Genomic DNA, 72089 nt, shown 5'->3' with positions numbered 1-72089 from the left:
TTTTAAACTATACTTCCTTAGATTTCATTTCAAAGACATAAAGTAATACCAACTGAGGTTTTGGCTTATTTTATAAGAAATTATGTAACAAACAACCTTGAAGATGGCAAGAAAAAAATTTTAATTAGCAATATTTGATATGAGAGAGCAAAGCCTGATTATAGTGAGAGAACACGGTCCCATTGTTTGACACTCTTGATGCTACAGTTTATGTATAAAGTGAGTCAGAACCAATAACAAAACTACTAATCCCATGGAGTGTTTTCAGAGTGTACATTTTCTGATTAATTAAGGACCTTTTTAGATGATACGGAAGATCCCTAGAAAGACAATGAAAAAGAAAAACTTTAAATCAGGGTTTCCTTGGTTTTATTCTTTGTACCAGTTTTGATACTAAATCATGCTCATTTTGTCCCCAAAGATATTTAGTTTTTCATCCTTTTGTGAAATACCCACATACATTTTCCCACAGTGTTCCGGGCATACTCTATGTCTTAGTTCAGACTGGGTGGCTTAAACAACAAACATCTATTTCTCATAGTTCTGGAGTCTAGGAAGTCCAAGACCAAGGTGCCAGCAGGTCTGGTGAGAGTCCTATTTCTGGCTTGTAGACAGCTGTCTTCTCATACATATCCTCATATGGTAGAGAGTAGAGAGAGGAAGCAAGCTCTCTTCTTATAAGGGCACTAATGCCATTCATAAGGGCTCCACGCTCATGACCTAATTACCTCCCAAAGGCCCCACCTCCTAATACCATCACATTGGGTTAGGATTTCAATATATTAACTTGGGATGCATATAATCATTCAGTCCATAACACCCTACATTATTTTTATTTTATTTTAGGCTGCCTTAAAAAGAGGCCTAAAGCCCCTAAGGGGCTAGCACTATGGAGATTTGCCAGATCTGCTTAGTGAATCTCATCCACCCCTGTCACCTCAGAAAGCTTGCCAGGAAAGCTGGAATGTTCGCATCCTTCATCTTGCCACCTTTATGTCTTCTTGTGCCTGTTTGTTCCTCCAAAGAGAGATCTTCCCTAGACCTCTGCAGAGGCTGCCAACATTCTTCTCCAGGAGGTCAGCTTGTACTGTGAGGGGTCACTAACTCTTCTGTTCCCTGAGTCAACCTGGGTGATAGCCCCTCCAGACCCTGTGATGTCACCCCTTTAATTCCTCACAAGCTTGGGAGCCTCAGGAGAGACTGAGATTCAGGAGCACTTACAGAGCCAAATAACATGCTGCAAAGCTTTGCCTTGGCATCCTAGCCGCAGTGTCTGAACAGCTCTTTTATATTTGCGCTCTCCAGGCCTTGGAGATCTGATGGAGATCCACACTCCATACCATGCTCCCAGGGGGTAGCTGCAGCAGTAGCCCTGAGGCAGTAACCAGAAAGTGGCTTCCCAGAAGCCACTGTCCCCATGGGCAATCTCCATGAGGAGGGCTTTCTTTTTTTCATAAACATTAGTTTTTAAAATTTCTTAACTGCAGTTTTTCCAAATTTTTCAAAATTTTCTATTCCTTTTTCTCATTTTGTTTTTTGAAAGAGAATGAAGAAGGCAACTTTCGATATTTGTAAATATTGATTCCCCAGATACCTAATGGAGATTTTGAGGATAGTTGTTCAGTTGATTTGATAAAGCCCATGAGGAAGTGACCAGAAGTGACCTGACACTAGAGAAGAAGTATCTCCAAACTTCTGACTTGTCACTTTCCAAGCTCCTAGGAGACATACCGATCGTAGCCATAACAATATAGAGACAGGAAAGAAGTTCTTTTGGGTCACAGACTAGTCAGAGCAGTTTCCAAGCAGGGCACTGTATTACCACCACATTTTTAAAACATTCATTGACTTTCTGTACTCAAGGAATAGTTTTTCTTTTCCGGTTTCCAACAAGCCCCAAATGAGCAGCCATGGGCTTTCTATTTTCTCATTTAGCCTATTTTGCATGCCTCTTAAAGTACAAGTCTTCTCTGGGGCTTGAGAGTTTACCAGCAGCTTCTCTTTGGCGCCAAGAGCCACATTGCAAGAGGTTTGGGTTCCCTTACACTTTCAGTAAATTTATGTCCAGCTTTCCTTTGGCCTGATCCTTTTCTCGACCTCTGGCTATCCATACTATTTGACCACACCCTAACTGAGATGTTATCTGCAGGACATACTGCATTCGTAGGTTCATAATCTATTATAATTTCAGTGGTTTGCATATCATGATAAGTCAAACTCAAGTAAGAAGTTTCTGGAACACCTTACAAAACAGCAAGTGACAAGATCCCTACCCTGAGGCACTTACAATCAAGGTATCTAGGTCAGTCAAAAATTAGAGTGGCTAACAAGTAAAGCAGAGTTGCGGAAAATTGTTCAGGAAATGAACATTAGAAAGATGTAAAAAAAAGAGATGACTGGATATGTAAATGACAGCTACATTTTCTGTGAGCAATATAAAAACAAAGCATGAAAATAAATATATGTATATAAAAAAAACAATAGTCCCAGAAGCTGACACAAGGGTAAAAGCTATGAAATGAAGTAGAAGATCAAGCTGGATTCCAGACTGTGCAGAGCCCCAGTGAGAGCAAAATCACTTAATTCAATTTAGAAAAAGAACTAAGTTAAAGAAGCACGTCACGGAGCAGAGTGACATCTTACTTGTAGAAGGAAAAAATAGCACGCCTGACACAGAGATTTAGATAAAATTTTAATGTAAAAACTTAGAAGTTGAAAATTCACAGTTCCAAATAGATTTAAAATTGCTTTTACCTCACTGTAATAAAATTTTAGATAACTGTTCATTGTTCACATTTCATAGGTGGTGGTATTTATCTAAGGTAACAAGGAAACATTAATGGAATCAGAATCACCATAAGATTTTATATATTTTTCTCTCAATTGTTCAAAATCCCTTGGTAATTAGAAGACATACTCTCCTTTGGATTTTGTTTTTAAAATTATTTTAAAATAATTGTTCTACATCAGATTGTACATGTTTTAGCTTGGAAAGTCAGCTGCCTTTTTATTCTTTTTGTTTTACAGATGACAATTTCAGACTTTGGCACTAGGTGTCTTTCTTTCTTTCTTTCTTTTTTTTTTTTTTTTTTGAATTTCAATTATCCCACACTGAAGTTGGCAGGACAACCAAGTAGATAGTTTATAAACACAGATAAAGTGCCACAGAGTAAATAACACACTATGAGAACACCCAGCAATTTACTGTTGAAATCCAGAGTAAGCGTGTGAAAGCTGTTTGGCTCCATGATGGCTCTCCTCTTCTGAACTGAAGATTTGCTTGGCTCTGTGTATCTAAGGCGGTGCTGCAAGGGCGTGGGTCAGGTGGGACTTTGACCCTCCCCTGGGCTGGGAAAATTACTCATTAGTAATTACCCTGTGCCTCTCCCCCGGCACAGAGAACCTGAGCCAAGCTGGAACTGGCTTTGTTGGGGCGGGGAGGGGGAGGGGGGAGTGGATTTTTCTCAGTTTGCCTCTGGCAATGATGGCGCTACCCCTCCTGGTTCCCTTGTCTGATTTCCCAAAGGAGAGTCACAGTTTTCTAGCCTTTTCTCTGTGGGGTGAGCAATGAGTTCCCCACAAGTCTCCTCTGGCCACTGCAGAGACCTGCCAAAAACGGGTCATCTCCCCTCAGTGTGTCAGGAACCAGTACTTTGGCTCTTGTAGGAAAGTCTCAGAATCACTTGTTATACCTAGGAGAGCTGAACATTTAGCCAATACCTAAGATCATCTAACACGACGAAGACCCAAAAGATCACAGTTATGCGCTGAATTGTGTCCCCTCCAAATTCACAGATTGAAGTCCTAACCCCCAGTACCTTAGCATGGGACATTATAAAAACAGAGGGTTTTTACAGAGGTAATCAAGATAAAGTGAGGTCACTAGCGTGAGCCCTAACCCAACAGGACTGGTATCTTCATAAAAAGGGGAAATTCGAACACAGAGACACACACAGAGGGAAGATGACATGAAGAGACAGGGAGAAGATGGCCATCCACAAGCCACAGGTGGAGGCCTGGAAGAAATCCTTTCCCTCGCAGCCCTTAGAGAGAACCAACCCTGCCAACACCTTGATTCAGACATACAGCCTCCAGAACTGTGAGACAATATATTGATATTTCCATTGGTTAAGCTGCCCAGTCTGTGGTTCATTGTTACAGCAGCCCTAGAAAACCAATACAATCACTAAATACAAAGGTCACCTAATACAACTCTCTTGACTCTAGCTGAGGAACCCTTGGCAGAGAGATAGAAAAGGAGCTGCTCTTGTCACACAGTCTGTCAGTATCACTTCCAGGACTGGAACCCTGTTTCCTGACACTGAATTCAGTGTGCCTCACCGCCCCAGGTGAGTGATCGCACCATCAGGAGGTCATTGAAGGGTCACTTTAATCAGTAGAGGTCACACTGAAGGACCTACACTCACTCAGCAACTCCGCACCATGATGGGAGCCGAGTGTGGACAGACCCAAGTGTCCACCAAGAAGATGGATCCTCTGAGCTCTCAGCACTTCATTCGCCTTTGTGAGGTGAAGCACCCACAGCAACGGCCCTTTGGGGTAAATCGTGAAACGATGGAGCTGTGGGGGAAGGTTTTAAAATAAATGTACCCATGGTTTATTTTCACACTCCTACTTCAGACCCACAACTCCAGGGCCCAGGACTAATCTACCACCAGCATAATGTAAACAGTCTTTTTTCACCCTCTCCAACTCAGTGTGGGAAGCCATGGAGGAAGCTTGTTCCAGGGATCTGGAGAATGAACGGTCCAAGAGGAAAAGCTGCTCTGAGGGGTGACCAAATCTCACATCCAACATCTGTCTGCAACTTCACACAATCAGTCTGTAAGGTGGGCAAGTAAGAGGTCAGGCACCCAACACTGCTCTAGGGCAAACAAGAGGGCTTCCCTGGTGGCGCAGTGGTTGAGAATCTGCCTGCCAATGCAGGGGACACGGGTTCGAGCCCTGGTCTGGGAGGATCCCACATGCCGCGGAGCAACTGGGCCCGTGAGCCACAGCTACTGAGCCTGCACGTCTGGAGCCTGTGCTCCACAACAGGAGAGGCCGCAATAGTGAGAGGCCCGCGCACCGCGATGAAGAGTGGCCCCCGCTTGCCACAACTGGAGAAAGCCCTCGCACAGAAACGAAGACCCAACACAGCCATAAATTAATTAATTAATTAATTTTAAAAAAAAAACAAGAGTAGCATCTTTGTGTGTCTGCTGCCCTGCCATGTGCTATATTTAATATAGTTTTTTTTCTCTAATTTATTAGGAAGAAATTTCTTAGTAGTGACATATTTGAACTGGGAAGCAACAGAAGTTTTTACATGACTACCATCTACCTCTTTTGACAAGGGGAATCTTAATCTTAAGTTCATGAACTCCCTGATGAGGAAAAAAAAATCACATCTTTATTTTTGCTAACCTCTAACTAATCTTTAGCATTTCCTTCTATTTTCAATGTAGGCAATAAAGCAGTGGTATTAGCAATACCAAAAATAGAAATAGAAATCATTAATACAATCACAGATACATCAATTGTTAAGGCTATCAAAGTTTCATTTATGCTCATCACAGCTTTGAAATGTTGGTAGTTATTACATCTACCATTCAGTATTATCATTTTATATATTCATTAAAAAAGGCAGATATTACATTTTTCCTTTGATAACTGCATTTCAGTATAATTGATTTTTGGTAATCCTATGTGTTTTATTTATGCATGTATAAACACTATCCTAAGAAAGGAGTCATAGACTTATCAGACTCCCAGTGGGGTCCATGACAAAAAGTTAGGAACCCTCACTGTAGCAGCAAGCACAGTCACTGGGAAAAACGTGACTGGCCAGAACTGTGAATGTTCCAGCATGTCATTTATAATCAGAAAAGAATAGAAAAATCCACAGTACACTACTGAATCATGGGAATCTGATTAAAAATGCAGATAATTATCCCAGAGAGTTGAGTTCAGGTAGTCCTGGGTGGTTTGTTTGTTTGTTTGTTTGTTTTTTAAAAGAGATTTTAAAGCAGATGGTGTGAGGCCCACACTTTGAAAAACACAGATGTTGATGTTCTGCTAACCTAACCATTTTATGTTAACACATAATACCTATCCTGGATTATTTCTTTTTCATCCCTGGCTTCTAAACACACACAAGCAAAAATTTCTCTTACTTTTTCACTTTACTTTTGGCTGCAAAAATAATTTTAAAAGTATTTTCACAAGTAACAGTTTAGAATAGCATTTACGCTTCAGCACTTTTTAAAGATAGAGGCAAACAACGTCAAAAAGAGAAAAGTTAGAGAGGCATACACAGGTCAGGGACCTAAAAAGGATTAATATCTTTTTTGAGCATAATGTATTTTGCTGATGTGAAAGATGAAGGAACCAAAGGCTGTAATGCTTGCAGGCTTGTCTAGCTCTTTGAAAGTTTGCTTTTGCAAATTCCTCTACCTTTCTTGAGTTACATGATTCATCCTGTGTTCACATTGACAGCTGACTGCCATTTTGCCAAGAAGTTGATAGAATTTGCAAAGCAGTAATTGACATCTCTCCTGGAGAGGTACACAGCCCTTAAGTGATGGAGGCTTTAGTTAGTGGCCCTGTAAACTTGGCTCAAGTGTTCCGAGTAAACAGACTAATTACAATAGCACTGGAAGGACCAGCATGTTTGCTCTGGGTGTGAAGCAAAGCATCGTTTTCTCAAAGCTACTGCAGGACCTTGGAGGCCTCTTAGCTCAGCAGCTACTTTAGTACGAAGTATCAGAAAATACAAAATAAGCTTTAAAAAATGATTTGCATAGTGTGTATCTTTTCACCCTGGTCCGTTTCAATTGCATATCATTGTATCTAGGACAAAAATGCATCCAGCTATTAAGAAATTTAAATTGTAAACGTTTTCCCAACTTACTTTATTGGTAGCTTTATCATAGACCTTATTAGAGCCTACCTTGTACTCTCTCCCCCTGGACTGAAAGCCCCTGGAGGGTAGGAATATCATTTCAGGGCTGGCCTGGCTCAGAGCTTTCCTGATGCAGCTCTTGATGTTGGAGACCTTTCCACAGCAGGGGCTTATGTGGAACAACTCAAGGACCTTACTGTGATCTGTCCTCCTGGCCCAGCGTCTCTACTCACCAGCGCTGGGGCCTGGGTTGGAGTCCTGGCTCTGCCACTTACCAGCTATGTGACCTGACTTTAGGCCAGTAAGTTACTAGATATTTCCAAACCTCAATTTCCTTGTCTGTGTAAAGGAGATAATAAGGGCCTCTTCCTCTCAGATTTGTCATGGGAATCACAAGAGATGATGTATGTGAAGCACTTAAGACAGCACCTGGGAAGTGCTCAGGAATTGTTAGCTACTATTATTTTCAACCAAAAACATGGACAAAACATGAAAATGACGCTACTGTGAAATCTTGAACCAAGGAAGCCTCAGATAATGGCAGTCAACAATCTGAGTAATAGTACCACATGACAGAGCAGCTCTTAGCCAGGTCCACTCATCAGAATCACCTGGAGAGCTTTCTCAACATTCTAATAAGCCAGAGTTGCTGGGAAGCTGTGAGAAACCCTCGCCTTTTGAACACTTACCTTTTTGTGATAATGACCCTGGAGCAGTATTTCTGGGCAGATGATGCTGGAGGAGTCTGGGATCTAGAAGGCCTCTGGGAGCCACAGATGGGGTCTCCTAAGAACAGTTAATAACTTGCTGCTCGTTTACAGAAGAGTCCATGTTAGCAGGTCTTTTGAACTGGTCTTTTATATTTCAATTTTTTTTCTTTTCAGGTTCATATTTACAAGCAAGAGATAAGTCACAGAATTCCCCTGTAAAAGATGATTTAAAAACTCTGCATTCCATATTCACTTAAGAATGGTTAAAATGGCAATTTTTATGTCATATATGTATATATCTTGCTACAATTAAAAAAAAATAATGTAATATGCCAAAATCCAATATACTTTAAATGGGTGCATTGTATGATATGTGAATTATATCTCAATAAAGCTGTTTTTTTTCATCTCTATTCAAAATAGGGGGGAAAAATTTCAATCATTTTTGCATGAAAGAGGCCCCAACAAATGTCTTTGTCCTCAGTAGCTAGAACTCATAACTAACTTCCTCTATGCGTGTTTTCAGCCAAAGCAAAGCTTTTGGTCACTTGGGACTCAGGGATTTTCCTTAGAAAATGGTAACTTAGGTCTCCTAAGAAGAAGAAAGAGGAGGAAGAGAAGAAGGAGGAGAAAAAACTAAAAATAAATATGTAGTTATAAGGTGTTTCTTCCTATCTAACTCAGTAATCCTATTTTTTTTTTTTTTTTTTTGCTGTACGCGGGCCTCTCACTGTTGTGGCCTCTCCCGCTGTGGAGCACAGGCTCCGGATGTGCAGGCTCAGCGGCCATGGCTCACGGGCCCAGCTGCTCTGCGGCATGTGGGATCTTCCCAGACCGGGGCCCGAACCCGTGTCCCCTGCATCGGCAGGCGGACTCTCAACCACTGCGCCACCAGGGAAGCCCCAGTAATTCTATTTTTATAATTAGGAAATAGCAAAATAGCTCTTTGGCCATTATTCTTCTCCAATCTCCTTTTTTCCCTTAATCTTGCTTTCTCTTCCCTGAAATAATAAGGTTATTCCTTGGGATGCCCTTGGGGAGGACAGAGCTTTGCATCAACTCCCCATCAGCTTGCCCTTTCCTCAGTCACACGTAAGATTGTTCTTCTTATCTGCATCCAACAAAGTCACACGAAGGTGTGAGGGGTTATCAAAAAGAAGCATCTCTGGGAAAGTTAACTACAGTGAGTTAACTTTCCCAGAGATGCTTCTCTTTGAAAAGTTTAGCTCGTTACCTAAAATGGATGACTGTCTGGAGGCTGTATATATCCAAGGTAAATTTGATCAGATGGGCTTTTCCATCCATCTAAGATATAACCCCAGTACACTGTGTGTGTGTGCCAGAGGCTGTCACCATCTATCTTTCCCTTGGAGTTAAAATCCTCCATTCCAGGTGGATACCACTGAGGTGAATGATATAGTTGGCCTTGCCTTCAAACTCAGTCTGCTCGACCTGAAGATGGTATTTTGGAAAATTTGACTCACTGGAGAAACAGCAAAGCCACTTGTAGAGCATGTGTCCATGTCCTTCACTGTTTACAAAGCAGGGATGGAAGGTTAAAAGATTTTTAAATGCATTGCACTCAGAAAGTACCGCTTTAGTGTTTTAAAGGTTAAGAGATTCATCTATGGTCAGCTGGTCAACTAATGGCCAACAGAGCTGGAAATGGAAACATCCAGTTACTCAAGTCCTCAAATCACTGCCTGGGCTTTAATCTCCTTATCTGTCTGTTATGGTTGAGAAGCCAAGAAAGAGATTATATGACTTTCAAGGTCCTTCCTAGGTCTATGACTACAGTTTTACATCAGGGAAAGTCTCATCAGCATAGTGACAAATTAGCCAACATTGCCCCACCTAAGGGTGACTCAGGATCATTCTGCTTTTTTTATCTAGGGTAGTGGGTAGAAGATTCATCCCTCTTCTGAATACAATATTAGCTATACAAATGCACAGATCAGAATCTGTGATCATGATAGAAAAACATACAAGGAGTGACTCAAATGTGTGTAGTCTTATATAACGATGTCATTGTACCAATGGCAGATTGAGAATGTCTAGGCAGTAGGGGTGACAATCTGGTTGTTAGCTGAGAATTGGCATTATAGTCAGCTTTTCTTTCTCCCAGCAACCCCCGTGGTGGTCTCACTTGCATCAGGAGAACAGGAGCCACGTTCTCCATTTGCTGCTTGAGAAAGAGCACAGGCTTTGGAATCAGCCCACCCTCCACTGGTCTCTTGTAAGTCAGAACCCTTACTTGAAATAGCCCAAATCTCTCCCACCAGTTCCCCATCCATCCTCTGTTTTACTCATATTTATCTTTTGAGCTTCCCTACTCGTGTTTCCACCTCACCCTTCCTTCCTTTGGCGCCCCTCCAGCCCCTACACAGATCTCACTGCACCCTGTGCCTCCCTACTTCTCCCTTGGGAGGTAGTGACTATTACTATCTTCATCTCGTGGTGGAGGGAGCTGAGGCACAGAGCTAGTCTAGTGATATTGACTTGAAACAGGAGTGGGGGCTTCAAAGTGAAAGAAAGTGTAATGAGGCTGGAGAAATAGGGAGGCTGACCCAGAGGGCAGGAAAGGGAAAGAGACTTTCTTCTTACTGCCTTTTCTCCACAGCAAGGCCCCCTTGCCCTGGAACTCAGGATCCCTGGAATGACTCAGTCAGTTAAGAAATCACTGAAGGTACATCTTTTATGTTGCACGGCCCAGGTTAAAATGAGGATTAGGCAGTTTGCTGCTGATTCCACACTTTTTTTGCATCATTCAAGGGGTTCAGAGGCTGCTTTGGGCACACATGTTATGGAGACAAACTCATGTGGCTCAGTTCTGCGCTTCTTGTTGTCGATATTCTCTGAGATACGAGGAGCATAGCAGCCTTTGGGTGATATTTTCCCAACTCCCATAAAATATAGGTTTGTAAATTAAAGGGAAAACCCACCACACATGCTTCGTATGTGAACCCAAAATTTTACCTCATCCGTGGTCCTTAGGTATTCAATTAATATGCATAGTTTTCATTTATGAAATCCTGGCGATGATTCAACTGAGAAATGAATTAGCTTCTTCCTGTTGTATCATCTTTGTTTGAATACTGACCCTGCCACTTTCAAAATGTGTAACCTGTACTAATTACTTAAACTTTCTGAGCCTCAGTTTTCTTACATGTACAGTGAGGATAAAAACAGTTTCTGCTTCTAGGTTGGAAAAATTAAATGAGTTAATACATATAAACTGCCTAGTCCATAGTAACATTCAAATATTGCTGTTATTTTGTTGTATATTATAAACATGCATTTATTGAGTATCTTAGTACTGTCCAGGTACCAGTGGTATGTTAAGCCCTAGGAATAAACAGATGAATATTTTCTTTATTAAACCCTCCAAGTTTAAATTTTTTTTCAGATGATTTACTAAGATATAAACAATGTTGCCAGATAACAGGAATTAGAAGTACATAAGATAGATAAGGCCAAGGGAAGAAGAAGAAGGGGCAAACTTGGAGGCAGGAAAACTTCCCTGAAGGGTCACATACTTGCTAAGGGTGGGCCACCTTTCTGGCTCTGGACTTCCCTGCAGCCAACAGGAAGCTGCAAAGTTGAACAAGACAGAGATTTCCGACCTCAGGGAGCTCTGAGTCTAGTTGAGGAAACAGATGTGTAAACAAACAATTACGGTGCAATGTGATGAATGCAAAAGTGGAAGTTCTCTGGCAGGCTTTACAGAGGAAGTGATATTTGAGATTGGTTTTCAAGGATGGAGAGGGTTATAGATACTAACCAGGAAACAGGACAGCTCAGACAAAGGCTTGGAGCCTTGAAGAGCACTGTTGTCAGCTTGGAAAACAGGGTAAAATTTATTAGAGTCTCATCAGAGAAGTTCTAGAAGGCATCCAGGTGCTTAATATTTTTTTTTCCCCTGAAATAATGACAGGGCTCATGATAAGTGTTCCATGCCAGCAAGAACAATAAACACAGCTTTAAAGAAATCAGAGTGAAGTTTAAAAATCAGGCAAAATGCCAAGGAAAGAAAAGAAAAGAAGCCTTAAAATTCTACCTCTCTCACTATATGTCCACTAAGATTTGGATTTCCTCAGGAATCTGTTGGGAAGGAGAGGGTTCTATGCTTAGATATAAATATTTAGCAATTCACTGTCATCTAAAAACAGCATCAGAAACAGAGAACTAACAGGACAGAATTTTGGAATGGTGTCAGATCATTAGAAATCAAAGAAAAGAAGCATAAGTAATTTTTTTTTAAATAGCCGGATAGTGGTAAAGCCGAGATGAGGCCACTTTCCTACTTTCATTTTGAGTCTCTTTCCAGCTGACCACATGGATTCTCCCAATAATCAAGTACATTACAATGTTTTCAAAATTCTTCCAGCTTGACATAAACGTGTCCTCACATCTACAGATACCCAATTCAAAAATAACTTACTTTCAAAGAAGAACAAATGACTGAAACTTGACAGAAGTTTTCTTTTTGCATATTGCCATGCCATTGACCCCACTGGCTTAAACTGTCTTCCCAGAAATCCTTTATCTTCCTGGCTGATTAATGATCTTTTAGCAGTGAATCCTAACACCGCATTCTGGGCTGGTTCCATCTGGCTCTCAATCAAGAAACTGAGAACAAATTGAGAACAAATCTGGTGAACAAATTGTAAGATAAATGATCAGGACTAGGGCAACACAGGTAAGTATGGGATGTGTATCTTTGGTAGCTCCCAACTTCCTTCTCAGTTTTGGGGGGTGTTTTTTCTCTCCCCCTGAGATATCAATTACACATTGCCCAACAGCTGTCCAAAGCCTCCACTTTCACTTTTCACCCTTTTGAATGCCCAACACTCTCCATTATTATTAGCAGTATTAACATATACTACTACACAGTATAAAAACTCCTTTCTATTACCTCCTTCAATCCACAAAACAAGCAAGGATTATTACCGGGACACACGCACAAGGAAGCCAGGAGCAGGAAGCCTGAAAGACCTGGCCATTAGCACATGGTCTAAGTAGCACTGGTGTTCCCATCTTCACGGCCCTTTGCCCCTATCCTCGTTCTACAAAAGTAGCCCTTCTAAGGGGCTTCCCTGGTGGTGCAGTGGTTGAGAGTCCACCTGCCGATGCAGGGGACATGGGTTCGTGCCCCGGTCTGGGGAGATCCCACGTGCCGCGGAGCGGCTGGGCCCGTGAGCCATGGCCGCTGAGACTGCGCGTCCGGAGCCTGTGCTCCGCAACGGGAGAGGCCACAGCAGTGAGAGGTCCGTGTACCGAAAATAAAAAAGTAGCCCTTCTTCTACGCCCTACTTTCACTCCACATTAAAATATCCATAGCTTAGCTAAGTCATTCAGGAGACTCTTAAGATAAGGAGGTACCGCTTAGTTTCAAATCCATTCTCTACCACATACCCAATTGCCTAATCTCTCTGAATCTCAGCAGTCTCATGTGTACATTGGGTTCATATATAATTTCTTGTTACAATGAGCGTATATTCATTTACCATCTCTGCAACTTAAAACATTTGAATACAAATATAAATAATAAATAAGTGACAGTTCATTGAGATGTCATGTGTAAAGTAGTTGGCAGAGAATAGGTCCCAAATGTTTCCTCTCCTCCTGCCCTGAGCAGTTCCATTACCTCGTTAACAAGACTCATAAGCTTCGCTATGACACATTTGTTGCACAAAGATGTCCACAATTGAGTGACTTTCTAGTTGGTGGAATGTGTGAGAAATAAGCTCACCCACATTCCCTCTTACCCTGTCCTCTCTGCTGGGAGGCGGGTTGGCCTAGGGGACTGCTTACGGGGAAGAGTGCACTGGGATTGGGTTGATCTCTGGGCAAAACAGCAAAGTCGGGTACATTGGCCTTTCCTGTCCTTGCACTTCCCTCTCTGATTACCTTCTCACATTTGGATTTTTCCCCTCTACCCACTCCACCTACTTTCCTAGATCCTGTATTTTAGCATTCCCCTCGCAAAATAATAATTACAAGTTTGTCTGTTTTTAAGGCTAACCATTCCACTGCATTAAATATCCCATGTGCCAAGAATATATATTTGGTTTCTATCCTTTAATGCCTAGTGGACAACTAACTATATACATTGAATCTAGGGTTTAGTATCGTAACTAATATATATATACGTATATAACTTGGCCACAAATAATTCTTTATAGCTAATGATTATAGGTACAGAGCTTCAAGACTCATTCTCTTTCAGAAGGAATATATCCTTCCACTTCAAGAATGTTCAATAGCTTTTATTTATCATAGATAACTATTCTGGTCTCTCCACACTGGAATGGCAGTCAGGAAGCTGTACTCTGCTGTGCGCTAAGGCCAGGATTTTTACCGATACTTCCATGGCATTATGACTTTCATTAAACGGCAAGGCCCCTCATCTTCCAGAGACCGCAGGGATGCATAAACAAATATGCCAGTGAGTATGTGTACACAAACACACACACACACACACACACACACACACACTGACCCTGAAATAAGACTTCCTCCTTCCTCTGATTGAAATATATTTCCCCAAAGTGGAAAAGTCAGAGAAGGGAAAGTATTTTTTTTCCATTTGGTGGTTTTCAGTGATTGTCAATTAAACCTTAACTTTGATGAATAATGCAAAGCTATGTCTAGTTCTATCTAAATATCATATATCTAAACTTTTTGTAGATGTATATTTTTATATACACATAACCTGAGGAGAATCTATCCAGATCTAAAAAGAGTTGGATCATTCTTTGTGATTTTTAAATATGGAAGAATTGACTCCAAATCTATGAACTGTCTAAATCTATGCTGTCCCAAATGGTAGCTACTGCCCACATATGGCTACTGAACACTTGTCTGAGTAAATATAAAATACATACTCTAAGTATTAAATACACAGTGGTTTTTGAAGATCTAATATGAAAAGGAATATGTAATATTATAATCTTTATATTAATTACATGAAAAAATGATAAAACTTTGGATATACTGGGTAAAATAAAATAAAATAAAATTTCACCTGTTTCCTTTTCCTTCTTAATGCCTGTGTAGCTAAAACTTGTAGCCTGTATTATATATCTATGGGACAGCACTAGTCTAGATGTTAATTCAGTCCTGAAAAAGGAATGTTTTCTTATTCTAGAGTATATGGGGCTAGCTGAGAAAAAATCTCCAAGTGGCCATGTAACATCTGACATATCTTATATTCACTTGCCTATTTGTTCATTATCTCCCTCTCTTCCCCCACTAGAAAATAAAGTTCATAAACATAAAACTTTATGGTCTGTTAACCCACAGTGTGTGAAATAACTGAAAATTCAAAATGCATCTGCCCTCCTCCTTTATGAGCAAAGCTTTGTAGGAAGCCTTTTCAGCTTTTGCCCTTTGAGACCTGTGGGTTTCCTGCATGTGGATGCATGCCATACAGCAGTTGTGTGAATGGTGCCGTGCCGGAGTCTGACCACCATCAACTTCTTGGAAAAACTGCCACCTGTCACAGAGTGTCTGAGAAATGTGGGGGCCAGCTTTGGAGATTGTGATTCAGTTTTGGTTTATGGCTTTCCCACTGTTCCCTTCTTTCCTCCTTCCTTCCTGGTGCTTAAACCAAAACCCTCCAAGTTATTCTTGACCCTTCTCTCACTCTCCACTTCTAGCTCATTAGCAAATCCTGTTGGCTCTTCCTTCAAAATATTCCAAACTCTGCCACTGCCACCTTGGCCAAGTCACCTGCATCTATATAAATGGAAGTCAGATCATGCTGCTCCTCCCTTTAAGAGCATCCAATGTCTCTACTCCTGTCAAAGTAAAAGTTCTTACAATGACTTCAAAGGCCTATCTTACTCCCAGATTACAGCTCTCAATCCCCTAATGTTCTCCCATTGGCCCACTCTGTTGAAGCCTTACTGGTCTCAAAGTTGTTCGTCACACCCCAGGCATGCTCCTGCCTCAGGGCCTTTGCACTTCCTGTTCCTGCTGCTTGGAATGCCCTTCTTCCAAATCTTTGCCTGGCTTGTTTCTTCACTTCTTTCAAGTCTCTGTTCGAATGGCATATCTTCTTTGACCACTTGTGTAAAATACCATCCTCCCCCGTTACTTAATTCATTTTTCTCCATAGATCTTAACAGCATCTGACATATCATATATTTACTTATTTGTCTATTATGTCTCACCATGAGAACTTGAGGTTCAGAAGAGTGAGGATTTTGCATTGTTGTATCTCCAGTGCCTAGACATAGCTTATATCATAGGTGCTCGATGATATTTGTTCAAAGAATGCATGCAAAATAAATACTTTGTAACTAACTCCCATATTTCATACTTTTAAACATTCATACCTACAATTGGCAAAGTACACCAGAGGTTTTCCCAGAACCCTGGAAAACAAACCATTTCTTTTAATATTCTCCCCCTCATCGATAGTCTTATAAATTATTTCATATACAAACTATATATATATATATATATATATATATATATATATATAGTAATCTGGTTCAGATTACAATTAATGCATATATGAATGCATTCATACATATACAAATTATATATATTCATATGTATATGCTAATCATACTGTTAAAGTTACATTTACATATTAGACTTCTGTGAGTTAGTTGGAAAAAATAACATGGCTAGACATTTCCAGTCTTAACTCATCCTGCTAACTGGACCTGGAGTACCCTTTCATGGATTAGAATTCTATCCATTTTTCAAACTGTACATTTTCTATATTTTAAAGCTCAAATACCTTTTAAAATACATGTTAATTGTGGGACTTACAGGCTTCTCTTGTTGCGGAGCATGGGCTCTGGAGCACGTGGGCTTCAGTAGATGCAACGCGTGGGCTCAGTAGTTGTGGCTCACGGGATTAGTTGCTCCGCAGCATGTGGGATCTTCCCAGACCAGGGCTCAAACCCATATTCCCTGCATTGGCAGGCGGATTCTTAACCACTGCGCCACCAGGAAAGCCCCCGGCTGTGCTTTGGTAAACTTAAGTTTATCCTGTCAATTTAAGTTTCCCACTTGGGAGAACTTTCTTCACCTCCACTACCAGCATCTCTTTTGGGGGCTTAGCACCTCCAGCCATAGCATCCCTTTAGCCAGTTTATTTACTCTCTCTCAGAAGATGTTCTGTTTGGTGAGACTTTACTGTACACCACATGGTCACACACAAAGACAGTGTCTAGGGCTGAACCAAATTACTTTCAAATTACCTTCCTTCATTACCCATCCCTGCCCTAACTAAAGTATGTGTTTTTCATTCTTTTTTTTTTTTTTTTTTTTTTTTTTTTGCTGTACGCGGGCCTCTCACTGCTGTGGCCTCTCCCGTTGCGGAGCACAGGCTCCGGACACACAGGCTCCGCGGCCATGGCTCGCGGGCCCAGCCGCTCCGCGGCACGTGGGATCCTCCGGGACCGGGGCACGAACCCGTGTCCCCTGCATCGGCAGGCGGACTCTCAACCACTGCGCCACCAGGGAAGCCCTGTTTTTCATTCTTAAAAAAATAAATTCAGCTCTAGAGAAGAACCTATTTCTTTATTTTTATTATTGAGAAGAAGTGAAGGGAAAAAAGTGCAACTGTCACCCCGTCAAGGTCTTCATCTGTTAAAATTGTTCTGCAAGCAGAAAATTTAGGATTTTTTTTAAGGACCTTCCCAAAATTGCTTCTGCTTAAGAGAAACTGAAAATGATTCCCAGCCACCTCTCATTGTCTTACCCATCATTCAGGCTTTCTAACTTCATCTCATCACCACCTTTAAATGAAACAAGCTTATATGAATGACATGTTACTGGTCTAACTCAAAAAAATCCTTCTTAGACAGGATTTTAAAATGTGTTCTCTCATTGGGTAAATGCTCAAAGAATACACTGAGGTCTTTTAAGCTTAGCTGGAATCAGTTTATTGGGCAAGTAATGAATCTAATTGTTATGCTAGCTTCCATGTCAGCAAAATAACAGATGTAGAGTACAATGGAGGGGGAAAAAAGTTGCTTTGGGATTGCTAGAGCAGGTGCGACATTAAAAAAAAAAATCACATGGAACTTTATCAAGTGCATTTGGAAACAGTTGGAAATTAGCCAGGAGGAATGTTCTCCTTCAATCCCTTAGACATCCAGTTGTGGGCCGGGATTAGGCTCCTGAACAGCTGAGTCAGGAGGACACTGACACCTTGTCACTTCTTCAAGCTCTTTATTCCCTCCTCACCCTCCAACAAAAGCACCAGAGATTGCCCTCCCCCAACTAGACACACACACACACACACACACACGTCCAGCTGCCAGATACGGCTTTCAGAGAACACTAGACAGCGTTGAGTCCAGGCAAGTTACCATGGTTCTCTGGCTATTATTGCATCCAGCACATCAGGGAATGGAAATAAGTGTGCACATGTTCTAAAAGGCCCTTTGGGAAAGATCAGTGGGGCTGCATGGGGGACACAATGGCAGGCTTTGTCACAGAGAAAGGATTTGGGCTGGCAGGCAGCAGCAGTCCTGCTGGACACAGTGTTTGTCCGTAAGGGCAGTGGGGGAAAACCATGTGCAGGTTTACAGAATATCCTCATTGGGAAAAGTAGGGCATTTAGTGTAATTAAAAGTCATCCTGGGCTTCCCTGGTGGCGCAGTGGTTGAGAGTCCACCTGCCAATGCAGGGGACACGGGTTCGTGCCCCAGTCTGGGAAGATCCCACATGCCGCGGAGCGGCTGGGCCCATGAGCCATGGCCGCTGAGCCTGCGCGTCCGGAGCCTGTGCTCCGCAACGGGAGAGGCCACAACAGTGAGAGGCCCGCGTACCGCAAAAAAAAAAAAAAAAAAAAAAAAAGTCATCCTGAAGACATCAGGTAAGAGGCTGCTGTTTTTAATTAATTGCTCCCATGATCCTGTGACCTTAAAAGTGGTGCTGCTCAGAGAGGCTTAGAATTATTCCAGAAACACAAGTTATTCAGATGAGGGCAAAGCAGAGTGTATCTGAAAGTTTGATAAAGGCGAAAGAGGAAAGAGAAGGAAAACTATGGGAGAGTGAGAAAGAATTGAAAGAACTGAAAAGTATAAATAGTGACCTATCTATAATTTGCTAAAATAATCGAGTTCTCTTTTCATGCTCTGTGCCTCAACATCCTCACGTCCAAAGTACAACTCCCCATTGACCTGCATCCTGCCTTGACATATAAATTATTTGGGGAAAAAATTCCCAGAGTCAAGGTTAACAGAAAACAGCTGGCAAACAAACTGAGAGCCATATGTCATAGATTCCTCCAAGTAGAGAGATTATTTTTTAAACTGTTTTGAAGAGTCAGCGTGTCCACAACAAGCAGTGTGAACCAAGGACTTTACATGGTCTCCACGATCATGAAAATAAACATGGTGAGGACTATATAACTGTGTCAGTTAGGAAAAGTGGGACTGGACAACACAAGAAATCTGATCTGAAATGCTTTTTCCTTTCTTAAGTATAAAATCCCCAACTAAATTATCTAAGTAGTTACTACTGCTCTCTGCTTTTCTTGTGCATCTCCTTAAATGGAGAAATGGTTACATTTTAAAGAATACATCACAGCTCATGCCTTTAAAATTTCTAAGATGTATAAGCCTCTACTCTTTACAGATCTTTTGGATCTAAGAACACTGGTGGCAGTAGAATGGCCTCTGGATGACATCAGGTCCCAACACCCATCAAAAAGAAGAAATCTGGGACCTAAAACAGCACTGTCTGTGTCTTTTCTTGAACTGTCTACCCTGCTTTTTTTTCACAAATCATGATAATAAAACAAAGTTATTCTTTAAAACAAAAAGAATACTTTTATTTAAACTTCACTATCTATAAGCTACATTATATAAAGTAGTATCAGCACATGAGATAGAATTTGGTTATATTAAAGGTTAGAAAGGAAAAATAGGGAGTTCCCTGGTGGCCTACTGGTTAGGATTCCATGCTTTCACTGCCAAGGACCTGGGTTTAATCTCTGGTTGGGTAACTGAGATTCCACAGGCCATGCAACCAAAAAAAAAAAAAGAGCATTAACTCACTGACTAAATCAAAATGTATTTTTTAATTTGTATATTTTCTTCTAATTTTCTTCCATAGTTTTGTGTTTAAATTTGTATTGTTTTTTTCTCACTTAATATAGCAAATATCTAACAAACTTGAGGACACAGTGGGGAAGGGGAAGCTGGGACAAAGTGAGAGAGTGGCATTGACATATATCCACTACCAAGTGTAAAATGGATGGCTAGTGGAAAGCAGCCGCATAGCACAGGGAGATCAGCTCCATGGTCTGTGACCACCTAGAGGGGTGGGATAGGGAGGGTGGGAGGGAGGCTCAAGAGGGAGGGGGATATCGGGGTATATGTATACATATAGCTGATTCATTTTCTTGTATAGCAGAAACTAACACAACATTGTAAAGCAATTATACTCCAATAAAGATATTTTAAAAAAACAAAAATAAATAAATTCTGGACAGTGTAGTGGATACTCCATGCAAGATGCCTGAAAATTATACCTCCCTCTTTTCAGAAGCCTCAAGAGTTTTCACCAAGCTCAGAGGTAGGGTGTGTGTGTGTGTGTGTGTGTGTGTGTGTGTGTGTGTGTGTGTGTGTGTGTGTGTGTGTGTGTGTGTGTGTGTGTGTGTGTGTGTGTGTGTGTGTGTGTGTGTGTGTGTGTGTGTGTGTGTGTGTGTGTGTGTGTGTGTGTGTGTGTGTGTGTGTGTGTGTGTAGCCAGGCTCTGTGTCGTGCGGACCTGCTTCCATAGCCTGGTTCAGAACTACAGAACTACAGTTGACATTGTACTCAACACAGACACCTCTGTTCTATTAGGATTTGTCAAATCTGTCAGATTTTCTGTTACAGGTTAGAGAAGGTAAGAGTTGGTGGTTGGTGGAGTGATGAGGAAGCCCAGAGAAAACCACAGAAAAGGCAATACAACTCATAACATAGACAGTGGAGTAGAAAGAAATTGTGGCTCATTGATTTAAGCTGAGTCACCCTGTTGTATAAACTACTAACAGAGCCAATAGTCAGTTACTTTCAAAAAATGATCAAACAGTTGAGTCGGGAGAGATATATTAAAATGTCAGTAATACTAGTTAACATCTAAATAACACTTACTGCAGGTCAGGCGTTGCTCTCTGTTCTCCACATGTGTCCTTCGATCTAACCTTCCCATAATTCCTATGGTGTGGGTTCTATTATCATCCTTATTTTAAAAATGGGGAAACACCTGAGCAAAGCTGTTAAGTGATTTGATAACGAGTCAAACTCAGAGGAGGGGTGGTTCCATGGCTGTAATTTTGTTTTTTATAATAAATATATTTGGTCTTCATCCCCTTTGCTGGCACAGAGCTCCTAAAACTCTTGGAATTTCCTAAGTGATAAGAGAGATTGGAGGACCTTGATATTCATAACAAATCCCTTTCAACCACAGCTGAGTTTATGTTAATGAGGCAATTTTGAGATGCACCTAAGGATGGGGGCTGGTTGCTGGAGGAACCAATCATGTGATTAGAGGGTTGGAAGTTTTAGTCCCACCTCCCTGACCTCTGGGGAGGGGAGAAGAAAAAAGGGTTATAGACTGAGTTCAATCACCAATGGCCCATGATTTAATCAACTGCACCTATGTAATGAAGCCTCTATAAAACCTAAAAGCATGGGGTTCAGAGAGGTTCTGGATTGGTGAACACATGGAGATTCTGGGAGAGTGGTACATCCAGAGAGAGCATGAAAGTTCTGCATCCCTTCTCACATACTTTGCCCTGTGCGTCGCTTCCATCTGCCTATTCTTGAGTTATATCCTTTTATAATAATCAGGTGATCTAGTAAGTAAAATGTTGCTCTGAGTTCTGAGCCACTCTAGCAAATTAATGGAACCCAAGGAAGGAGGTGTGGGAACCTCTCATCTACAGCTGAAACCTCATAACCTCAGATGGGATTGGAACCCAGCCAGAACTCAGACTGGGACTTGAACCCATGGGCTGGGACTCAAAATCACTCCTTTAATTGAAATCGCACACCTGGTCTCAGGACTTACTGAAGCTCAAATTCTTCATGTCCCAGAGCAGAAGGAATTCAGTGAGAGGGAAAGTGATAGGTAAGAAGTAGATTTATCAAGAGACATACACACTCCATAAACAGAGCATGGACTATCTCAGAAGGTGAGAGGCCCTGGGAGATACACATTCCATAGACAGAATGCAGTCCGTTCAAAAGGTGAGAGCAGCCCTGAAATATGGCGTGGTTAGTTTTTATGGGCTGGGTAATTTCATAGGCTAATGAGTGGGAGGATTATTCCAACTATTTCAGGGGAAGGGGTGGCGATTTCCAGGAATTGGGTCACCACCCAATTTTTGGCCTTTTATGGTCAGCCTTGGAACTGTCGTGGGTGTGTCGTTTAGCATATATGCTAATGTATTACAATGAGCATATAATGAGGTTCAAGGTTTACTGGAAGTCAAATCTTCCACCATCCTGAGCCTAATTGGTTCTAACCAGGTTTTGTCATATCCTCCATGACTATGTCATTCTTCTGAAGGTTGTGCCCTACTCCCTTTCCTCCTGTTTCATAGTCAATGGGGGTCAGAATCACAGATGACAACCTGAACTTGCCATAGAAGTCTGAAGTGTGTGTGCTGGGAGGGGAGCAGGGAGGGAGAATCTTGTAGGACTGAGCCCTTAACCTGTGGAATCTGATGCTATCTCTAACACCTGAATGCACATGAATGCCTGAATGCCTGTGTCTCCATTTCTGCAATCTAAAAGAGTTTCTCTCATACAGTCTTTGTACATACATATAAATGTAGATAATGTGTATGCACGTATTGTGTATTTGTGTGTATGTCTATATAGAGAGAGACAGAATGTGTACATGTTTATATATATATAATTAATCTAGTGCCCATTCTGGTATGGGTATAGCCCATACCCATTCCAGAGAGATAGAAAGGTAAGTGGTTGCCAGGGATGGAGATGGGGGAGGGTGAAGAGTGACTACTAACATGTAAGGGGTTTCTTTTGGAGGTGATGAAAATGTTTTAAATTAGTGATGATGGTTGTGTAATGCTGTAAATATACTAATACAATACCATTAAATTGTATTCTTTAAAAGATGTGAATTTCATGTATCTAAATTATAGCCAAACAAAGCTGTTGTTTTTTAAAAGTCATTCTACGCAATCATTTCTCCTGTAAATAACATTTCCTACCTCTGCACATCAGAAGTCATACCAGAGAAATGGAGAACATCTTGAGAGGTTATCTACTTGCCTGCAGGCAACCGACAGCTCAGTTCCTGGCAGAAGCTTAAAATCCTATCAAACTTTAGAATAACGTCAAAGAAGATATACCTTTCATCCTAATCACTCTAGTGAAATGTTCACAAGTATGTAGCCCATGATTTGAATAAAAGGAAATAAGTAATTCTAGTTAAAAGTTGATCTAAAATTCTGGGAACTTCCCCAGTGGTCCGGTGGCTAAGATTCTGAACTCCCAATGCAGGGAGACCAGGTTCGATCCCTGGTCAGGGAACTAAATCCCACAGGCATGTGGCAACTAAAGACCCCGCATGCCACAACTAAGATCCCATGTGCTGCAACTGAGACCGGGCGCAGCCTAAATAAATAAATATTTTTTTAAAAAGTTGATCCAAAATTCTCTCTAGATTTATAGCATATATCTCCTGGTGGAAAAAAAATATTTTTAATATATTTTACTATTATATATTTTAATATATATATACTTTTTTCAAAGCTAAGCAATGCTAATAAAGGAACATGGATAAATGTGTTGCACCTCTGATTCTACCTACATGTTGTAGGGCTATTAGCTGTGAACTCTAAAGTCATCTTATAATTTATCTCCAAAAAGAGAGGGCAAATGTTAACTCATGGTTCATTTCATCACCCCCCAAAAAAACTTGTTTTCATCAGATGGAGGTATACAGCTGGGATTCACTGAGACCCACTTCTATTCATACTCATCCACAATGGCCAATAATACGTGCTCCTGTCTGTGGAGTGTTCCAAACCACTTCCCGTGTGGAGCTGCCCACTTTGAATGGATGTTTGCTCAAACAAACTCTTAAAATTTCTAACATGCCTCCATTTATCTTTTAGCAAAGTAAACCTCGCTAGTGTCCTATGAGATATTAATGGGAGTTCCACAGAAAAAAACAAAACAAAACCTTCTCAGCATTAGCAATATTTCCTCTCAAATTACTCTAGGAGATGTATAAGAGAAATATCAAACACGTAGGTATCCCTTTCTTGTGTGATAATTTCCCTTTATAAAGAGTGCGGCAAGAATGTCAAACAGTCAAGTGAAATGATGTAACAGTCAAGATCATATGATGTCAGGTCTGCCATTGCTACACAAGCTATACCTACCCAGCAGCTGGTGCCAAACTCTGTCTTCTATTATTATTATCAGTCTATGTTAGGTATCTCATAATTTCAGCATGTATTTTTGATGTTACCCAACATCAATTGTATATTTGCATATAAATCAAATGCTGATAGCTTCTAATTGAAATTAATTTTTTCATGAGACCCTTTTATGATTTCTGTTAATCCAAGTCTATTTCTCATGAGCTCCAGTTGCCGTCTCATCACTATGTTATACTTTTAAAAGTATTGTACTGACAAATGAATTTGGGAAATTCTGACCTAAACATACAAGAATATTTGAGCTTAGAGAATCCAACAAATCTGGGTTTTAATCTAAACTCCATCAGTTATCACCTAGTTAAATGAGATAATCCAGTTAACTGTAACCAGCTATACCTGTCATTCATCATATCCTAGGCACTCAAAGAAGCAGAGATAGAATGGAGAGCCCTGCCTTTAGGTCATCAGAGTCCAGAAGCAACATTCCTTTGTTGAAGCCAGATTCTGACATCAAATAGAAATGACTATTTCCCAGAATCATAGAACTTCAGAACAGAAAGGATGATGGAGATCATTTAAGTCCCCCATTTAATAGCTGAAGATCAGAGAGAGTATTGTGTTGCATATGCAGGAAGCAGTGACAAAATTATGATTAGAACTTGGAATAGATTGTACCTCTGTTCCCAAATATTCATTTCCCTTTCATACGAAAGGATTAATTCATTCCACCCATTGCAATGTAACATGCAATGCCTCGTACAGAAGTATATACCTCTACCCCACTGACATTGGGCTTGGTCATGTGCTTTGGCCACTGGCACGTGAAGGGACACTGCTTGCATATGCTGTGGCCAAGCAGAAGCTTTAACAGTCATCATGTGGGTTTGCCAGCTCCCTATTCTTTTCTCTCTGCCACAGACTCACATGTCCTGGAAGAGACAGCTCCTTCAGGCTGGAATGAAGAGGACATTGGAAGCAGACACGCATATGATCCATCTTCTCACATGTCAAGAATGTGAAAAACTGTTTATTTTCTGTTGTTGTAAGCCCCTGAGATTGTACAGTTATTCATCCCTAGAGCAAAGCTGAATAATTTAGAACACAAAACCAAAAAGGATAAGTGGTTTGCTCAAGTTTACACAACTAGGCAGCTAAATAGCAGAACCAGAATGAAATCTCAGTTCTTTTAACATGCAGTCCGGTGTTCTCTCCATATTTCAGAACTCCTGAAATGCCCAATGGAAACATCTACACAGAATACTTTACTGAGATATTTAGAACATCTGCAAAAGCAATTTACTCCAAGACTACAGCTTTGTCCAATTAATCATTCCTTATATGCTGAGGGCAACTAACAGGCTACTAACAATCCATGAAACTCACACTCACTCTGGTCATTAGTGACCATACCAACCAGGAGCCATTCCTCCTGACGTGAACTGGGTGGTGTGGAGTTGCAGACTGAGTGAGGTTTGCCCTTTTTCATCTGTTGTCGTTGGCCTGGTCATCTTCAAGTGCCTGTTATCTGGGGTGAGATACAGGATTCTAGCAACAGCTCCATTGTATAGTCTTATCTTTGGAACATATGGGCTCTTTCACACTTGGTTTCCCTAAGTAGGCCTTTAAAAGTGATGGCAAATTCTGTCAACAAGTCACACCTGTTTTTTGCCCTCTCCAGTAAAAATCTGTCCAGGAGCTCCAAGAAGCTCTTTCTACTACAGGGGCACTTTGTGCCCCTGTTCCCTCAGAAGTACTGTCAAAATGTATGTCTTCAGTAAGCCCTCCCAGTTAGAATTAGAACCTTTTATCTAATGATTATGCTCTTTTTTGGACCTTTATACCCCATTTGAACTATATGATATAGATGTTTTAGATCTAATTCAATGTTCTGTATTCACTTTTGGGTGAATAGTCTAATAGTCATATTAGACTATTGGAATTAGTCTTAGTCTAATAGTCATATTAGACTATTGGAATTTGAATGTGGAGCTGAAACTAAGTAATTTACTGTGTTCAGTGCTAAAGACCTTTAAAGGCATTCATTATATGCTGAATAATTATATAATTATATAATAATTATATAATATGATTAATTAGGCTTGTCTTATGAGGGGTTACTCTTTGTTAATTCAAAGTTGGAATCTTGAGTTTGGAAAAGTTGGAAGTTATACAGATAATAGGCAGTAAAAGGGATTTTTGGTTGAGTAATCATTGTAGACAACTAATCTGAGCCATTATTTAGTAAATAGATTCAGTTTTTATTCCAAACTATAGGAAGGTTTTATCTTAGTTTTCCTGATTATGTCAAAAGATAATTTATTGACCTATATCTGACACTATACACCAAGATAAATTCCAAAGGGATCAGATATTTAAATATGAAAAATTAAACCACAGAAGAATATTTTTAACTTTGGAGTGTGGAAGGCTTTTAAAATATGGCTCAAAATTTAGAGACCATAAGAGAAGCTGATAAATTCAACAACATTTAAAAGAAATTCTGAAACATAGACACACACATACGCAAGCCAGTCATTTAACAAACTGGCAAAAAATTTTTTCAAGTTAAATTGAAAAATAATTTTTCTAATATATAAAGAGCTCCTAAAAATCAATAATAAAAAAGGCAACCCCCAAAATGGGCAAATTATATGAACAGTGTGTTCAAAAAGTAGAACTATAAATTACTCTTAAACATATGAATAGATACTGACCTCACTCATTATGAGAGATACAAATTAAAATTACACTCAGATATTATTTTTCATCTAGGAGATTGGCAAAAATTCAATGACTTGAAAATATACCTATAGTAGTGTAAACTTAGACAAAAATCTCTATGATGACAATTGTCAATATTAACAAATTAATAAATGCAGAGAAAATTTTCCAGTAATATTATTTTTGAAAATTTACTTGACTAATATACTTGCCAATTTGAAAAATGACATTTGTACAAATTTATTCATTGAATAATTGTTTATAATACTAAAATAATGGAAACAACCTAAACGTATACCAATAGAAGACTTTATATTAATTGTGGTACATCCTTACAAACAAATACTCTAACAATAAAAGAGAATGAGAAAACTCTTTATGCACAATATGAGAAGATTGCTGAGCAATACTGTTTAATGAAAAAAAAAAATAGGGGGACTTCTCTGGTGGCGCAGTGGTTAAGAATCCGCTTGCCAATGCAGTGGTTCAAGCCCTGGTCTGGGAAGATCCCACATGCCGCGGAGCAACTAAGCCCATGCGCCACAACTACTGAGCCTGTGCTCTAGAGCCCGTGAGCCACAACTACTGAAGCCTGAGCGCCTAGAGCCCATGCTCTGCAACAAGAGAAGCCACCACAATGAGAAGCCCACGCACCACAATGAAGACCCAACACAGCCAAAAATAAATAAATTAAATAAATACATTTATAAAAAAGAAGAAACTACTACTTAAAAAAAAAATAGGGATGGGGGCAGGAAGACAAGGATAAGGATAGGAGACATCTCCAAATAGTTTTTATTTCTTTCAGTTTTTGAACCATGGAAGAGTGTCACCTATTTAAAGGGTCAGTGAATTAGAGTTAGGAAAGCAAATTAGATGAGTTAGTTTTCAAAGTCTACTTGGCATTAATAAGTAGAGCCTTAGATATTTTTCTTCTTAAAACTAGCTCTAGAGAAATATTGGGGCTGAATTGAATTGCACCTCACAATGCTGCTAGGCAAAATCCCCAAAAGCATGTTCTAACACATTTTAAATATATGGGGCCTGAACACTATTTCCTGGTACCCTCTTAAGAATAACTAAATGAGAAGAATTTCAGGATATAGCAATTTATATTTTGATATTCTGATACATTTCCCACAGTGTCTGAAGAAATAATGGCATTTTGCATTTTTGGTGAGGGGGAAGCTGTATTGGCTAGAAAATCTATTTCCAACCACATGGTTTCACACTTGATGGCTGTATAGGAGGAGGACTGTGCTGTGTTTCTTTGGAAATTATTGTGGATCCATGACATAATATATTTTAAACACTAGGGGTAGAGATTATTTTCTAGTCAGATCATTATCCAGGTACCTCATAGAAGAAACTATTTGGTGAAAAAGAAAAAATAAGGGGGGCCTGGCAATAAGTACAATACATACATACATACAACAAATAGCTAAGTCCTACGTATTGAATTTCTACGGAGTGCAAGGCAGAATTATAGGCACAAAGAGATATAGAAATTAATAGAATATGATTCCTACCAAAAAGAACTTAAATTTAATACAGTAAATAAGTTATGTAGACAGTTCATCAAAATACAAAGTAGAATGTAGTAAGCTGTTAAGGAACGGGTTTGCAGAGCACAGAGAAATCACTTCCACCTGGATAACTGCACTGTCAAGAAAAATAAGAATTGCAAAGTAAAAATTTACAAGTATTCCTTCAGCATTGTGTAAGGAAGAGGGACGTTCTGAGGACTTCAAGTGACTTCCAGTCACTTATGAAGACAGGACAATTTCCCTGGCTCTACAACTGCCTGGACAAAATAGCCCCCAAGATAGGCGAGCTTCCTTCATTATGTGGTGATTGTTTTCACCATCAGAAATCTTCCGGTTACTGACCTAGGATGTCTTGAGACCCAGGAATCCTTTTTTGGAATCCCAGACCAATTCCAAAAACAAACTATCTATCTCCATTTCACAGTACAAATTACTAAGTCTGTATGAACAGGTCTGTCATGAGTAGACCAGCATGAGAAAGGGAGTCGCCTCAAAGCCCTACTGACTTTCTATCAACAGAAAACCTCACATTTCAGAACCTGGGAAGATGAGCTCCAGGAATAATACCTGCTGGGACCTCAGGGAAGTGCCAGCATCAGGAGCAGCTCAGCCAGAAACAAACAGGAGGCCACACCCAGCCCCATCCTCTATGATGTCTTTTCATCTGATAGTAAATTTCAGTACTTTGGAAAATAAAATTCAGTGAGCCAATAAATATGAAAACAGGAAACTACTTTCTGAGGCAAATGCATGTTTTTACAACAGTGTGAGCAAGGCGGTTATACCAAGTCCCAGGGCAGGCCATCTAAAATATTTGCCAGGAGAACACTGTCCAACTTAAAAACACAGCTCAGCGAAGCTTCATTTTTTAATCTCATCATTAAATATCGATGAACTAGCTTCGGGTTGTTTTTTGTGTGTTACTATTTTTTTAATCGGAGCATATAAGCTGATGTATAAATATAGCTTAAGCAGCCATTTCACAAATTTCTATAGCCATAAAACACCTCTAAAATTGTTTCATGGTGGATTAGAAATTTACAAAGAAATTAGGTCTTGGATTAAAGTGGATAGCAAAACAAAAGTCTAATCTGATCTAATTTCTGAAGTAAAATACATAGCATTATGCTAAAAGCGATCTAACTTCATACAAGAGACGCATTCATGCGGGTACTTCTGACATTCATTTCTTAGCACTGGTCTTCCTGTCTTTGAACATGTCTGGAGGACACTGTGGTGATAGTTGAAGTTCTTGTGCAGAGTCTCCTCCAGAGAACTCATCTTCCTTTCCCTCCCCTTCGCACTTTTCTCCCTGCCATCCCTCTGCACATCCTCTCTCTCCATTCACACTGTTCTTCCTGTGTCAGCATTACGAATCCTCAAACCAAACTTTAAATTTTTAAGCAATATTTTCATTATTAGGTCTTTGATTATACACCCTGCTCAGAGTACAGGTTACTAAAGTTCAACATGTGTTTGGCATTATTTTAAAAGGCGTTGCTCTCTGGTAAGCTACAAGGAAAATTTAAGACTGCAAACCTGTAAATTAGCAGCCCAAGCATCTACTCCATGGATTTGTTGCTTCCTTGCAATAGAAGCCTTCACTTTCTTTCCTTCTGCTTTTGGTTACATCAGCTTAAAGTAGGAAAGGACCCATAACACCATCACCAACAGCAAACTTCAGTCATGAACGGAGCACTTGTGCAAGATGTGGTCTCTGCCCTCCAAGGAGGCAGACGACATCAAAATGCCTTCAGCCTACAAAGATTCGAGATCCTAGAGCAGCGCAGGAAGGATTCCAAACCCTAAGAACGTGTGGTGGAAGAAAAGTTTGATACCAAGTCTAATATGAAACAGGGAAGCAGTTTTCATTCTGGCCCTGGTATATTCTCTCTTCCTCCCCAACCCCCTTTTTAAAAAATATTTTTTAAAATTTCTAATTGTGCTGCCCTGGTATATTCTTTTCCTTTAACCAGAGACAAATCATTAAATGACTTACAATTCTCTCTCTTTCTCTCTCTCTCTTTCTCCTTCTTTCTTTCTCCCTCACCCTCTTCCCCTTTCTATTTTAATAATACTTAGCTACCTCAAAGTGTTGCTGGAAGGATTCTTAAGTATGTTAAGTGCTTTGAAGATAAAAAGCAATATATAAATGCTTAAGTACTACTATAAAAGTTCAAGTAAATGAGCTCAGAGCATGTGATTTAAATGGAATGCACGTGAATATACAATCCACAGACAGCCAAACAACTAAAGAAGCTTCAGCTAAGACTAGTAACCCACATGACAATAAGCCTTAAATATCACAGAATGTTTTCAGAGCTGAAAGGCTCTCAGAGATCATACAGTGCAAGGCCTTCCTTTTACAGGCTGAGAGAAGGGAAGTCACAAACGACCCGTCCAAGGCACATGGAGGGATAGGGACAGACATGAAGAAACCAAGCCTCCTTAGTGCCCACCAGTGCTTCTTATACTGCTCCAGCTAACCACAAAATGTCAAATATAGGGAAGAAAATAGCATGTGCAGTTGAAATGCTGGTATTTGTTACCACACATCTGGATATTGGTAAATATACTGATTTAAGATTAAATTCTCTTTTATTGAGAATGTGTTCTTCTATAGATATATCTTGACTCTTATTTGTATATTTGAAGCTGTTTTCCCATTAGAAGGCTAGTTACAAGGATCTATAACTATACTCACATTCTAGTGACCCTCAGAAAATTGGTAAATGTGAGTGAGAAAGGAAGTGAGAATATTTTCAGCTGACACCAAGCACAACAACCGGAGCAGTTGGTAAGAAAGAGTAAATAACCATTGATACAATCCCTAAACTGACAGATATTCTTTAGCAAACTTTTCAAATGAGACTCTCCATGCTACTTTGGAATTATATCGTTTTAAATGAAATATACCAGAGTATCTATTAACAGGGTAATGATACCCAGCACCATTTGGAATGTCGCATAACCAGAGCTCTCTGGCTCTGGATGCTGGTAAGGTATTCATCTTATTACCAACCCAGTAGATCTGTTCTGGTTTAATGAGGCTGCCTTAAATTCTCTTCAAGTAAATTGGGGCCCTCCAACTTTTAGTGGGCATGAGAATCACATGGAGGGGCTTGTTAAAACAGATTTCTGGCTCCATTCCCGGAGTTTCTGACTAAGTAAGATTGGGGCGGGCCATATCAAATTAGCCCATTTGGGATAGGCAAGTCTAATTTGTATTTCTACAAGTTCCCAGAAGATGCTAATACAACTTAGGACCTCACTTTGAGAACCAGTGGGTTAAAGGAAAGCCATGCAAATAGCAGTCAGTAATTTGTTTGGCTCTGCTTCAATGAGCTGCCTGGGTAGAAAGCTACTCAGAATGCAAAGAGGAGTTGGTAATTAACCAGGAAAAATTAATTCCTGAAGACACATTTTCAAATTAGCAAAGCCAAATCTGGCCCAAATCTATCTTATTTGACTCACATAGTATTATTTATTTTAATTGAATTTGTTGTCAACATTTAAAATTCATAACATTTTGTATAAAAATTTGCCCTAGCTTCTCTCAATAAATCAACTATCTGACAGCACAGGGCCATGTGCTCCCGTTAGACAGGGCGCCACGTCAGGGACCACAGTCTCCACCTGACTTGCTTCATTTGCTCAGACTGCCTCCTGCTTTTGATTTTGTGTTCCTGTGTAGATAATGAATCTAAACATTTCAAGCCTCTAAATCATTTCTTCAGTTTAGTTATCTACTGTACACACAGTTTTATTTAATAAACCAGGCATGTCACCCTCGTTTCATTTTACTGTATTCTGTTTGAAAGCAGTCTATGCATATACGGAAGAGCCAAATGGAATCTCACATCATTAGCCAGTATCCCTAGGATTGGCAAGGCAATTTTCCTTTTTCTACTTTACTTTAGAATAGCTAAATATTATATTATCTAAGTTTCAAAGGAATTCAGAAGTAAGAAAAAGCTCAGGAATAATATAAGATTTGCTATATAGAATTGATACTCTCAAATGTATATTTTGTTAAATAGTAAAATATATTTCATTTTCTGTATCTTACTTTTTAAAATACCTTTTATATGTATGTGCTGTTTGATTTTATTTTACTACTCAAACTTTACTTTTCACCCTAATTTCCTTACCTTTTTTTTAATTTAAAAATTTAACCTATTATGTATACTTCTAGAGAATCGTTCAAATCTATTTTGGAATAAAAATAATACTAAAGTAAATATTCACATTATTCTTCACAAACCTATAATAAGCTTTTGGGGAGAGGTGTTCAAGTTCTACTTTAGTTTGCTGTGGTCCCACGACCAGCCTCACCTGGGAACTTACTAGAAATGCAAATTTTATTGGATCCCACCCCAGACCCATCAAACCAGAAACCACAGGAATGGAGCCCAGCAATCTGGATTTTACCAAGTTCCCTGGGTAATTTAGATGCCCAATAAAGTTTGAGAACCACTACTTCTTTAAACCATCAAATGGGTATGGAAAATAATTGTGCCTGTGCGAATAGTAAAATATAAAGCCAAAAGATTTGTGAAGGTGATTTCTGAATCATTTAAAAGTATGGTTTTTGGCCAATGTTGTTCTCTATTTGGTAGTACTCATCAGATATTTTTTCTTTCTCATCTTTCTGAAAGAGTCTTCTGTTTTAGAATTTGCTTTCATAACTAACTTTGAGAGCTATAAGGCATATTTTATTTGAGACAGGTATACGAGACCACAGTGCCATTGGAAAGGGCAAGAAGATAAACTTACACTGTCATTTTGCCTTATCTCTTTTTGATATTCTTAAAAATCAAATGTCTGTGGATCATTGGACAATGGAACTGAAGTATTCTCCATCTTTTTTATACTTATCATCAGAATGATAATATCCATGATGAATCCAATGATTCTCAACCATGGATGCTTTCAAATCACAAGGGGGCTTTTAGAAAATATCCTGGCCTCAGCTCCAACCCCAAAGATCCTGACTTGGTTGGCCTTATATGGGACCAGGGCCACTGGTACACTTTTAAGAGCTCCCTAGGTGATTCTCCTGCAAAGCTGGGGCTGAGAAGCCCTGTTTGCATCCTTCTTCAGTGTTGGCAGTGACCTAAAAACCAAATCTCTGATCTCAGCCCTTCTCTCCCAGTGGAACATGAAGCTACCTCTCTTCACATGAGCAGAGACAAGTCTAGTAACTAGGAAATCTTGAATAACTATCAATTGAAATGGCCTAAACACAAAGTCACTCTGTTTGTATCAAGCAAAGATAAAAATATGTGCAAATAATTCAGGTTTCCAAACACTTTCTACCAGATAATTAAAGCCAAATTACTTTTTCTTTGACTTGAAAATTTGGATAATTGGCTTATCTCTCCACCTTGCCCTGGGGTGTAGACAAAGTCCACAGCAAAAGTAGTGGATTCTGCTGCTTGCTTGACCTCAGGAGAGAAGGGGAGGGGTGTAATCAATTCTTAATTTTACTTTGTGGGTGGAGTGTTGATACAACCAAATCTAAAAGCCTTCAGTCTTTTGTGGGATGAATTGTTACTTCTGAAAACATTAGATTTGGATCAGAATTCAGAAACAAAATGTTAGTTTCGTCTCTCCATCCCCCTCAAAACTATTTATTTATTTATTTATTTATTTATGCAACTTCTGGTGTTTTTGTGACAATACTCTCTTCCCACTATTTCCTCATGGATCTTTGTTTTTTGACCTTCTGATACGAAAACAGGCATTACAGCCATGTTTTGTGGCTCTCTTTTTCTTTGATTTAGGGAAGTGGCAAGAATGTGTGGAACAATCACAGAAGTTAACGTTTCCTCTTATAAACAAATGAAAAGGGCAACGCACCAAAGTTTCTCACTGACTTCAGGGACCTTCTCTTTAAAAAGAATGAGAAGAAAATTTAGAAAATCTTTAATTTTATGATATCCACAAAGACCATGACATTAGGGAAGATCCAACATTTATTTTCAAAGTTTCAGCAAAATTGTTCTATTGTGTTTAGCAGCATGAAGATCTGAGATGGAATTTTAGTTCTATCCACAAACTAATTGTGTGATTTAGGGAAAATTACCTAACTTCCCTAAACCTTGTTTTGTCTTCAGTAAAATGATCTCATGGGATTCTTATGTAGATTAAATTAGAGAATATGTGTAAAGCATTTGCATAGTACCTGGCAAGGAGTATAGAATCAACAAGTGTCAACTCATCATTATTATTACTCTGGGCAGATTCCCTGAAGGCTAGCTTTGGCTTCATTTCTCAAACTCTTCTCTGTCTACATCAAATTGAGGTATTAAACAATTAAGAAACAGTGATTTGAGATGTTTCCACAGTAGATAAAGTTATTTAAAAGAATTTTTTTAAGAAAAGAGGGAACTAACAAACTGAAAAGCCACAGGATAACTGGATAAGCAGGCTTTTATATTGCAGCATTCACTTTGGAGAAATAACCCATAAATACGAGGGTTATCAATCCAAATGGACCGGTAATTACAGAACATGAGGGCTGTGTCATCAAGAAACTAAAGGAGCGTCTTTCATCCTAATTGCATTAGATTCTACAGTGACTGGACTTGGACTGAAACACCTGCACGACGCATACACCTCAGCAGACAGTACAGGGCAAGCCTCCGTAAGGCTGTGTTGCAGAAGCCTCCCAGAGCACTGTCAGAGGAGTCAGCCCCACCGATCTATCGGGCTCCGAGCCTCTGGGCAAGCAAGCAGCAACCCCACTTCCTGTTACACTCCGGATTCCTCCCCTGGGCTTGCATTCCAAGCTGCCCTGACTCTCCCTCCCAGGGACTCCTCCAGGTCACAGCCTGAGGAATTCTACCACTGCAAGAAGACACTCCGAGAAGACTGAGGATGGGAACTATTTTAACTCACAAACAAATCTTAAAGGGGGATGGGGCTCTGCACTCCCAGATGAAAGAGATTCGGGCTTGTGAATCACTGAAAATAGCAGGAAATCAGACAAGAAGGGCCTTGTCCCAGAGTAATAGCCTCACTCAGAGATTAAAATAGGTCTGACCTTTGTCTATGGGACTGTGTTGTCTCAGTCACATTTAGCTGCTCCAGCTGAGGACTTCTGGAAATCTCCATCTGCGTGTTGCAAAACCGCATCTCTGGGTCAGGGGGTGGTCTCTCCCTCAACACAAAGGAGCCACTTATTCAGGGTGGCACTTAACTGGAGCTTGTGACTTCTAAGCCAAGAAAATGGAGTTCACTGAAATTCCAGTTGTCTTTTCTCCCTGCTCAAAGGAAGTTAGAAACAGAGAAATATGACAGTGAAGGAAACTGAGGTTCACGAGCCAACACTGAAGTTATGTGATGGTCATCCACACATTTGCTAGCCTCTGGAGGGGCCTAAAGGTCCCAGTCTTCTTGTATGGCTTCTCTGCTTTAAAAGCTTATTTGGGGGGCTTCCCTGGTGGCGCAGTGGTTGAGAGTCCGCCTGCTGATGCGGGGGACACGGGTTCGTGCCCCGGTTCGGGAAGATCCCACATGCCACGGAGCGGCTGGGCCCGTGAGCCATGGCTGCTGAGCCTGCGCGTCCGGAGCTTGTGCTCCGCAACAGGAGAAGCCACAACAGTGAGAGGCCCGTGTACCGCAAAAAAAATAAATAAATAAAAGCTTATTTGGGGAGCCAACTGTTGCCATGTTTGGGGACATTGGGGTGCAGCTTTGTTGGGCAGGATCAACAGAACAGAAGGCAAGCTATTTATAGACAGGAGGCCCGGAGATCAGGAAACTAAGCCTGTTTTGTACTGCTACCCCTGCCAATGAGACACTGCTTCAAACTCAGATTACTTCTCTGTGCCTCAGTTTCACCTTCTATAACTATAAACTGGAGATAATAATACCCATTCCTCCCTGGTTTCTCAGTATATTGTGAAAAGAAATTATTGCATATGTGAGCCCTGGGGAGAAATGGCTTAATTCAAAGCATCATTATTGCTATTTCTTATTGCCCAATAGTCTCCAAAGTAATCATAGCTTTCTTTTACTAATATCCCATGCCATCTCTGGCCTGGTAACCTAAATGTCAAAAGGTGGATATCCCATTGCAGGTTTTGAAGGTTTCTGTTCTTCCCAACTTTGCTTTTAATTCACATGACATCCAATTTGCTTACTTTATTTTGCCAAACATCATTTTGCACAAGCAGCCTCCACTAAGATGCAACAGGAGCTGAAGTGAACATTCAGATCTTTAAACATGATGTAGATGAGTTGGGGATGCAATCTCTCCATCTCAGAGGGTACCATCTAATTAGACAAGGGTGGCCATTTCCTTTTCTGATTTACTCTTCTGTTCCTCTCTTTGACCTGGAAAGAACAAGGTAGTACCGCTTAACCATGTATTGTATTCAAACCACGCCAACCACCAAGCATTATTTCAAAACTTGCCTGGGATGAGCTAGAGCATGCGGCCCATGCCATCAGACTCTAACTCCCCTAAAATAGCTCTCTGTTATTTTATATGAAGAGTGATGTGTAGCAATCAAACTTGAAATTCTATTTTTTAATTATCTTTTATTGTGGTAAAATACCCATAATTATTTTTCACATGCAGTTTTCTGGGATTAAGGTGTATAATGTTGTCAGATTTTCTTTTTTTTTTTTTTAACTGAGGTTAAAAACATGTAACGTTAGATGATTTATCATCCTAACCATTTTTAAGTGTACAGTTCAGTGGCATTAAGTACATTCATATTGTTGTGTAATCATCACCGCTATCCATCTCCAGAACATTTTTCATCTTCCCAAACTGAAACTTTGTACCCATTAAACAACAACTCTCCATTTCCCTCCCAACCTAACCCTGGGTAACCACCATTCTACTTTCTGTCTCTATGAATTTGGCTACTCTAGGTATCCTCTATAAATTAAGCTATACAATATTGACTGGCTTACTTCACTTAGCATAGTGTTCTCAAAGTTCAACCAAGTCATAGCATGTGTCAGAATGTCTTTCCTTTTTAAGATTGAGTGATGTTTCATTGTATGGATATATCACATTTTGTTTATCCATTCATCCATCAACAGACTTGGCAGCGTCCACATCTTGACTATTATGAATAATGCTTCTATGAACATGGGTGTGCAAATATCTCCTCCTTGCTTTCAATTCTCTTGGGTGTATGCCCAGAAGTGGACTTGCTGGATCATATATTAACTCATTTTTATTTTAATTTTTTTTTACATCTTTATTGGATTATAATTGCTTTACAATGTTGTGTTAGTTTCTGCTGTACAACAAAGTGAATCAGTTATATGTATACATATATCCCCTCCCTCTTGAGCCTCCCTGCCACCCTCCCCATCACACCTCTCTAGGTCATCGCAAAGCACCGAGCTGATCTCCCTGTGCTACACAGCAGCTTCCCACTAGCTACGTCTATTAATTCTTTAAAAAAATTTTTTAGGAACTGCCATATTGATTTCCATAGGGGCTGCATCATTTTACATTCTCACCAATGGTGCACAAAAGTTCCAATTTCTCCACATCCTCACCAACACCTGTTATTTTCTACTTTTTTTTAATAGTAGCCATCCTAATGGGTATGCTGAAATTCTGTTTTTGATAAGAGAGTAGGAGATGGAGGGGCCAAGATGAAATAGGTTACAGGACATTCTCATATATTTGTATGAGATTTCTCCTGGACAGAGTGATGAGGACTAAAACAGAATGGCTAAGAGCCATCTCAGAGAATTGTACTTCTTGGTTACCCTTGCTCTAACTGGAGAGGAAGGGTATAAAAATGCCTACAAAGGATGTTGGAGGTTTCCCTGCCGACTCTAAGTCAGCAAGAGAAAACTGAGCCTGAGAAGAGAAGAATGTCAGAAAGAATTTAATGCAAAGTACTCCCTACTTGTACCACGCATCTGGCATACAAATGTTCCACATGACCTGAGATGCATTTTAGTGTTTCACCAGTTTGCAGTTTCACCATAAAATTTCCAGGTTATTGACAGAAGCAGATAAGTCACTGAAGGAAGAGTAGGAAGGGTTTTCTCAGGAACTGAGCAATAGAATGGGGAAAACATGTATGGCTAACCCCGGTCAAAGGTAGAAATTAAAAGAAGGAGATGGGAAGTTAAGCCTAGAAAAACTCTCTTGCTTCTGCTCTTCCCACCAGCAGCCCATGACAATCACCAACAGAACAAAACATCAGTTCTTTGTTCTACTGTTCACTTCCCTTTCTAAATTGCTGATGTCCTTGTTCTGCTGCCCCCAGGGACCTGATACTGGCCTGCTACTTTCCAATGCCCAAAGCTCCCTTCTGAGGGATTTCACCCATCCTCCACTCTCTCCTCGTTAGGCATTCAAAAAATATGTATTGGATACCTGCAAACCATGGAAGTCAAACTATAATGGATGACTTGAGATTTTTAAATTTTTTTTTTTCCAAAAATTTTGTTCAAAGCAAAATTAGTATCCTCCACAGTGGTGAACCCAGGACAGGGAAATGGGAACGGTCTGCCCCAGGTGCAAGCAAGTCATCATTGTCTGTAGAGAAATTTAAAAAATTTAAATAATATTAAGAATATTTCAGTAATAAACTAAAAGAAATAACAAGCTCAAAGGCACACTGCTTTTTATTTTCCCTATGCTCTGCCAACTCTAAACAATGTCAATGATAAAATACTCCTCCCACTTAAAATATCTTTTGTTGATCCAAGTTCTAAGCAATTGCTGTGGTTACTGCTGAGTTTTAATATTACATATGTAATCTTCATATATATAAAAACATATTATTCTTAAATAAACATTGTATTCTGGAACCTCCATTTGTATACCCAGAGACTCAGCTGTCCACATTCACTTAGAGAGAAAGTTCAAAATGGTTTGGAATCCTTTGAGCTTGCCTAGAGGGCAGTTAGCATCTCCAATTCCTAGGGTACTACAGCTTCAAGTGTTTAAAAGAATAGATTCAAAACAAACAATGATTGTAAAGACAAAGAAGGCAAACTTGAGTCACTTCAATACTGCCTCTGGAAGCAATGGAATAAATGGCAGTATAAAATATTTTCCTTTTTCCCAAGAAATCATTAATGTATTATATTTTAATTTATATATATATATAAAACTAAAATATTTTTATTCTGTAACATTTGTTTTGTTTTTATTTTTAATTAATTTATTTGCATGATTATCTGTTAAGTTTAATAAAATTTTATTGTCTATATTTCTCTTCTGGCTGTTATTACTCATTTCATTGCACAATTATTACTGAAATACATTTTTCATATAAGGGTATTGAAAATGATTGGCACTGGGTGTCAAAAATACTAGATTCATGGCTGCTCTCACTACTTTTTTTCTAATTAGTCCATAATCATTGGATTCAATTATCCAACAAAGCGCCTGATATCTGCCAGGCACGGGCTCAGCCATGGACACACAGAGACCAATAAAGCACACATCAAGCCTCAAGGTTGGTGTCTCTGGGATACGGCATATTGGAAATCCCAGTTTATGGCTAGAGTATGAAGTCGAACTGAACATACTAATGCAAGTCTAACTTACTGGAGAAGTTCTAGACAATCCAAGACCAGACTGATCAGGTTGCTTATTTCATTCATTTTCCCATAAATGAAAGACCTGGCATATGCCCAAAAGAAGGGGCCTAATATTTTTTACACCTACTTAAAAGAATAAAAGAATATTTATGAACTTTTTCTTATCCAGTTCTGTGATTATGTTTAAGAATCACCCACTATCATTATGCCTCCTTAGGCCATGTCAATAAGCACACAATAAACAAAGCAGACTTATGCACATCAAACATAAGTGGACCTAGTTCCCTTTAATTATTTTGAGTACTCCTATCAAAAGGAGCATCCTGCAACCTTCTGTGAAGAACCGTACAGGTGGTCCAAGGGGTAACAGAATGAAATTGAGCAAAAAAAAAGTTTAGGTTAAAAATCAGGTAAAAAATATACCTACAGCAAGTCCCATTATTCTGTGGAATAACCTCCCACGGGAACCTGTAATGGCCCCATCATTCGTGTACCTCATTCTAAACAAGGATGGAAAAAATATTTGAAGATATTCTGTAAGGAAAGCAGCCTGTATTGGAAAAGGAAAAAGAAAATGACCTAATTTTCCATCTGTAATTTTCATGATTCTGCCTTGAATGGCCTCTTCACACATAATATCTGACAATTTGGATATAAGAGACTAAAAAACACAAAAATGATCTTTGGCCAACCCTTTAATGCAAGAGTTTAAAAACTCTTAAATGGAAACATTCTTGACAATAAAAATCAGACTTAAAATTATGATAAGGCACTCATACTTATTTCATATACATTTACATACTTATTCAGCGTGTGTGGCTTATTTTAAGATCAAAATTCAAATGTGTTACAATGTGCTAGTCACTGCTGCAGCATCTCTGTCACTGCAGCTGATGCTGTTACTGACGCTTCCTGTTAAGAGTCAAATCCCATTTTTTAGGCTGAGACAGGAAATACCACTCAGCACTGGAATACACATGAAAATCAGGACACTTTCAAAGATGTAATGCAGGAAATCAACCCGAGAGAATATTCAAATAGTCACAATGTGCGTAACATTTTCAACATTTTCTTCCTCTTTTAAACAAATGTTGAAGCAAAGCTTCCTGTGACTCAAAAGCGACATCAATGGACTCTCAAAATGGCAAGTCCCATGTACGTATTATTCCTTCTCTTCACACTTAATTCTCCTGGCTTGATGTGAGGTTTCTAGGGCTTTAAAGATGGCCTGTACAGCACATCTATGTATTTACATTTAAAATTCCGTCTTCATGGAGTAGACAGAAAGTAAAACTGGTCATTAACATCAACAATTTGCTCCTTTGAGTTCCTACTGCATGTGGGGAAACTAAGATACCAAGAGATAAGAAACCTGTTTGCAGTTCTTGAGAGGATTACAAGTTAGATGGGGAGAGGCGATGTGATCTAATAACATAAATAATAATACAATGTTACCTGTGTTTCCTTACCTGTAAAATGTAGGTAACGGTACTTACTTGGTGGTAAGGGATTAGAAGGAATGATTATGGCAAAGCACTCAGCACAGAGCTTGGCACCCATAAATGCTGTATCAGAGGTTATTGACCTTACAGGAGAATTGCCAGATAAGCAAAATTTTAAAATAAAGGTGAGTTAGGGAGAAGCAGAGGTCAAGGAGAGGTGAGGCTGTCTGTGGCAACTCAGGAAAGTTTCTTGGACAAAGCAGGACTTAAACTGGGCTTTGAAAAATGAAGAAGACCAAACAAAAGGCAAAAAAAGTCCCCATTCATTTCTGAAAATGGCATTTGGCAGGACTATTCGAGGTGATGACACATTCTTTCAAACTCCCTTCTTGAGTGAACCTATGGCTCTATTTCCTGGATCTTTTAAGCCTGTTTTTCCAGGTAAGTACAAACATCTGAGCATTAGCTTATTTACAATTTAGTCCTCATTCAATTTTGTTCCATTTCGAATTCCTCTGTAGCACAACCTAAGAGCACTCACCAGCCAGTGTTTCCTGAAAGACATCTAGGAGACAACATCAGAAGACCCTTGGAGAACAACATGGAATGGGGTTTCAGAGTGGACTTTCGCTACCTTTTCGACGGAAGTCAGAGCAAACCAGGTGATTCTTTTCTAGTCAGTATGGACCAGTGACAGCCCCACACCCTTTGAGTCAGTGGGAAATGGTTTCTTAACTCACTTTTGGGAAATGCTGCCAGTGATTCAGCACTACAGGCTGGCTCACTGGGATATCATAAGGCATATTTCCCTCACAGCCTCCCCACCCCCTCGGTGAGAGGCAAGTCTCCCAGGCTCCAGGGTTACCCGTAAGCACTGCTGCTACAATGGGAAAGCATATCAGAGGGTCAAGGGCAGTCTTTCCTTTACCAACATGATTGAGACTCTAGAAGGCTCTTTGAGTAGATACTGCATAATTTATCATCCAAACTGGGAACTTTTTGAGAATAAAATGTGGCCTTACTACTAACTGTACTCTAACAGCAGATATAAAAGGGAAATGTCCCAGGAAAATTGGATGTATGATCACCCTATCTCAGGGTCTTGGGTCCTTGCATGCCAGAGATACTGTATTGATTGTCTTTGCCCTAGAAGCCTCAGATTAGTAGGGAAAATAAGCACATACATGGGCGTTTATAAAGCATTATAGAAGTCAGGGAACCAGGAAACTTCCTGAGGTGGCTTTTAAGAGTGAGAGAAGACTTCTGGGGACAGGGGCTGAACTATCTCCATCTTCAGCAGACAGTGAGGAATAGGACTCAAATTCCAGGCAGAAATGTCATTGAAAAACAAAAATATCGAATATTTATCAACCTCTTACTGTGTATTAGCCCCCTTATAAAATACTCATTTAACCCAGACTTCTAGTACCTCCATTTTACCTCCAAGGGGAAACAGTTTTAAAACATTGAAAGAATCTATGTCCCTTCCCTTGAATCTTGCTACGATCAGTAGAGTACAGTGGAAGTGACACTATGTGACTTCTAAGGCCAAGCAGCTTCCACCTGGTTTGCTGAAACAAACATGTTGGATCCCTGAACTGCCAGTAAAATGTCCAGCTACCAGCAGAAACCATTCTTCAGTCATCAGCCCAGGCACCAGACATGTGAGGAGTCATCTTAGAAATGGATCCTCCAGACCCAGCGTACAACTGTCCCCACTGGCCCTTTCCTGAATCTGGATCCACAAAATCTGACTTTAAAATGGTTATTGTTTTATATCACTAAGTTTTGGGTGGTTAGCTTCATAGCAATAGTAACTGGGTCAAAAAAACAAAACAAAACACAAGCTTAATCAGGCAATGAAAGAGAATTCAATTCCAGAAAGTTTGGTCTCAAAAAGCACTCTTTTAATGACTTTTGTATCCATACAAGCACCTGTGGTAGCTGACATAGGAAGTTCAGAAAAGAAAGTGATTAGAGATGGATTTGGAGAGAAAACAAGAATCTATCAAGTTATAGATTTCCTTATAAACCACGTTAATGAGTCTGGAGCAACAGGGAAGCCACTGAGAAATTTTAAAGCAGTAGAATGTTGTACTCGGCTTCGTGTTTTAAAAGGATCACTCTGATGTTTATGTGGAAGATCTTCAAGGGAACCAGATCTGTGGCATTTAGGAGCCTGTTAAAGCAATTCAAGCAAGAAATAAGCCAACAGCAGTGGCAGGACAGATGAGGGGGAAGGGGGATAAAATGAAGAAACAGCAGCTAGACTGAGGACAATTGCTGAATGTTATTCTCTAATTCCACAAAATATTCTATAATCATTCTACTACCAAACCTGGAGGTGGAGAGAAACTGAAAGACAGGTAAAATGATTAGGAAATACTTCTAGAGATGCTCTGTACTGAATGCTCCGGGCCACAATTGCCCCATAAACTGAAAAGTATAGATGCTTTCATTTTCCCTCCCCTTGCAGGTGGTGGAGGAGGTACAAAGCATGATAGGAAGGTTAGTTATAGACAATCACTTTGAGAAAATGTAACTATATTGTCAATAATGAGAGCCAGGTTCCTCACTGTCAAAGGAAGTGAAAGAAAAGAGAAAGCTAGAAATAACCCTGAGATTATGAACTTCAATTGGAAATATTAGAGTGAACTTGTAGTTTTAGATAATAGATGATAAATATAGATTTGTGTATATAAATATATATACATACATATATATGCATCTGTATGTATGTACATATAGAAGTTCAGCTCTGTTTTCCAAGAGAGTCTAGAAGCAATGGCACTCCAGTAGCAATGAGCAGTCTGAGAGCAGATTTTGTTTTCCAATAACATTTTCCATTAAAAGGAACCAGGACTCCTTAGATAAACAACTGATTCCAGCACTTGGGTGGGGAAGATACAATATGGGCTTGGATTATCTTTTTGTCATAGAACGTAAGGAAGTGTTCAAAGAATGATATAAAGATTGTTAAAAAAGACTTGGGAGCAAGTTTACAAAGGTTCCAACTGGACAATTCTGGAAAAGTGAGCATCAGAGTAATGATAGTAACAGATCACAATCCACTGAATAAAATAGGAATCCATAAATCTATACTGATATGAAAAAATAACTATTAAATGAAGAAATAAATGAAGGAGAAGGGAAAAAAATCTATCCAACACTAGAATGCCAACTGATAAATAATGGAAATAGAAAATCACCATTGGTCATATAATAGTCATTAATTCAGGCAGGAATTAGGAACAGACGCTAAGGCTGGTGAGTGGAAGCTTAATGAGTTTGAAGCCTTTGGCATAGCCATCTCAACATAAAATCTTTATCAATTAAAAAAAGGGGAGGGCTTCCCTGGTGGCACAGTGGTTGAGAATCTGCCTGCTAATGCAGGGGATACAGGTTCGAGCCCTGGTCTGGGAAGATCCCACATGCCGCAGAGCAACTAGGCCCGTGAGCCATAACTACTGAGCCTGCGTGTCTGGAGCCTGTGCTCCGCAACAAGAGAGGCCACGACAGTGAGAGGCCCGTGCACCACGATGAAGAGTGGCCCCCGCTTGCCACAACTAGAGAAAGCCCTCGCACAGAAACGAAGACCCAACACAGCAAAAAATAAATTAATTTTTTTAAAAAAGGGGGTAAATGGTGATTTTAAGGTGGAGAAAGCTGTCAACTTGACGGAGTGCTCAAGGTTGGCATCACCAGGGGTGGGATAGATGCTCATCCTGAGCTTCCATTGTGCGATCAACTTGGGAAGAGCACAGCATCATTTCTGAGGCCTTCCTGCCAGGAAGGAATGATCTGAGTCTGGTCATAAGAAAACTTCATAAAGGCCCAGGTTGAGGGACATCCTATCAAATGAAATATCTGTACTCTTCAATCTGTCAAGGTCATGAATCACAGGGAAAGACTAAGGAAATGCTCCAGATTAAAGAAAAGTAAAGAGTGGTCAAAATTACCACAATGCATGATTCTGGTTCATAAAGGAAAAAGATTGCAAAAGCTGTCAAAATTTGAATGGGGTCTGTGGATTGAAAGGCAGCATTGTATCAATTTCCTAATTTGGAGGATTATTTGGGATTAAAAGGAGAGTATCTTTGTTTTTGAGAAATGTACACTGGAGTTTTAAGCATCGTGTCTACATGAGATATGGAAGTTTTTTGAACTGTTCATGCAACTTTTCTATAAGTTTGAAATAGTCATTTTAAAAAATCTTAAAGAAAAGTTTTTAAAAAACTGGGGGGGGAGAAATTTGCAACACAGATGGAAAAAATAAAGTATAAGTGCTCAGAGGTTCCTTCATAACAGGAGCTAAAATAAAAGGGTTTTAATTCATTATTTAAAAAAAATTAAGTACCATTCCATATGAAAATTATCAAGTACAGATGATAAAATGCTTAGTAGTTTTGATTCACAAATATCACCAGCATTTGAATAAGTAACAAAAAAAAAGTAAGGTTTTGCTTTTCAAACTGTCTTTCTGAGAATTTCTGGAAGGTGATTCAACTGTTCTACAAATACTGAGCTCAAATTTCATTATAAAAATATGCTTTCAAATAAATTTAAAAATAAATAAAATATAATAAAAATACATTCAATAACATATAAGAATTATAATTTAAAAAGAAAATCTATACACTGAAATATGTTCTATACCAAATAAGAAACCATCAGTATGTTCACTTGACCCACTTTCTCTTGCCACCTCTATGTAGATATTTGAATTTACTGCAAATGTGTCATTTATTAATAATTAATAAATGTGCCTGAATTTTTTCTTTTAATTCTGGAAGGATTCTGGCTGTATAGCTAAAAGTATAAATTCAGATACTAATCCCTAACAGTATGAACTATAACTTTTCTTGAGTCAATTTTATTTTTCAAATAACAAAAAAAATTGGATGGTAAAACTGATATAAACCTGCCACAATCTTTCCTAACTTTTTTTTTAATCTTTCTTGTTCATTTTGAATACCAATGTTCATAGGAACAGTCTCTTAACAGGACTGACTATAATAAGCAAATAGTACAAATTGACCTTACAGCTGAGCATATTACTAGGATACTGTTTTCATCTATTTTAAATGCCAATTTTTTTCCAACAGACGTCTAAGGAAGAGAGTTCTGCTTGCTTAAAAAAAAAAAGTTGAAAACAACAGTGTAAGATATTGTTTTAAAATATGTTGTGGGACAAGATACATTTCCTCTTTCATTTTGTTAGGTGATCAATAACAACAAAATATAAAGTCAGGTCATCCTGGAAAAGTGGGCTCCTATCTTTTAAATGGCATATTTTGCCTGATGATCTGGAAGAGGGTGGAGTTAATGACTGATAATGAAACACAACTGTATGTCATTTGACATCTTTAGCTCCTTTGTAATACAAAAACCTGCATTGTTTGTATCAAAGTCAACTGATTAGCTGTAAATAGAGTCTTTCAACATCTGAGAATCATGTGCTCAATTAATTGGTTTCTCCAACACCTGAAGATATAATATAGCAAAAGAAAACAGTAAAGACCAAGAAAAAGTATTTTGGGGCCTCCCTGGTGGCACAGTGGTTGAGAGTCCGCCTGCTGATGCAGGGGATACGGGTTCGTGCCCTGGTCTGGGAGGATCCCATATGCCGCGGAGCGGCTGGGCCCGTGAGCCATGGCCGCTGGGCCTGCGTGTCCGGAGCCTGTGCTCCGCAACGGGAGAGGCCACGACAGTGAGAGGCCCGCGTGCCACAAAAAGAAAAAAAAAAAAAAAGAAAAAGTATTTTGTTAGGGATTTGGACCCACCAAGCCCTCCCAAAGCTTTAGAGCATTGGTTTTCTACCAGGGCAATTTTGCATCCTGCCCCTTCCCGATATTTGACAATGTCGAAGACACTTTATTGTCAGCACATGGGGGATACTATTGGTACCTAGCAGGTAGAGGCCAAGAATGCTGCTAAACACCTTACAATGCACAGGGCATCCCCTCCCCAACCCCCAACAAAGAACTATCCGGCTCAAAATAACAACAGTGCTGAGGTAGAGATATCCTGACCTATAGCACATATTATTCTCTTACAGAAGAGTCAAGGGTAAATTTTTAGACTGTTCTAGATTCACACCTGAGCTTCTAAATGCCTTTTCTTCACTCTTCCCTTTCTTTTTTTTTTTCTTTTTGGTCACACCACACGGCATGTGGGATCTTAGTTCCCCGACCAGGGATTGAACCCATGCCCCCTGCAGTGGAAGTGCAGAGTCTTCACCACTGGACCTCCAGGGAAGTCCCTTCCCTGTTTCTTCATAGCTCTCCATGATGGACTGATCTTTCAACTTCACTTCCTGGTTAACTCAGAAATGGGATTTATTATACTATTGTTGCCAGAAGGGGGACCCCTTCCAGGGCCTGAGAGCGACCTCTTGTCTAACACTCGGAAATGAGTTGTCCGAGGAGACACACATACTGACAAAGCAAAAGCTTTATTGGGACGGGGTGCTAGAGTGGAGAGCAGCAGGGTAAGGGAACCCAGTAGAAATGCTCTGCTGTGTGGCTTGCAGTCTCAGGTTTTATGGAGATGGGGTTAGCTTTCTGGGTTGTCTCTGGTCAATCATCTTGTTTGTGACCATATTTGGTCTGACTCAGGGTCCTTCCTGGTGGCGGGAGCATCTCTCAGCCAAGATGGATTCCAGTGTGAGGGTTTCTGGGAGGTTGGCAGGACATATTATGGGCTGGCATCTCCTCCCCCTTTTTGGCCCCTCCCAAATTATCCTGGCAGCACTGTGTTCCTTATTGGGACCTCCTGTTGTGAAACAACTCATGCAAGCAGTTCTTATATTGCCTGGCCAAGGTGGGCAGTTTTGGTCAATGGTTCCCTAATAACTCCCCCCTGAGAGACTTCACACTCAAGACACGTCCCGGGAATTGGGGCAGAGGTCTTTTTCTTCTGTAACTACTTCCAGTAGGAGTGGGTACTGTCCTATCTAGTAGAGTAAAAGTCTCTCTCCACCTGATCTAAATGGACATATTCTGTATCTAAACCAGCTTCCACCCACATAGAAACAACATCTTAGTCTGAAACTGTTGGACCCTGTCAGACATAAATTTTGTAAGCAGCTGGAACAGGCAGTGGCCAAACAGGAGACCAAACAGGATGGTCACCTCCAGATCCAGGGAAAGGAGAGAATGCAGAAACAAGGGAAGAGCAGTCAAAGGCAAAATTTGGGGTGAGGGCTGCAAGGTGTGTGACTTTCTTCTGATTGGTTGGTGGTAGGTAACAGGCTCCAGGTATCTTGGGCTCAGCCAGAAGTTACCATCCTCCATGGCTGTGGGGGGGGCCTTAGCTCTGCGGAAGAGCTCAAAGATATTGTCATGTATGTTCCTTGAGGAGGAACCAGGACCCTGCCCCAAGTCTGCACTATTGTTTATTGACTGCTCATCCCTTGTTTCTGCATTCTCTCCCTTCCCTGATTAGCAACTGTTTGAATCTGCCCTTTGGAACTCAGGGAAGGTCAAGGAGGCTAAAAGAAGCCGATTTCCTACAAACAAGAAATAGGGTGCACAGAAAGGATTTGTACCCAGGAGTCCCACATGGTCCTGCTCAGTTTCAATTATACCTCATTAGGTGGAGTGGTTGGCTGACTGGTGTCCAGATCCTATGGCAGAAGTATTTAAGAATCCTGAATAGAAAATTTAAGGTCATCAACTTGTATTTAATTTTGTGGAAAAAAGTGTGTAACTTAAATTTTAAAATATATAAAATTATAAAAAGACTATCAATGCTGTGCAAAATCATTGCTTTATTAAAGGACTCTGCTTACACTATTAAAAATACTTTAGGGCTTCCCTGGTGGTGCAGTGGTTGAGAGTCCGCCTGCCGATGCAGGGGACACGGGTTTGTGCCCCAGTCCGGGAAGATCCCACATGCCGCGGAGCGGCTAGGCCCGTGAGCCATGGCCGTTGAGCCTGCGTGTCCAGAGCCTGTGCTCTGCAACGGGAGAGGCCACAACAGTGAGAGGCCCACATACCACACACACAAAAAATTTTTTTTTAATTAAAAAAATAGTATAATTAAGATTTTTTTGATGTCATACAGACCCAGGTTTGAATTCCAGCTCTCCAACTTATTAATCACCTTGGATAAATTATTTAGCTACCATTTCCTCATCTGTAAAATGAAGATAATAGTGGGTTTTTCCTAAGGTTTTGGTAAAAGTACAGCTATATACGAAAAGTATTTAGCATAATGATTAGTATGTAGTAAATGCACAAAAGTGATGTATCATTAACTGATATTATTAAAGAGAAGTGCAAATATTCTTGTGCACCTTTTTGAAAAAAAATTTAATTTTGGTAGAAACCAAGACAACATATTTGTCTCTTGAAGAGATTACTGTTGACCTTGAGCAAGTTATGTAACCTCTCTAACCCGTGGTTATCTTATGTTTAAAATGGGAAAGTAGTACTAGAATGTTGTGAGAATTAAATGTTATGAAAGAAATTCTAGCATAATGCCTGCCCCAAACACAGTTTGCTTTAAAATCATTGTGAATGCAATTTATCACACTTAGTGAAACATCATTTACATTTAACTCTTTGAGGTATAAATATTTACCCATTTTTTTAAAAACATGAATAGATGAATGTTACTTAGAGTTGTCCTTGTTTTTTTAAGGGAAGAGTAGAGCAGAATAGGCCTGTGATTTGAGAAGTGCTGGAGGATGGCTCTGAGTAGAGTGATCCAGAGCTTAATCTACTTTCCCTGATGAGGTCATCTGTACAATAAAGAAAGCATCTGCTTGTTTGTAAAGTGATCAGATTGAAAGTACCAGGCATTGTTTGTTGAAATATTTCTTTTCACTTGTAGATCTCCAATCTCTGCCTTTATACGCAGCCTGACAAGTGAAGTGGAATGCCAACAGCCTTCTCTCAACAAACTAAGAGGCGATAGAGCAGAGAAGAAAAGGAATGTAGTTAAGAGAAAGGGTCCAGGACTTCACAGAGATGACACCCACTTAGGAAAAAACAAACAAACTTCAGCCTTAGCAGAGGCACGACAAGCCTCTTGTCGTGGGGGCTTCTCACAGTGAGAAACTGGGATCTATCCCAGGCTGGATCCAATTAATATAACAAATTAATCCTGATCGGTTCACTCATCTTACCTAGAAACATACAAAAGTCAATTGCTTAGAGGGCTTACCTAGCTAATTGTTCACAGGTCATTAAATAATTATCCAAGAGTAGCAAGTACATCAAAACCACCTCTAATGTGTGTAAATGTGCAATAATTTTTAAAAAACAGTAACCAGCAAGATTGTTAGATATATTATCTATACTGCCTTAGTTAATTGCCACTGCTTCCCACAAACTATTCCTCCAACCCTGCTACTGGCACTAGAAAACAGCTAGCTGTCTCTTTCACCTACGAAATTCTCATAACCGTTGCTTGCCTTTACCCAGGTCTTTATTCTTTTGGCCTTTGCTCTCCCTTTCCCTATCTCCCTTTCCCTACTGTAAGCAAGCGAAGAGATTCAGTAGAGCACAGAGCACTGAAAAGAACCCACGAATGCTGTGTGACCTTAAACACATCACAAAATTCTCATCTGAAAAATGAGTATAATTCCTACTCATAAGGTTTGAGAATTAAGCGAGTTAATTCATGTAAAGTGTTTAGAACAGCACAAGATAGGTGCTGTTTCAATTGGGGGATCACATGTCCCAGTTTGCCTGGGCCGGTCCAATTTATGACTGTTGTCTCAGCTTCCCAATTAGTTTGTCAGTTGTCATTCTCAGGGGGGTCCTGGTTTGGATGACAATTCATGTGTTCAACCTGTGTGAAAGTGGTAAAGCTGCTATTATTATTGTTATTAGTGAACTGTAAACTTTTTTTAGTAGTTTAGTGAAGTCGATTACAAATGCACATATATGTTGAGATATTAATACGTGTTGAGATATTCCAGAATCATTATTATAAATGATTATAATAAAAAGAGTATGATAAAAATAAAATAAAATGAGTATAATAAAAAGAACTAATTCTTACACACATACTTGCTGTATGATTTGATGGAAGTTACCTCACCTTTCACAAACTCAAATCCTCTTCAGTAAAGCCAGATAATAATAGTCTCTGAATGGTTTTAAGAATCCAATGACATAATATATATGAAAATACTTTGTCAATTACAGCACTTGATATAAATGAAACATAATTCTTGGACTAAAAGTTGACTTAAAGTATCATGTTTCCATAAATGCCATATTTAGAAGCTGGCTTAACATTTCCTCAAGCCTTCTATGTACCTAGTAGTACAGATATACTACTGGATTTATAATATTGGTTTAAAAAAAAAAGCATGAAGAAATCAGATGACCTGTTTGCTCAACCATGCACTAGAAACTCTAGAACTTAGTTCTTCCTACTTCTTGACTTGCTTTGGGCACTTGAAGAGGCAAAATAGAATCAGTAGTTAAGTGCATGGTTTCAAGTCTTTGGTTTGCCATTAATGAGCTGAATAGGATTAAGCAAATTCCTTAATGAATCTAGGTCTCAGTGGGGGTAACATTATTACCTATTTTAACAAAATTATGAGAGATAAGTAAGATCATGATTATAAAAGTCTTAGCACAGTGACCTTGCTGTGCCTGATACATGGTAAATCTGAATAAATGTTAGCTATTGTATGTACTTTTTTGCTTTTTTTCATTTAATTGTTATTTTATACTGGAGTTTAGTTGATTTACAATATTGTGTTAGTTTCAGGTGTGCAGCAAAGTGATTCAGTTTATTGTATGTAATTTTAGCATACTACTGCATGTGAGTAGTTCTTAGCAAAGCACTGAGGTCAGTTCAATCTCTCTATTTTAGATTGCATTTTATCATTGTGGAGTGGGAAGTGGTCAACAAGCAGATGACTTAGTTCCTGACCCTAAGAAAATTCTAAATTGTATCTTAAAGTTGGCAGGAGGGCAGCTGTTAACTGAGGTCAACAAATGTTTATTAAATAATTGCTATATGCAAAACACTCTGTTAGGAACAGTGGAATACAAGAAAACGAGTAAAAGGTCAACAAAAATTATAATACTGAGGTCTCATGGAGACAGGCCCGTGGATGGTGACCTTTTGGATTGGCCCTGAAGGTTGGGACAGGCAGGGGGGAAGGCAAAAACAGACTAGGTGGGGCTGAGGAAAGAAATAAGGATTTATTTCCACACATTCAGCTGACTATTGGAGTAAAAGTGCATACATGAGCTATTGGTGTGAAACTTAAAAACAAGACAATAGATTTTTAAAGTCTCTGTATCAAGCCTCCTCATGATAATCTAAAAAATAGTAACTATTCACTCACTAAATTTACTGTATCATGTTTAGCTGTATTGGGTGTTTTAGAGGTCAAAGGCATTTGGACCATACTGAACCTTTGAAAACCATTTCAAGTAGGATGACCCAGCTTTTTATATTATGTTTTATTTATATAAGCCCATATTATAATCATGATACCTAATTGCCCTTTGCTCTTACAGTGACAGAACAGAGGATGTCTTGAAGTGTCTTCCAACTTTAAGATTTGGGCTCTCCACTTTTCAGAACGTCAGAGATCTTTGGGGAGCAACGAACAAAAGAAGGTTGCAGGTGTAGAAAATACAGGTATAGGAAGGTGAAAAACTAGCATTCATTATCTTCCGGTTTATACGGGTTGAAACCTGCTGAGCAAATAATATTTACTCTAAAAGGCACGTTGTAATACAGAGAACTAGAGCAATGTCAGTCATACTACTGCTTCTTCCAGCAGCTCTGTAATGTGTAGGAATACAGTTGGCCCCCGATCTTGGAGTTCCATATCCACGGATTCTGCATTTGGTTGAATCTGGGAATGCTGAATCTGTGGATGCAGAATCGGAGGATCCACAGGGCCAACTGCATTACACCATTTTAGTTAAGGGACTTGAGCATCTGTGGATTTTGATATCTGCAGGAGGTCATGAAACCAATCCCGCCCCCCCACCGCACATACCTATATCCACACTACACAGTCTGTGACCCTTTTCTCTCAGTTTCAGTGGCCTGCACATTCAAATGTGGTGCGCACTGACTGCCATCGTCTTTTCCTCCACTCTATTATGTTTCCCTTTACTCAAAGGGAAAGCTAGAGACATCCCTCCCTGACTAAATGGCCTCTATATCCAGCAGAACATATAACTACTGTAAGGAGAGGATAAAGACCCCAGTGTGTCTCTCTCTATTTCTGTATTTACTTTTTTTCCAAAATCTGAACTATACACTCTGTGAGCATAGACATTCCAACATCAGAGTTAGGTTCTTTAATTCTGTACCACTCTATTACCCCCCAAGGAATTCAAATTTAACGTAGTTTGCTGCTTAAAAGTGGCATAAAATAAAATTCCAGGAAATGTCATGGCAACACATCAGACATTTAATGTCAGGTTCCCTTATGTCCATTGCATTGCAAAAGGCAACCACCAATCATGCAATTTTGGAATGATATTTTACTTCATAATTAAAAACCAGGTTCCTTGTATTTGGTATTTGTAGAGCATATGAGCAAGGCAATTGCTCCTTGGGAAGGAAAGATGGTATGCGTGAACTCTGAAAGAACTCTGCCTGCACTGCTGTCGTAAATAAGCTGTTCTCCTTCCTTAGCATCCCGCACCTAACTTCACACTTAGGGGTGTTGTCGCAGAGTCACCAAAGAGTAGGCAAGCGTGAGCCCATCGTTCAAACCCTGGGGTAAATTTTGTTAGACAGTTTCTTTGTTCAATATGACAAATATTACCTTTGTTTAATTATAATACTGAGAACTTCATCTGATATGATCTCAGCCTTTGTTTTTCAATCCTAAACTGACATTATTGGACTCTTTGAATATAATTTGAATAACAATGTACCAATTGATCTGACACTGAGAAAAAGAAGATATCTGAAACACTGCTGAAAGTATACCACCTTGTTTATGGTCTCTTGCTTCTCCTTTAGCTGTAGAGCTCCAAAAATGAGAGGCGTACATTTTAATAAAATCTCTTCACTCGAAATCCATTCATCTTGGTGAACTTCTCCTGTATGCTGATATTGTGGGCGTCCCTTATTCTGATACAATACAGCTTTCAATGTGCCTAAATAAATAAGAGTACTACAAACATTTAAGTATTGCTTCATAATTTATTTTCAACCAGTGGAATAAATGCCTTATCTTATGAAGTAAGGTCTGATAAATTAAGGTACAATCATAAATGGAGGCACCTTAGCAAAGGAAATACTTTAATTGGGATATTAATAAAACCTCAACTATGTAGAGACCAAATTTTTTCCTATTACTAAATCTTTTCCTCTGTAAGTGACAAATCCTTTTGATATTTGAACTTTTTTTAATAAATTTTTTAAAATTTTATTTATTTATTTATTTTTGGCTGCATTGGGTCTTTGTTGCTGTGCATGGGCTTTCTTCAGTTGTGGAGAGCGGGGGCTAGTCTTCGTTGCGGTGCGCGGGCTTCTCATTGCAGTGGCTTCTCTTGTTGTGGAGCATGGGCTCTAGGCGTGCAGGCTTCAGTAGTTGTGGCACGTGGGCTCACTAGTTGTGGCACACAGGCTTAGTTGCTCCGTGGCATGTGGGATCTTCCCGGACCGGGGCTCGAACCCATGTCCCATGTATTGGCAGGTGGATTCTTAACCACTGAGCCACCAGGGAAGCCCTGAACAACTTTAAATGGAAATCATTCTTAAATACGTTATGCAATTTTCTACCACCTTAAACAGGGCATATTGATCACAATAAATTTTTTTTTCAAAATGACTCAGGGCCACTTTGAACATCAATTATTATACCACACTCTAATATAAAAATGACCTCAAGACCTAAAGAACTCTTTTTTCTGTTATTAAATGACTCCAGGCAACTGTTTTCAACTTACTGTAGCATTTTATCCTTTTTGGTTCCCTCCTAGCCACTGAATTTTTAAATTTTCCTTCTGAGTCTGGTCATCGTGCATAGGAGGCGTGAAATGTCCCCTTCTTTTTATGACTTCTACTCTGCTTTGGACTTAGGAACTACATCAACAAAGTTGTTGGAACTACATACAAAGCGTGAGTACACAGACATCAGCTGAGGACTCAGGGACCTGTCTGTCAATAAAGCTCTGAGCTTTCTTGTGTGGACTTTGTAACATTTGTATTGTTTATTCAGAGGTCTTTAAATAGCTCAAGTCCTAGACTATTATATTAGGTAGGAGAGCTGCTGGTTCACTGAGCTCTCCATCAAAAGGGTATCACTCTGCTAGAACTGACTCAAGCTTCATATAAGGCAGATAATTTATTATTGACTCCTAGAAAAGAGCTTTAACAAGATGTAGTCAGTTGTTTCTTAACTATAACAATATTTGAAGTAGTAAACAAAACAAAGTCAGGAAAAACCCCAAATGAGAGGTGATTTTTAAAAAATTCACTCTTGGTTGGTAATATACTAAATTCTAAACATGTGACTTAGTATAGGATGGAATTTAAAATAACAGGCCTACCTATTTTATAGCCTATCCATGGTGTTGCAATAAGAGAAGTGTAAGATCCTACTTATTGTCCCACAGCACAGAGTGTAAATGTGATGTTTTAGCAAAACTATAGTATCGGGCTGGAATCTTATTCAAGTTTGTACAGTGTAATATTAAGAATCCAGAACTGTAAAAATACAATGCTAGATTTCAAACAGCTAACCACTAGGGAGGTAATTAAAATTGGGGGAAGAGGAGTGAAGAATGACTCTTATTTTATATTTTATATTTATATATAGTTTAATTTTTTAAAACAACATATGTGTGTGAATATATATGTATATGTCATTGTTTTTAGTTAAAATTCTTTTGATTACAAATAAAAAACTCCCACTTAATTCCATTTCAAACAAATAAAGTTTCACTTTACTCTGTGGAATGACTCAAATAGAATCAGGATTTCTGCTGCTTATTCACTCCTTAAATTTATTCAGGTTGGGTGTTGTATTAGTTTGCTAGGGCTGCTGAACAAAGTACCACAAACTGGGTAGCTTAAACAACAGGAATTTATGTCTCGCAGTTCTGGAGACTAGAAATCCAAAATCAAGACGCTGGAAGGGTTGGTTCCTTCTGAGGGTTGTGAGGGAACGCTCTGTTACAGGTCTTGCTCCTTGGCTTGTCGATGGTCTTTTACATGTTCATGTGGTGTTCTCCTTGTATGTGTGTCTGTCTTCAAACTTCCCCCTTTTGTAGGAACACCAGTTATATTGGATTAACGCCCACCCTAATGACCTTGAACCTTGACCTAATGACCTTTACCTCTGTAAAAACTCTATCTCCACATAAAGTCATATCCTGAGGCGCTAGTGGTTAGGACCTCAACAGACAAATTTTGGTGGCACTCAGTTAAACCTATACTGGGTATCAAAAATCTATAGCCATCACAGGGCACTGGTCAATCAGACCATTTTCTGAAGCAGTATTGGGCCCACTCCCTCCCCAGCCACAGACACCTCCTCTGTCCTTCCTCAGGTTCTGCTCTCAACTCCAGCAAAGGTGGAAGCAGCCACAGATCACCTCTGCCATCAAGCAAGTCTTGTGACAATTCCATTTTCATAGTCTTTTCATTCTCAGGGGAGCAATTCAAAGGGTAGCTGGAAAATATCTTTCTATAAAGACAGAAATTTTCCTGAAAGTTGAGAGTCCTGCCTACACACTTCCTACACAGACAAAATTGGCATTTAATTCTTTCCTTAGGGAAAACATTATTGCTTGAAAACTCATTTTATTACTGGCACAACAGTATATTAAACCATGTTAAAACCAAAAAATATTCAACACATGCAGATACTGAGGCTGAGATTCTCATTTTACCTAGTTCTGAGTGAATATTTTTATGACGAAAGCGTATATCTTAAGGTAACATCCATTTATATGTTCCTGATTCCTATTTTCTTAAGTTCTTATTCTAAAAGATCCCAAATTTCCCACATTTCTTATTTCAAAAGAAATTTCAAAGATAATTGTCTTTATATAATCATAAAGAGGATCTTCAGCAATTAGCCATTGTAAACCTTCAACTCCCAGATCAGGAAACTGAACCCAAAGGGTACTGCTTGGTGACGCTGAGTTAATCACCAGTAGAAAAAGGTCTTCCTTAGATGGAAGATCCCCATGCTCTATGCATGCTTTCATAATATTTACAATAAGAAGGAGATCTTAAAGAATCTTTACAAAAGTAATTAATTTGTGGGAAAAAAATACTATAGCATATATACCTAAAATCCAGAATGTATTTGTTAGTTTTAAATAAGTCCTGGTGTAAGAGGAAGGTGGAGTTTACTGCCAATAAGTGCACGTTCATATACTGAGCTTGTACATGAAAATATTATAGAAGATTACCACAGGACATATAGAACATAAAATATTGATATATTCAATGTTAATACAACTTAAAGAGATAGCTCCTATTTTTAATTCAATGTTTTTATCAGCTTTCTATATAGACAGTATATTTTAAATGTTTTTTGAAAATATCTACTCATTTTGACATTCTGTTCTTCAATCTGTAAAACATATTCTTCTTCCTGTCAAACTTGTCATCCACACCAAATCTAGAATAGGATGCCTGGCTAAATTTCCTTTGTTATGGATATCACAAAACCAGGCAGATAATATTTTTCCAGACATTTGGGATCTTTCTTGTTGAGTGAATTAGCACTGATAATGGTAAAAACAAATAAACAAACAAAAAACAGCATGTATAGTATATACAGTATATACATGATCATTTGATCATGACTACATTTATAATTAATTTGGGAGCAGTTAGTTTAAATTCCATGACACTCTTATTTTGAAACTTCTAATTTTTTCAGAATTTCAGGAAAGGGTTCTAGTAATTCCTAAATAGATTACGCTTTCAGCTGTTGAAACTCATTTCAGAAGTAGCAATACCTAGACCGAAACAAAATGGAACATTAAGTCAGTGATTTCCTGAAGTTAGAGGAACAAGATCTAAATAATGAAAACCTCAGAGGGACTCAAATGAAATCCTTTTTTGTTTCAAACTTAGTGATTGATAATTTTTCTAATATTTTTTAATAGATTCCCTACTTTAATAAGCAGAGTAAAAATTGCTTTAATCCCTTTTATGATTGAAAATGTTACAGTGCGTTAGAGTCATGGATGACAATTACAATTAAATGGTTGTGCAGATTTGACTGGGGAAGTACAACATACTGATGTTAATCTATGTTGACCCCAAGAAATACCCTGCAATTATTCTGTTGCCTTTTAAGGTCTTTGAAGTGAGTTGTTTTTTCTTGTTTGTATTTTAGAGCTCCTCATAGACCCTTAGCAGAAGTATGGTGTAGTCACATTCTTTTCTCAACTGGACCACCATGCATCCTGCCAATTTCTGTGATTTGTCTTTCTTCTTCTTATAGAGAAATCCTAAGAAAGCAAATGATGTTTCCTTACAACTTCACTTTACTGAATTCCAGTTAATTAAGCGTTTCTAAATCCAAATCAAGATAATATACACATAAAATAAAAGGTTTCTTTCTTGGTTCATCCAGGTGAATCCTATTATACAATTACCTATACTTATTATTCAAGTCCTTTATATAAAAATTAGGATAGCTCATTCCCTTAAGTCCTGAATATTTCCCTCATGTTTTTCCTTTGGTTATTAATAGTTTAAAGAATAACTGTATTTTTTCAGATATTAGAAATAATCTTTTATGTATTTTGACATCTAAGAAAGTCTAAGTTTATAGGAGGTCAAAAGAGTATTAAAGGAAAGAGTGCTTGAAATAAACAAGCTGTCAGAACAGTTTCATCCTGTAGAGATCTACAATCTAACCAGTTTTATTGCAATGGGCTTTCATATGCAGACATACATACATATATGCATATACATATGTACATACATATATACATGCCTTGATTTAATGGGATTAGTCCTGAGCACAGTCTAAAAAAACAATGATATTACTCAAACTGTGCCCATAAAACACTTCAGAATAGCAGTAGAGGAATCACCATGCTAAGTGAGAGGTTACTAGCATATTGTGACAGAGTACCCTGACTTACTGACAATACTACTTAGCTACAATTGGAAGAAAATGTCACTTAAAAGATAAATATGTAAAGTAAATGACCCCTGGTTTCATTCCCCTGACACAGAGAGGACAGAGCTTGCCTTTATCGCTCCTGTTGATGGTAGGTTCCACTGACTGCAATTAGGGGATGCAGGGACCCTGATGGAAGAAATGCACACACTAGTATGGTAGCGCTTGCAGGACGCAAGATGACTCCCAGGAGGGCAGGCACTGTGGTTCCACCAGCCACATGTTGGCAGTGCCAACCACCCCAGGGCCAGGAATGTGTTCTCAGGCTTTGTCCTGAGCTTGGTCATCAAGCAGAAAGGTTTCCATGCTCCTGTCATTCACTGTTTTCTCTCTAGTCCTGCTCCACTCGTGTTCGGCCTCACAGGTTTTCAAATACGAAAAGATTTCAATAATAAACATAGGGGCCTCCCTGGTGGTGCAGTGGTTAAGAATCCGCCTGCCAATGCAGGGGACACGGGTTCAAGCCCTGGTCCAGGAAGATCCCACATGCCGCAGAGGAGCAACTAAACCCATGCGCCGCAACTACTGAGCCTGCGCTCTAGAGCCCACGAGCCACAACTACTGAGCCCACGAGCCACAACTACGGAAGCCCACGTACCTAGAGCCTGTGCTCCACAACAAGAGAAGCCACCACAATGAGATGCCCGTGCACCGCAACAAAGAGTAGGCCCCGTTCGCTGCAACTGGAGAAAGCCCACGCACAGCAATGAAGACCCAACACAGCCAAAAATAAATAAATAAAATAATTTAAAAATAATAATAAATAAAATGATAAATGTATTTCAAATACAAAAAGATTTCAGTCCTCTCCCAAATCAAATACTACTCAATGTCATAAACAGTCTTGATGAAAATTCTCAGCCACAGAAAATTCATAGTTTAATTGAGGCCTTGGAAGGGTTAACATTTTCCAAAAAGCTTTTTTCCCCAGTGGGGTAAAAATATCTTCTCTGCTTAGTTTCAAAGAAACATTATTTGAGGTAGACTCAAACATTACTTTTGTTACTTATATTCATGACTTTTCACTGGCCCAACTTTTCATTTCAAACATGTACCAAGAACACCATGATATGCTCTCTGGTGAGGTATTTGGCATATTCTGTGACTTTGCTCAATCTGATTCTTCTGCCTTTGTGTTTCCCAAACCCATCCCTGTCTGCTAGCCATAACATTACTTGCCACATCAAATCTTCTCTTAGAGCTATCTGTTTACATATTATTCTCCCCTACAAGATTGACAACTCCTTAAGATAGAAAGTCTTTCTTATTCTTGTACCTTCTAAGTCTTATACTTAGTAGACTCACAACTTGTACACTCACAAATGTACAAGTTTGAAAGAAGACCTCTTTCAAACTTGTACATTTTGTTATGTGACATCTTGCCCTGCTTACCTTCAGGGATGCTGTGGAGATCATGTGAGATACAGATGTGAAAGTATTTTGAAAATGGGAAGAAAACCTCAATCCAAAAGCAAGACACAATATTAATCTATAGCTAATAAACACTGCAAACTGCTTTCTTTGAAAAATGTTTAATTTTTAAGGATGATTTCTTAAGTCAGTTATTATAGCTCTGTATTGATGTCTTAAATATATTAATCAATATGGAAAACAGCATGAACATTTCTAAAAACCTCTCTAAAAAACTGTATGTGTCATAGAAGAAAGACACAGAATTGATGTAGAATATTGCTTGCTGGCTCATGTTATGTGAATCTTAATAAGCAAAATTAGTCAACTAGTAGCATGTTAGGTTGGTGATAATATGGAGAAACCAGCTGTGATGATTAATTTTATGGGTCAGCTTGACTAGCCACAGGCTGCCCAGATTAAACATTATTTCTGGGTATGTCTCTGAGGGTAGTTTCTGGATGAGAGTAGGATTTCAATCAGCAGACTTAGTAAAGTAGATCACCCTCCCCAATGTGGGTGGGCACCACCCAATCCATTGAGGGCCAAAGGCAGTGGAAGGAGGAATTCACCCCTTCTTCCTGCCTTACTGATTGAGCTGGGATATCTCATCTCATCTTCTCCGGCTCTCAGACTGGGATTTACATCATCTGCTCCCCTGGTTCTCAAGCCTTTAGACTCAGCCTAAATTACACCACTGGCTTTCCTGGATCTCCTGCTCACAGACAGTAGATCACGGGGCTTCTCCACCTCCATAATTATGTGAGCCAATTCCTCATAATATTATAAAAACTTCTCTCTTCCTCTCTCTCTCCCTCTCTCCCTCTCTCTCCCTCCATCCCTCTCTCTCTCTCTCTCTCCCAGTTTTTCAATCAACACTAAGCTAGGTGTGGCTATGAAGGGATTTTACAAATGTAATTAAAGTCCCAAGTCAGTTGACTTCAAACTAATACAAAGAGAGATTACCCTTAGGGGACCTGGCTTCAACAGTTGGAAGACCTTTAAAAGAAAGCTTAGGACTTCCCTGAGCTAAAAGACTTCAAAACAGCAGCTGGATGCGCAATTCCTCTCCCTTTCCCCTACATCTTCCTTCCTGAGTGCCTGCTGCCTAAGGACAAGCTTCAGCCTGTGCTCGCAGGGCTCCAACCTACTCATGACCTTTCCTTCTTGCCTGCCTGTGCTGTGGACTTCAGGCTTGCTTAGTGACCCCCGTGAGAGCATACGCAGGTCAATTCTTTGTAAATAATACACACGCACACACACGCGTGTGCACACACACCTCATATATATATTCCCTCCTGGTTCCGTTTCTCTGGGTCAACCCTGACTGATGTAGCAAGTATTAGTGAACATTTGTCAAATGAAAAAATAAATAGAAAAACTGAAAGAATATTCTACTACGTATCTATTGTGTAAAGAATCATGCCAAAACTTAAGGGCTAAAAACAATAATCAATTATTATCTCTCATGGTTTTTATAAGTCAGAAATTTGGGAGGAGTGGAGTTTGCAGTTCTTGCTGATGGTCTCTCATGAGGTTGCAAGCAGACGACAGCCAGGACTGTAGTCATCTGAATGTCTGACCAGGGCTGGAGGATTGACTTCCAAGGTGGCTCACCCATGTGGCTAGCAAGGTGATGTTGACTGTTGGTGAGAGGGCTCAGTTCCTCTCCCCATAGGCCTCTCCAGGGTTGCCTGAGTATCTCCATACATGGTGGCTGGACTCCCAAGAGAGCAAAACAGCAGCTGTGATTTCTTTAATGATTTACTCTCAGAATTCACACATAGCCACTTTCAAATGATTTTAATGCTCACACAGATCAGCCTGATTCCACAGGCAAGGAGACTACACAAGGGAGGTGAGGATTGTTTGGATGCCATCTTAGAGGCCAGTCATGAATACATAGCAAAATAGTAACATCAGATATCTCTGGACATTGGGATAAAGTGTATGCTTTTCTTCTTTGTGCTTTTCTGTCTTTTCTAAAATCTCTACACTGAACATATTTTTTTTAATTACTTTTATTTGTATTTCTTTGGTCAGGCCACGAGGCTTGTGAGATCTTAGTTCCCTCACCAGGGATCAAACCCGTGCCCTCTGCAGTAATGGAAGCATGGAGTCCTAACCACTGGACCGCCAGGGAATTCCCATACATATATTATTTTTAAATCAGAGAAAAATATGTGCTTTTATCTATCTTATGTAGAGGATTCACCTGGTTGTATTTTAGAAAAGAAAATTAATGCATTGTAATAAGATAAAGTTTCAAAGATAAACTCATGTTTTAAGGTACAGAGTATTTTTAACAATAATATCATCTATACTCACATAATCATATGACAATATAATTAAGAAAATATTTGGGTAGCAGATCTGGGAAATGGAGAGGGCAACATTTATTTAGAAGCTAGACACTGATTTTCAAGTCTACAAAGATGTTAAAAATAATCACCAGTTACAATAAGCCACATGAAAATTTCTTTTAGTTTCAGGACTTCCATTGCTTTATCTTGAATCAATTTTTTAAGTTTGAGCTCATTTTTGAAATTGTTTGTTATGGACTGATTTGTGTACCCCCAAAATTAAATAGGTTGAAGCTCTAACCCTGATGTTACTGCATTTGAAGAGAGGGCCTTTAAGGAGGTAATTAAGGTTAAATGCGGTCATATGAGTGGGGTCCTAATCCAACAGACTAGGGTCCCTATAAGATAAGGGAGAGACACAAGGAGTTGTGAGCACAAAGAGGAAAGGCCATGTGAGGGCACAGAGAGAAGCAGGCATTTGCAAACCACGGGGAAAGGCCACAGGAGACACCAAATGTGCTGACATCCCTATCCTGGACTCCCAACTCCAGAACTATGAGAAATGAAATTTGGGTTTAAGCCACCTAGTCTCTGGTATTTTGTATTAATCCTGGAAGATTAATACACTGCAAAAATTAAGACCTATGTTAACTGAGTAATATCTTAAACAATAAAATATTTTGAGTACTGATGTCAGTCACATTAGCCTCTATCTGAAAATTTTGAAAATTATGAAAACAGAAAAAAAAAATGAAATAAAGTCATTTACAATCCGCCACCTACTCTTCACTTTATAGTACTTCCTTCTGTCCTGTTTTCTACATATATATACTGTTAGAAAAGTAAAATCAGAGCCACCCCCTTATGTATGTTTTTAAATTTTAGTTATATAGGCTTTGTATGTGTGTGTGTATACATATGTGCATATATGCATATGTATATATATATAGATATATGCAGAGAATATATATGAGTATATGTGTGTGTATATATATATAAAATGTGTGTGTGTATGTAATGAGCATATAGTGATTCTTTCCTCTATTTAGAAATACTCTTCAGAGATGTGATTTAGTAGCTATGTAGTATTTCACAAATGTACATATAGATTATCATTTTAATGGCTGCAGAGTGTTCATTGTATAGATATGCAGTACGACATGCCACGTCCATGTATTTATATTTATTTGATATAACACACTTCTCTCCTACTAGACTAGATTCTTTAAGGTATACATGTAACTCTCCTCCTTTTTCCCCAGCATATAACATTGTTTCTTTGCACAAGGATGGCACTTAATAAAGTTGAACTGAGCTGAACAAGATTATGGTTACCTTCTCATTTCAAGAATCAGTGTTTAGGGACTTGCAATTGGTGGCTCAACCCTAATTTCTCGATCTCACTTTAAGGAGGTGCATCCTTGGACCACGAGAGACACAGAGCACATGGGGCAGGGCCTTGCAGTGGTGCTACCAGCACGGAGGCTAGGGGGTAAATCTGGTCACATAACTTTCCTGACAGTTTCTCCCATGTTTTACATCACACTTTCTCCTCCAGAGAAGGACTGAATCTCTTTTCCAGATCCAGTTAAAAAATTCCCAAGGAACAAACTGTGGGAAGGAGAAGGTATATAGCTTACGTCGGGGAAGGACACTTACCAGGAAAAGGGGAGCTGATTCTAAAAGGGACGGAAGGGCAGAAGAGAGTGTATGTTCCCCTACAGAAGATCTGGACAGGATGATACACGATTGCCTCTTGTCCCTAAACGGTCTTTCATTTCTCCTTCACACATTACCTGAAGTTCTTACCAACTTTCTAATTCAGTAAATTGAAGATAGTTATGGTTTCTGACATTACTAAACTAAGCGCATCAAGTGTAGATAGAGAAGAGGGAGGGAAATTGATTCCCTGACAAAGTGATTTCTTTGGGGAAAAAATATGCTAAGATTTTTCCAATCTGGTTTTAAGTATAATTTTATTGACATTTAATTAATACTGAAGCCAAAAGTCAGGCTCAAACCTTGATTGGTAATAGACACTGGGATCGGGTACTGAAGCTGGCATGTACCTGCTCTAAGAGCCAATTGTTAAACTTTGGCAAGGAATTTGGTGAGCCAGTTGTTAAACACAGATATTATTAAAAATTAAACTACACAAACTTATGGTTAAACAAATGACATTAAGAACAAAGGTAATAAGGGACTTCCCTGGTGGCTCAGTGGTTAAGAATCTGCCTGCCAATGCAGGGGACATGGGTTCGAGCCCTGGTCTGGGAAGATCCCACATGCTGTGGAGCAACTAAGCCATGTGCCACAGCTACTGAAGCCCGCGCGTCTAGAGCCCATGCTTCGCAACAAGAAAAGCCACCGCCATGAGAAGTCCATGCACCACAACGAAGAGTAGCCCCCGCTCGCCACAACTAGAGAAAGCCCACGCACAGCAACGAAGACCCAATGTGGCCAAAATATAATTAATTAATTTTTTTAAAAAAAGGTAATTCAAAACTCTCATCACATCCTAATAATTTGATTATATTTGACTATTACATATGCTCTTGAAGTTATTTATATTTATTGTACCTGCATGGTAGAAATACAAAACGGTAGCAAGTTATCATGATTCTCTCCCCATTGGCAACTAGAAATCAACCAAGGCAGGAGTATGTACACCATGGAAATTAGCAAACGCCGCAAACAGGATTTTTTGTTTTTCTGAGAAAGCTGATTGCTAAATATTTACCATCACACCACTGGACACCATCTTTGAACACTAAAGAAATAAATTTGATTTGAAAATCTATGGAAGGACTTTTGGGGGGCCTAGAATGGCCTGAAGCAATCTAAAATGATTTAAAATTATTTGCCCTGGTCTCCACTGGCCAAGTTCAGGGCAATTTGAACACTAAAATGTCCAAAAGAGATTATAACACATTAAATTAAAAAATTTTTTAAGAGTCCATGATACTAAAATAGAGAAGGAGGAAGTAGAAAAGCACTGCTGTGCAGAAGAATGCAGCTAATAATAAGTGTAAAAAACAGGACAGAATTAAAAAAATCTCCATTTTTGTAACCATCACTGTAATAAATGAGTCAGGTAAGGATCATTAATAAATGTCAAAACTATTGGATGAAGGGTTATTGGAGGACACAATATTCATACGATCATCCTACTGATTATTTTTTAGTTTCAAAGAATGATCTGATGAAAATATCTTAACCAAGAGATCAAGATTAACTTCACCAGCAAAGGAATACACTGACATTATATAAGGCAACACATTATACACATAACTTGTAGTATTCTTGCCAAAAATGTTTAACCCGAACTTAATCATGAGGAATTAATCAGACAAATCCAGGCTGAGGAACATTCTACAAGACAATTGTTTTAGATCCCTCAAAATATCAATGTATGTCAAACAAAAAAGGTAGAGGGATTGTTCTAGAGTAGATTAAAGGAGACTAAGGAAATAAGTAAATGCACTGCATTATCTTTGTTTGGATCTTGAAATAACGACAACAAAAAGTATAAAGGAAAGTCTGGAGCCTATTTGGAAAATTTGAATATGCACTCTATATTAAATAATATTATTGCATCAATGTTAAATTTCTTGAGAGTAATCATTTTATTGTGATTTTGCAGGATTTTTCACATGCTGAAGTAACATCTGCAACTTAAGAAAATGTACATGCCTACACACACACACACATGCATGCGCACATGCATGTGCACACAGCATGCAAATGTAGCAAAATGTTAAGAACTGGTGAATCTAGGTGAAGGTAGACAGGTATTCATTATACTTGTCATTCATTTTACTTTTCTATAGAATTTAAAAAAATTTAAATAAAATACACAAAGAGGGGGAGTTCCCTGGTGGCCTAGTGGTTAGGATTCCAGGCTTTTACTACTGTGGCCCAGGTTCAACCCCTGGTTGGGGAACTGAGATCCCACAAGCTGAGCAGCATGGCCAAAAAAAAAAAAAAAAAAAAAACACAAAGTGGGAGAGAAAGAGAAGGAGGAGGAGGAGGAGGAAGAAGGAAGACAGGAAGGGGGGAAAGATTCAGCAGGAAACATCTAATGATGAAAGACCATTAACCTTCATTACCTAATCAGGAACACCAGATATCCTTGAATTAAAAGCTTAAATATAATGTTCCTATGATCACAAATGCACACAAAACAAGATGCTTAGAGATAAAAGAAAATTTATTCATGCTTATTATAAAATTTGAGATTAATCTTAATATTTATAAATTAAATATTGATATATTCATATCTTGATATATAATTTTATTCATATCATGATATTTATATTTGTATGGTGTCAATATACTGAAACAATATGTAGCCATCAAAACACTTTCTCAGGGACTTCCCTGGTGGCACAGTGGTTGGGAGTCCACCTGCCAATGCAGGGGACACAGGTTCGTTCCCCGGTCCGGGAAGATCCCACATGCCGCGGAGCGGCTGGGCGCGTGAGCCATGGCCACTGAGCCTGCGCGTCCAGAGTCTGTGCTCCGCAACGGGAGAGGCCACAACAGTGAGAGGCCCGCCAAAAACAAACAAAAAAACCCAAACACTTTCTTAAAAAGTGATAAAGGGAATAGAAAAACACTCACAATGTAATTTTAGTCAAAGAAGCAGTAAATAAAACACTATATGCTCTTCATTTTTATTTTTTATTACAGCATTATTAATACAATAAAATGCACAGATCTTAGGTGTTCAGTTTTATGAGTTTTGGAAATTGTGTACACTAGTGTAACTACCATCCAAAACAAGAAATAGAGCATTTTCATCCACCCCATAAGATTCCCTCCTGCCCATTTCCAATTGATCCCTTTCCTCCATTTTCATTAGGCAACCATTTTCTTATTTCTGTCTCTATAGATTAGTTTTGTCTGTTCTTGGACTTCATATAAATGGAATCATACAATATTTACTCTTTTATGTCTACCTGCTTCTGCTTAATAATTAATTAGATTAGGTAATTACATTTTGAGTTCATATTAGGAGTTCATTCTTTTGTATTGCTAAGTAATATTCAATTGTATAAATATACATTTTGTAAGAATTCCACTGTGTAAATTTGTTTTTCCTTCTCCCTGTTAATAGACATTAGGTTATTTCCAGTTTTAAGTGTTTATGAATAAACTTAATATTGCCGTGTTTAAGGCTTTTTGTGGACATGTTTTACTTCTCTCACGAAAATACTAGAAGTGGAATGAGTTAAGTGTAAACTTTATAAGACACTGCTAGGAAATTCACCGAAGTGTGTGTACTATTTTACACTCTCACCAGCAATGATGAGAGTTCTAGTTGCTCTGCATCCTCTCCAACATTTGGTGTTGTCAGTCTTTTTCATTTTGGCCCTGCTAGTGGGTTGAAATAGTATTTTACAGTGGAGTTAATTTGCATTTATCTTATGATGAATGAAGTTGACCACTTTTGTTCCTATACTTATTGCTCATTTATATGCATCTTCTTTTGTGAAGTGTCTGTAGTGATTTAAATTTGATACCCTCCATTCAAAAGGTGAAACCAAACTTCTTAAATCTGGATTGTACTTAGTGACTTGCTTCTAATAAACAGACTATGGTGGAAGTGATGATGTGGATTTCTCAGTAAGAACATAAAAAGCACCGTGACTTCCTCCTTGCTCTCTCTCTTGGATTGCTCACTCTGGGGGAAGACAGCTGCCATATCAGGAGGACGTTCAGGCAGCCTATAAAAAAGCCCACGTGGCAAGGAGCTGAGGCCTCTTGCCAATAGCCATATGAGTCATCTCTTGGAAATGAATCCCAGCTCCAGTCAGACCTTCTGCTGACTACAGTCCCAACTGATATTTTAATTGCAGCCTCATAAGCAACACTCAGTCAGAACCATCCAGCTAATTTGCCCCCAAATTCCTGATCCTCAGAAAGTATGAGATAATGTTTGTTGCTTTAAGCTAAGTTTTAGAGTGATTTGTTATACAGCAATAAATAATTACTGTATAGTATTATTTTATTATTGATTTGGGGGGTTCTTTATATATTCTGGATGTAAGTCTTTTGTCATATATACATGCTGAGAATATTTTTTCCCAGTTTATGACTTGTCTGGTCATATCTGAATGGTGTCTTCTAACAAGCAGAGAAATTTTGCACAATTCAGTTTAACATTATGTCTCTTATGGTTAATGCTTTCTGTGTTTTTTCCATGAAATCTTTTTCCCAAGATCATAAAGATAGCCTCTTTTTATTCTCCTTGAAGCTTTATGTTTCTGGTTTTAAGTTTAGGTCTATGATCTATCTCAAATTAATTTTTTGTATATGGAGTGAGATATGGGTCAAAGTTTATTTGTTTTCCTCCATATGGATATTCAGTTGTTCCAGCAGCACTGGCACATTAATTGATCTTGATTTATTTTTTAAAAAGATAATATACACCCAAAAATGCTAAAAGTAATCCTAAAAATGTTAACAATGATTATTATAAGTGGTAGAATTAGAAGTGGTTTTTGTCTTTTTTTTTAACTTTTTTAAAAATTTATTTATTTTATTTACTTATTTTTGGCTATGTTGGGTCTTTGTTGCTGCACGTGGGCTTTCTCTAGTTGTGGCAAGTGGGGGCTACTCTTCGTCGTGGTGCACAGGCTTCTCATTGTGGTGGCTTCTCTTGTTGTGGAGCATGGGCTCTAGGCACATGGGCTTCAGTAGTTGTGGCTCGCAGGCTCAGTAGTTGTGGCACACGGGCTTAGCTGCTCTGCAGCACATGGGATCTTCCAGGACCAGGGCTTGAACCCGTGTCCCCTGCATTGGCAGGTGGCTTCTTAACCACTGTGCCACCAGGGAAGCCCGTTTCTTGTCTTCTTTAGAGTTTTCTGTATTTCCTTAATTTTTGACAATAAACCTATAATACTTTATATCTAAAAATGAATAAAACATTTAATTTTCATGTTTTTTTCTTCTTTCCTTTAACTGTAAAATAAAATCTATAAAATTATAGCTTAAAATGCATGTAAATAAAAGTATCTTTAGAAAATTTGTGTGTATGACTCAAATACAGTAATATTTTACTAATTCAGATAAAAGACCATCTGAATAAGTAGACACATTGTAAAAAGTATTATAAAAATTGCTTTATATTTAAGTTCAATTTTTATTACTTTCATTTATATTGAATAATTCTGAAAGTCCATAAAATTTGCCAAGTAAAAAACTTTGGACTCTGCTTTTACATATGAATATTTTGTCATTTTGATTTTATAATTATTTATATTCAAATTATTTCTGGTAAAGTGTTTTACAAAGGCCCAGATATCCCTTTTCTCTTACATGGGTTAAACATTTATCTCACAAGCTTGTACACCATTCTTGGGAAACTCTCGTCGGGGCAAAAGTAAACATCAACCTCTTTGAGTATCACAAATGCAGTCAAAATGAAAGCAGTTTTACTGTAACATGGTATTATTCCCAAAGAGATAAATATATTCTGGCAAAAGAGGAAGACAAGCTAAGAATCAACAGTAAAAATGTATAACTCATCAGTTTCCATCAGAGCAATGTCACATAAAACTTTCTTCTTTCTGTTTGAATCAGTTTTGGATTCCCTAAGTTTTGCTTGAGGTTTAAATTTCAGCCTTAAACGATCAAGCACTAGTTCTTTCGGCCTGGCTTTCTCACTTTTACAGCAATTCAAGCCAGCTTAGAAAATTTAACTTAACCAAAATATAGTCAAACACTTGGAAAACTCTCAACACACCTGGCCTACATTTGAGCTGTATGACAACCTGGGTTTCAAGCTTCCCTGCATTAATTTGTGGTACAAGTTAGCCACACGCTTCTGGGGGTTGCAGGGGGGGAGCTGTATCACCCAAATGCTGAGAATGGGGGTACAGAGGGGGAGTATAACAGCAGTTCTTCTATGTAATCAAAACATTTCATTGCTAAAGTTATTGTGCCAACTGAAATGTACTGATAAAACTGAGTAGAATATTTTAATATTTTTTAAAACTACTGTATGGAAAGCAGCACTGTCAGAAATATATCTAACAGGAGGAACCTTGTAACATGGAACAAACAGTTAACATGAACAAACACTGAGGGGGAAAAAGAATCCTGGAAAAGTGATCACAAAACTGCAAAACGACTATTTAGGACTGAAAGATTTTATGTGGAAACTTCTCTGCAGCTGTGACCGTTTGTCTGTATTAACAACAGACCTGTTTTGTTTTGTTTGGGGGTTTGACAAATTACAGTATCCTGTGCTGTTCTCCTGTCTTGTGGAAAAATACAGGAAACTGTAGCTCTATAGATTCTTCATCCTGTACTTTTACATTTTCCCCACTTTTCCTGAGCTCTCCCATAGCTGTAGACTAGATGAGAAAGGCTTCGACCTTCAATTGCAAAGTCAGAGGGAAAAAGGTTTGATCTTGGCGACTAAGTCATTCAGTAATGGAAATGAAAGCTGTTGGCTCTGGAAACCCTGGCTTCAGTGCTGGGGGATCATGTGCAAACTGCAGAGTAAGTGGTGAGGCTGGAATCTGGACCAGCGTTCCCAGGCCTTTGCCCAGTCTCCCACTCCCACAATTTCCATAACTGCTTATCCCAACCTTACTTCTTTGCTTGTTCTCATCCAATACAAATTCATATTCTCATCAAAAGTATTTCAGTGCCTAATTGGTGAAGAAGGCAAGGTACTATAACAAGAAGTGAAACAGTTCCCTCTCTTCCAGGACAAATGTAAAGTGACAAGAAAACCGAAATCAGTTCAGAAAGTATTATTTTTCAAAGACAAATAGATGAGATCCTTTTGCTTTCTGTTGTTTTTTTTGCTTGTTCTTTTGAAGCTTAAGGAGGTTTGGTCTGATTTAGGCAGAAAGGAGAATATTCTTAGTGCTTGACCCATGTCCCTCAAAACACACACACACATGCACACACATGTACTTTTTTTTTTTTTTAAGAAGAGCTTGTGGTGATAACTGGTTTGAAAAGAACTGAAAAAAACAGAGTGCATGTCTACCACCTTCTATTCA

This window comes from Mesoplodon mirus (assembly GCF_964341445.2).
Source record: "Mesoplodon mirus genome assembly, chromosome: 10".
In the NCBI taxonomy this organism is placed as follows: domain Eukaryota; kingdom Metazoa; phylum Chordata; class Mammalia; order Artiodactyla; family Ziphiidae; genus Mesoplodon; species Mesoplodon mirus.
This window is presented reverse-complemented; position numbering follows the sequence as displayed.